Source organism: Ipomoea nil, unplaced genomic scaffold (genome assembly GCF_001879475.1).
Source record: "Ipomoea nil cultivar Tokyo-kokei standard unplaced genomic scaffold, Asagao_1.1 scaffold1619, whole genome shotgun sequence".
Lineage (NCBI taxonomy): Eukaryota > Viridiplantae > Streptophyta > Magnoliopsida > Solanales > Convolvulaceae > Ipomoea > Ipomoea nil.
This window is the reverse complement of record NW_017618047.1, coordinates 958,465-1,011,456: the sequence shown is the minus strand read 5'-3', so window position 1 is coordinate 1,011,456 and position 52,992 is coordinate 958,465. Positions and strand designations below refer to the sequence as shown.

The window sequence follows — 52,992 nt, the reverse complement described above, 5'->3', positions numbered from 1 at the left end:
CAGTATTAACTTCAGGCAAAGCTTCGTTTTGTGCGTTCTAGAACTGGAAGAAGTAGTGGGTTGCAAAATGTGACCCCACCACCACACCGCGCGTGCCGAGCTGGGCGTGCGGCGACGATGTGCGCGAGATTTCCCCCTTATTCCCTCTCCATAACACTTCAAGTCTTTTAAAGCACTTGGTATATAGAAGGTGGGAAGAAGTAAATTAGCCAAGCAATGTGGGACATATGGAAAAGGACAAACTCAATGAATGCTTAATTAAATGTTCCAACAAATATATTATTTTCTTATAACTCATGGATGAAAAGGGTTATTTTCTCTTTGCAAATAAAATAAGTTTCAATAAATTAATGGCTAAATTAACAAATACTAATAAGTGGCAAATGTTAATATACAAGAGCATTGTTATGTTGTAATTACCTGCAAGCTAAGATTCCCATTATTATTAACCTAGTCACCTAGATTATATTGCTGTTTTATAATGGCATGGGTGTATGTTCAAAATGTGTATATATGCATGCTTTGTATTTAAGATAGGTAGGAATATATGTAGGATGAAGAAGCTAAGGTTAGTGAAATACTAGGCCACAGTTAGTTGTGTTATTTGACTTGTGTTATAAACATGCATGAACATTGTTTATTCATTCATTATTATAATGCAAGTGCTATGGTGGTAATCACCCCACAACAAACACGATCCTTACGTATTGCCAACCTAGTCGATCCCATCTTTATAAAGAAAACCTCAATTATATTATCCTAAACTGCATACATTGTGCTACACTGCTACAATCCAATTATTTCAATAAATACTTTGCTCCCGAAGCGGTAACTAAGTGAGAGAAGTATAATGATCGTATCAAAACATTACGAATTTGATTATTGTCAATAACTTTTCAATCAAATTCTTTGCACATAATTTTTTTTATATAATTTAATTATCTCTTCAATGACCGGTTTGCGAATTATCACATAGACAAAATGATTGCAGATTTTTCTTGTCACCCAAATTCTGTCAAGAACTTGAAAACATTCATAAAATTCAATAATATAGTGATGCACTTTATAAGATGATGTTATATCATTTGAGGCAAAAGTTTGTAATCTAAAAACATAATAAGTGTGAATGAAAGTTATACTCCTGATTTATGTCCGTTTTTTCCGTTAAGTTTTTTTTCTTTTTGTACATTATGCTATAAATGTTGTACATTAAAATATTTTGGACAAACATACCCCTACCGTTATAACTTTCGTTATCTTTTCCACTATTATTACCATGCATATGCATCCACCATATATTTTATTATCTTCTCCATTAATAATAATATATAAACATTATATATTTGAATTATATGTTAATTATTACATAAAACTAGTTTTTTACGCGCATTGCGCGATTGAGACAATGCCCAATATTTTTTTAAATAAGTATTTTAAAGTATATCAATGCAAGATTATATTGGAATTGTTCATGCATAGATAATTGAATGTTAAATTTGTGTATTTAAATAGGCAATTCTAAGTTTACAAATGCAAGATAATATAGTCAAGATTGATTATAGTTGTCAATAAAATAATTGTATAGGTATGGTTGAAACCAAATACAGGACATAAAGGGAGAGAAAATAAAAGTTAAGGCATAAATTATTAAATATTCCGTATATACTAATATTGAAGAGCTAACTACTGATTGTCAAACAAGAACATTGCGAGATAATTTCACACTTTAATTTGTTGTGTGATTTAAATACTCTTTTTGTCAATAAATCTCCCAAGTAGTTAATATGATTTACTTAATTATATTTTTTATTTTTTTATTTTTTAAAACAATTATTATTATTATTATTATTATTATTATTATTATTATTATTATTATTATTATTATTATTATTATTATTATTATTATTATTATTATTATTATTATTATTATTATATCATCATCATACCCTTAGGTCATTTTACATGTTAATCTAAACAACTAATTTTTTCAAATATCTTTTTACCAACCATTGATATAATTCGCTGGTCAAATTCGCTAATATAATCCGCTAACGCTAACCGCTAACTGCTGATTGTCAAACAAGGATATTGCGAAGTTGTTCTCACTTCAATTTGTTGTGTGATTTGAATAGTCTCTTTGTCAACAAATCCTTCAAGTAATTAATATGATTAGCTTTATTAATTATATTTTTTTAATTTTTTCATGGTATTAATAAAATACTTGGTAAATAAATAAATATATATATATATATATATATATATATATATATATATATATATATAGCATTATTTTGTATTATACCTTGATATTTAATTTTAAAAAATAGTGCACAAAAAAAGGTAATAGATAATGTGTGAATATAATCAATTGATGAATTTGAATGTAAAGAATTTTACATTGGAGAAATATAAAGACAATATAACTAATAAAATTATTTCTCTTAATTAATTTATTAATAATGAATTATTTTTTTAATAAAGACATTGTAGGGACAATGTAGCAAATATAATCAATTGATGAATTTGAATATAAAGAATTTTTATATTGGAGAAAAATAAATACAATATAACTAATGAAATTATTTCTCTTATTTAATTTATTGATAATGAATAATTTTTTTTGAATAAAGGCATTGTAGACACATAATTCTAAATTAAAAAATGATATGTATTATTTTTTGTTGTAGCTACTAAATTATTATTTTTTAATTTAATTTAATAAGAGTAAAATAGAGTACTAATTATGCCAACTTTGATTGGGATGAGGTTCGAACCTAAGACCTTTAAATTCTTATTAAAATCAATGAGTAAGTTAATGGTGAACTAACAAAAATTAACGGAAAAGATAATATTTAACGGAAAAGTTAACGGAAAATCACATTCATTAAGGATAAATTAGGAAATCTTAAGGAAAAATTAAAATCTGATCAATATATCTAAGCCATTCATTTGATTAAAAAATTTGACCGCCATTTTTTCTACCCATTATAGGCCTACTAACACTCTTGGGCTCTTATTAGTATAGTAAGTATATATATAGTAGATATAACTATCAAATTTATAAAATGATTTACATTATTATTATTATTATTTAGAATAATTTAAATATCTAAAATCTAAATAAATTTAAAATTTTAATATAATGTATTGATATTGGGCACCTATTTTTTGCGCATCGCGCATAAAAAAAATACTAGTATATATATATATATATATATATATATATATATATATATATATATATAATCATGATCAAATGATAACCAATCTTTCCATGCGAATTTGTAAACTACTTTGCATAATTTGTAATGCTTGTTGTGCAACTATTGATATATAAATGTGCTACTTGTAATGCATGATTGTGCAACTACATAAAGATTGATTATTATTTGATTATGCTCATATATATATATATATATATATATATATATATATATATATATATATATATATATATATATATAGAATAATGCTCATATATATGTGGTCATGTTGTTAGGTGTGATCGTGTGGTGAAATTTCAGAATACACCAACAATATTAACAACATGCACCAATAGTGTATGAGAAACACGCCACAATGAAATGCAAAAAAACACCAAAAATACACAACAGATCCAAAAAAAAATACACTATATAACTCACCAACCCCAATGGTATATTTTTGAACACTGTATGATGTTTTTACTCACACCTAATAGTGTGTTGTTGGTAATGCGTACCTAATTTGTGTACATTTTTTGTGGTGTATTTCCTGACGTTGATGGTGTATATCTTACTTAACTATTGATGTATTCTGAAAATCGCCACATGACCACACGGGAAGGGGTCGCCACACCTGAGTGCGACCCTATATATATATATATATATATATATATATATATATATATATATATATATATATATACAAAAATCAAAACAAAATATAGATCCATACTATAAATCTTGTGGGTGAAGTACACTAGCTCACTTCATGTACTTTTATGATTCATAATAAGTCCGCATGTTTCTTTTATCCACATGCCACTGTAAACACACACACACACACACAAAATAAAAATAAAAAAATTTGTATATATGTAATAGTTAAATAAAGTCGTTGTACAATTAAATTAATATCCAAAGTTAAAAAAAAACTATATCATTACTTTATCCAAATAAAAAGGAATACTATAGTTTCACATAAATTTGATAATTAAATTCTTCATTTATTTGTATTTGTTAAATTTTAGTCTAACAAAATATTTGTATAATATATTAAGTAATTGAAATCCTCATAAATCATAACATTCTGAATTTTGCGCATATAAATAAATTATGTGCCTATTACAATTAATTGCAAACACAATCTTAATGTCATTTTAAACTAGAGTTCACAAGACTTAATCCATGCTATATTTTCCAAATAAATATCATTCTAATATAATAATTCACAAATTACATATAATAGACAAACCATTATGGTTACTCTTAATCCACAAACCACAATGTTTGTGACATTAGAAAATTAATCATATAGGAGTTTCCATGTTTTATTAATCACAAAATTAGGGGTGGTCGTCGGTTCAATTCAGATGATACTCAAATTTTATTTCAGATATTCCCAAAAATATTGGGTGATGTTTGTGACACCTAATATCCAAACCAAGTTTAATTCGGATAAAATTATTTAGTGTTTATTTCGAGTTAGTTTGTATATACCCAATTAAATTATATTATATTGTTATCAATTTTAAGTTTTTAAAATGATTTTATTATTTTTGTCTTTATATTTTCATATACTATCAAACTAAAAATAATACAAAATACTACGGAGTAATAATTAATTATAATATTTTTTAAAATTAATATACTATTAATTATGAAATACATCCAATACTAAATATACAATTTATATTATTATATTTATAATAAAATTTCAATTAGTTTGAATTTCAAGTCAAGTATGAATAAAATGTTATATATATTTAAATATGTATCATTTTTTTTTTTTGAATGCTATTGACTCTCACCAAGAGTCAATAATACTTTCACTGAGACTCGATTTCATGACCTTTCACATGAAAAAAGTCACTACATGCCATCTGAACTCAATGTGTTTGACTATGTTTCAAAACTTAAATTATTTAAATTGATAACTATTCGAATTGACCTAAAATTTAAAATTTGATATTTCAAGTGTTATTTTGAATAATTCAAATTAGGCACACCCCTACGCAAAATCATGTGTACCTTACATAATGACTAATAAGCACCAAGTAAATAATGCATAAATTCAAAGGCCGCTCCTTCAAAATAATAATAAAATAAATAAATAAATAAATAATTCAAAGGCCGCTAGTGGACAGTCCAATCAATCAGAAACCACACTCACCAAATCAACGGACCTTTTTCAAATTTTGAATTTTGTGGTGGGACGTTTTTATTTTGAAAAAAAAAAAAAAAAAAAAAACACAGCAACAAAACGAAATGGCACTCACGACAAATATACTTATATAACTTACAAATATAAGTGAATCTCAATATTGCATTATGCATTTTTTTTTAATACAAAAAGGATAACCCGAGGTTGAGGAGCAAAAAAAAAAAAATCTTACGCCGTCTAAAAAACGAGACACGAACTCACAACTTCCAACTGGTCATTATAGATTAAAGTATCGCATCCCATGGGTAGAGAATCAAAAGCCAAACAACCTACCCTCTTGTTGACAATCAGCCTAGCAAAAAAGTCACACAACATTTTGTTCACCAAAAAAAAAAAAGGCTAACTTTGCCATTCATCTCTTTACATTGATCACGTAAAAAATCCCTCTGATTGTTGTTCCGGTTAGTTGCTGTACAGGCAAATGACCAAATCCTTGCAATCACTCTTTTAACAAATCTTACGAAGCATATAACCTAACACTAATTTCATTCTCCAAAAATAGAAATTATTAGAAGCAATCATTTCATTCCAAAAAAAACATAACTTATTAATATAATAAAAAAATATAACACTATAGTTCTAACTATGTTTAATTACACTTTACCGAAAATAGAAAACTTTAGTAAGGAAAGACTTTAATTTGATCTTAGTTACAATCATAGTTGTCACTAATGGTCAAATTCAACATTCATCATGTTTTAACAACACTTGTATATTAGAAAAAGATGTAGATCTATAATTGATGTATAACCGTTCACAATTTCTATCTCTAAATTAGGCCAGAAGTCAAGAATTTGAGAAATCTAAGTTCAAGCTAGCCATTTACAAATCATGACAGCTTAATATGTTGTCAATTTTATCATTAATTATTATTCAACATCAAACATTACTGTTTGCATTATCATTTCACTTACCAGTTATCACATGCCTCAAACCATTAAATTTTTAAAAACACTAATTTTTAAGTGACGAGAAAATTTTACAATTATTTATGAAATGTACATTAGATAAATCAAGCTCTTATATAATAACCTACGACAAAATTATATTTGTTTGGATACTAATTCTAGGTGGAAGAGTCATAATTGAAAGCCATTAGTCATCCTAAAACTTATCCCTCTTTTAAGTTAAGCAGAACTTTTTTTTAAAAAAGTTGAAAATAAATGAATAATAATCCGTATTATTCAAAAACATAAAAAAGCGGGGAAAGGCCACAGACGACCGCAATGACGCCGCGTGAATGCGAAGCGCTGGCTAACGAATTGATATTTCAAAACATAAAAACCCCGAGAGAACGGAGGCATACCGAGGCAGGAGGTTGGGAACGAGGCTCGGAAAGGATCGGGTGTGGCCAAACCGGGCAACACATACTACGGGGAGTGATATTATTCAAAAGAAGCATGCTTTGTTGTATAAAGTAGCAGAGCGCTTTTGTATCCAGGAGAAGAAGAAGAGAGAAGAGAGAGAGAGAAAGAGAGAAAGAGAGAGAGGAATCGAAGCAGGAGTGTATTATCTACTGAAGTGATGTTTAAGGAACTGTGATAAATACTTGCACCAAACTGTCTTCTTCTTTCACTATCGGATCTTCGACTTTTGTTTTGGCTTCTTCATTTCTGTGAAGGATTTTGAGGGTTTTCATGCTGGGAATTTAGCTTCTATCGCCTTCTCAAACGTTGATTTTTTTATTAAAATTTATTTTTTAAATGGCGGCCGATGGAGCATTCTCGTTCTCAGTAGCGTCCATGGTGGAGGATGTTCTTCAGCAGCATGGAAACCGATCACGTACTCTCGATTTGGACGCTCGTCGTGCTGAGGAAGCTGGTAATGTTTCTATCGCTTTGGAAAACAGTATTTCTTTTTCTCATTTCCACCGATAATTATAAGCTTCTCGCTGTAATTTGTGTAAAAAAAGTGAACCTTGATCTTAACGATCTCGGGAAGATGATTATAGAAGTATAGGAAGCATGGATTTAGTGTAATTGTAGTCAATCATGAGCCTAATTGTATGCAGCAATGAGGAGGTATGAAGCAGCAGCATGGCTAAGAAAGATGGTGGGAGTGGTGGGGGCAAAAGATTTGCCAGCAGAGCCCTCTGAGGAAGAATTTAGGCTTGGCTTAAGGAATGGAATAATTCTCTGCAATGCACTCAATAAGATTCAACATGGGGCCGTGGCCAAGGTAGATTTAATTCTTTGTTTATAATCATCACTAGTCTTCCCCCCTCCCAATTGAGGTTGAGTTGAACTTGATCTACCAAATTTTAGGTGGTTGAAAGTCCATGTGATGCTGCACTGATCCCCGATGGAGCGGCTTTGTCTGCCTATCAGTACTTTGAGAATGTGAGGAACTTTCTGGTAGCAGTGAATGAATTGGGAATTCCTAGCTTTGAGGCATCTGATATGGAGCAAGTAGGTGTACCTCCTGCAATCTGCAATATGAATGCAAAGTTGAAAAAGTTCCAGTTCTGTCTTATAGTGTAATTTCACTCTTGGGTTTGAAATTTCTGTTCAGTTTTTTAGCATTTATGAGTATGACTAAATTTGGTAATTTCTCAGGGAGGGGCGTCTTCTAGGATTGTCAATTGTGTTTTGGGTCTCAAATCCTATGGTGAATGGAAACAAACAGGTGGTACTGGTGTCTGGAAATTTGGTGGAAATGTAAAACCAACCACATCTTCGAAACAAATTGTTCGAAAAAATTCTGAACCATTTATGAACTCTCTGTCAAGGGCCATATCGATGAATGAGAAATCTTTAACTGCGTCAAGCAGTGAGGCTGAAAGTAATAGAATGGTAGGTAAGCTTTGGTTATTAGAATAAGATTAGGAATGCATTACCACACTAAACTAGGGATTTTTTGTTAAAGCATTTCTTTTTATGCAGTCTAGCTCTTCTTTGAACGTGCTTGTTCGTGGACTTCTTAAAGATAAGAAGCCTGACGAGGTTCCAAATGTAAGTCCCTAAATGCATACTGCTTTAGTTTATTTTTTGTTTGAAGGAAATATCTTCCTGAGCAGAGCTTCAAGTATATGACACTCTAGAAGTTTCCAACACACACATTGTAAAGAGAACAATTTGTTGTCTGAACTAAGTGCTTAAAAGGGTTATTGCAGGCCTCACAACACCTTCCATTTGGATCTTTAAGTAAATAGCTTAATTTTTTAATGAGTGCAATATTTTTAGTTTTGTTTGGTAGTATTTGCATTACCAGTCAAAAACAAGTAGGATATTAACTTTTTTGTCCTTGTATTAACACTTATCTCAAAAAATAAAAATAGGAGATAATTGGTTGATTAAACCTGCATAGTCTGATCGATTTACTATATGAATATTGTGCTATGTATGCCACGATTCATGCCATTTTAAAGAAGCAACTTCATCTTGATTTTTATTTTTATTTTTTCTAAAAAATGTAAAGAAAGAGAATGCAACCATCCTCTTTTTTAGAAGGTGTAAACAGGATTAGAACAAATACCTTGCCTGTCAGTTTAGTAGAAAGAGTTGTTTAACATGAACTGTTGGGTTGTAAAACATTAACCAATTTAGCAAACAGGTGAAACTTTCCTAATACCTGTATGGTGTAACCATTCACTCTGAGCTCAAACAACATTTTTTATGCTACAGCTTGTAGAGTCAATATTAAAGAAGCTTGTTGATGAGTTTGAGCATTGCATGGCAAGCCAAAGTGAAGATGTAAGTTTTTTTTTTCATCCTCTCTGTATCAGGGATGCTTGTTTATGTCTCTCCTCTTGCACAAATATGTTGTAGTACAACTTTTCCATCCTTGTATTACAACCTGTTTGGAACCTTTTCGAATCTATATGCCATGTACTCCATATTTATTATTATTATTATTACGGAGTATTATTATTATTATTATTATTATTATTATTATTATTATTATTATTATTATTATTATTATTATTATTATGCTATAATGGAGTCTGGGTAGCTGCTCAACTTCTTGAGTTGATAATCTGACATGTACTTGACATATATCCAGCAAAACAGAGTAACTGTCAATGACTCAGCTGTTTCTCTTGGTAATAAGCCAACTTCCAGACATAACTTCAGGAGCACAAAGGTAACTACTGTATTTGCAAGCCTGAGTTTAAGATAATATTTGTTCTTTATTGTGTGAAAGAATGTGTGATTTTATTCTACTTTTGAATTAAGGTGGAAGACACTAACATGTCAATGGTGAAAAAGGAGGATTTCCATAAGAACAATCATATCCTCCGTGAAGAACTTAAAAAGAGGTTCACAAATCAGCAAAACATTGTTGATCAACAGCAAAGAGATATTAAGGTGAGACATAAAAACTGGTTCGAGGTGATTGCCTTCTTTATTGAACCCCACTCCAACACACACACACCAAAAAAAACTGCAAATTTGGTGAAATTACTATTGGTTGAACTTTACCTGCAGGATCTGAAACAAACTCTGTGTACTACAAAAGCGGGCATACAGTTCATGCAGAACAAGTTTCATGAGGAAATCCAGAATATTGGTAGGTACTTAGGTAGTAAGTGTGTCTCATACCATGTAATTTGGATGCTATGTTACATTTTAAATGCCTATTTTGGGTTTCTTCCTCTCTAGGATTCCTAGAGTTGAGTCAGTTTTCCATTTAATAACATCCCTGCTTTATAGGTCAACACATTCATGGGCTAGCGCATGCAGCTTCAGGCTATCATAGAGTTCTTGAAGAAAACCGCAAGCTTTACAATCAAGTCCAGGACCTTAAAGGTACTGTTCTTGTATTCACGAAACTCTTATCACCCATGTATTTTTTTTCCCAGTATTGAAATGAAAAGTATACACTTTATCTTCAACCAGGAAGCATTAGGGTTTATTGTAGAGTAAGACCTTTCTTGCATGGACAATCCAGTCATTTGAGTATCATAGATGGCATTGAAGAAGGTGTGATTACAATTCGCACACCATCAAAGCATGGGAAAGGAAGTCGGTCCTTCAATTTCAACAAAGTATTTGGGCCATCTGCCACTCAAGGTTGGTTAGCATTTTTTAGGAGGCTTTATGATTTTAATACTATATCTATCATTAGCCAGCTGTGCATCTTATATCATATGTTTTCTTTTTTTTTTAGGGGAGGTTTTTGCAGACACACAGCCACTAATCAGATCAGTCCTTGATGGATACAATGTTTGTATTTTTGCTTATGGTCAAACAGGGTCAGGGAAAACTTATACCATGGTTAGATGTGGAAAACTTTTGCAAGTGTATTATTAGTATTATATTTTTTTTTGTCTCTGTGTGAGCCAAGAAAAATTTTCAACTTATCATCTTTTTGTTTTCAGAGTGGACCTAAAAATCTCACTGAGCAAACTCAGGGGGTAAATTACAGGGCCTTAGGTGATTTATTTCTACTGGCAGAGCAAAGAAAGGATACCTTCCACTATGATGTGTCTGTTCAGATGATGGAAATATATAATGAACAAGTTCGAGACCTCCTTGTTTCTGAGGGTCTAAACAAAAGATATCCTCCATGAAAGTTATGAAATTTGCATTTTATTAGATTTTGGTATTTGAAGATGCCTTATTTCATAGTATGAATACTGTACTGAAGATGCTCCTATTGAGAGCCACCCTTGTGCAAAAAACAGTAAATGGTATAATCACAGGCTTAGGCCTTTAAGCCTTAAGGCATGCAGTTTGCTTAAACTATGTCTTTTCTATGTTATTCCTTAATCAATTTATTACACTAGAAATCCGCAGTTGCTCTCAAGGACTTGCTGTGCCAGATGCAAGTGTGGTCCGTGTAACTTCAACTTCAGATGTTATAGACCTGATGAACTTAGGGCAAAGGAATCGTGCAGTAGGGGCAACAGCCCTCAATGACCGCAGTAGCCGGTCTCATAGGTGATGAATGGAAGACTTTCTCTACCTCTTTCAGAGTTTGTTTTAAAAATCTTTTATTGGTAATGCTAATTTTTATCAGTTTTTGCATTGTGCAGTTGCTTAACAGTTCACATACAAGGAAAAGACCTCACTACCGGAGTTATTCTCCGTGGTTGTATGCATTTGGTTGATCTCGCTGGAAGTGAGAGGGTAGATAAATCTGAAGTAACAGGAGATAGACTCAAGGAGGCACAACATATAAACAAATCTCTTTCGGCTCTTGGTGATGTGATCTCTGCCCTTGCCCAAAAGAATGCACATGTTCCTTACAGGAACAGCAAACTTACACAACTTCTCCAAGACTCCCTTGGTAAGGATATATAGACAATAGCAAATGATTAAGCTTTTCTAATAGTTTTTCCTCTGCTTATTCCTTCACTTTGGTTTGTCTTATGCTATATTAGGAGGTCAGGCCAAAACATTGATGTTTGTCCACATAAGCCCCGAACCGGATGCCTTAGGGGAAACGATTAGTACATTAAAATTTGCAGAGCGAGTTGCGACAGTGGAACTTGGTGCTGCAAGAGTAAACAAGGATTCTGCAGATGTGAAAGAGCTTAAAGAACAGGTAATAGATTTTCTTCATTCTTCTTTTATATGTTCAAATTAAAAGGTTCATAGTTTGCTATTTAATTTTGGCTTATGGAAAAATTGCATTGCTTTTCTCAGATAGCTTCTCTGAAGGCTGCCTTGGCAAAAAAAGAATTGGAACCAGACTCCATACACCAAAAGACCCCTGATACTCCATGTAACATGCAACTGCCATCTTTCCAATCTAATATCCAAGGGAAAGATATGCTGATGGGTTCAAAGAATCAGAGGAAACCAATGGAGGAAGTAGGAAACATAGAGGTAAAATACCAGCTATTAGCCTTCCACCACTTGGACAAATGTGGATAGAACTACAATATTTCTTGTTGAATATGATTGTTTCCATTCTCATCATCTTAATGACCTTTAATGGTTGCAGGAGAACAACTCTGCATTAAGGCAAAAGATACAAAGCTTTGACCTTGATGAAGTATATGGAAATTCTCCTCTCTGGCCACCAGTCAGCAGTCCTGGAGAAAACTATATTCTGGATGATAGGGATGTTTCCTCCGGTGAGTGGGTAGACAAGGTCATGGTCAACAAACAAGAACCTGTAGGGGGAGTTGAAAACCCCTTTGGTTGTTGGGAAGTCGAAAATAGCAATATGCCAGACATTCTCTACCAGAAATATCTTTCAGATTCGACCAAGCCGTTCCCCACAACCAATCAGTTTGACATTACTGCAGCTGATGAATTGGATGAGCTTGATGCCGCAACAAGTGATTCATCTGATCCAGATTTGCTTTGGCAACTCAATCACTCAAAACTTAGCAGTTTCACCAATGGTGTCGGGTCAAAGATCCCAAAACCAAACACAAAACCAGCAAAGAGTCCAGAACTTAGGACCCTGGCTCATAAAACAGGCCCTTCACAATCAAGAAAGACAAATGGGACAGGCCAATATCCTCAGCGCAGCGGAAGACAGGCCATTCCAGTTGAAATAAAACGCAAAACTGGGAACAGAAAGTAGCAAAAGCCTTGTGATTGTGAGAAATGATATTTTCTAATTCTTTCTATTTGTTCCCATTCTTTTTTTGGGGGAGCTTTGAGTGACAGGGAAGTATAATGTGTAAAGTTTAGTCATTTTTTCCATTTTGGTTTGCATTTTTTGCCCGGGTTAATGCAGAAATAATCCCAGTTCTTGTAAGTTGTAACAGCTCTCTGGAGCTTCTATTGCCTGAGTGAAGTTGTTGACATGTAATTAATTTTACACAATATAAACATGTTGGGGTTATGTCAAATGAAAATATTTACAGTGCCATATAGAATGTTTATTTACAAAGATTTGCCTCAATAGCTAGACAAAGACTACAACTTTATGTAAAGTGCAGTGCTGGGAGTTGAGAATGATGGCAGAATTTAAGGAAAATGATGATAGCAATCATGGAAAACCTTTTTTTTAAGGATATAAGCTTTAGTGTCTGAGATATATAAGTGTGACAGGCTGTTTGAACATGAATATCAGTTAACTATTGACACAACAAATATCATGATGATAATTGAATGGCTAGAACTTTTTATTGCAAGAACAACTTTCAGCACAATCTAACACCAAACAATCATGAGCGGTTTCCATATCCACATTTACAAATGTAAGATGGGAGTAGAAAGTAAAAATGAAAAATGAACAGCCAAAGGAACAACGTATATGTGAATGTACTGCACTACCAAAACTTTTCTTACACATGATGAAATAGGAACCAATGCTGTACAGAAAATAATAATAATAATGTAATGCCACTTTGAAGAATATACCTGCCTGAGCTCGATCTTGACTTGCAATTCTAGCTCGCATCTTATTGGAAGATTATACACCGGCAAAGAATAGGTCTCTCGTTGTAGAGATTCAATGCATTGAATAAGTTCTATGCAGAGGGATTATAAGATTGCAACTTGATTATAAGATTGTAGCAGGGAGAAACAAGCTGAAGTAGATATACTGGAAACCGGGTTCTGAAGCTCGGGGCATGGTTCGGGTGACACGTTTGAGGAAAGACCCGAAACGTCAGAGCATATCCACGGGGTTGAATGGTCGGGCGAGATGGAAAAGGAGATATCTGAAAGGCATATGGAAGTGAAGGGCGATTCAGGTAATCCCTTGAAATTTCCGGCTATGGAGATATTCGTGCCAATAATGTCCTTGAAGGTGATATTACCGACCGCTGGAAGTGCATTAGGATCAAACTCGTCATCTGGATGCGTGTCATAGTAACTCGTAGCATTGATTCCCACCCGAACATTTTCCATCACTACCCCCGAGAATAGAATGTCCTCGATATAACCGCCCCGTCCTCTAGCTGTCTTCAGCTCAATTCCCACGAGGGAATCATGCAAGTAAAGATTCTCCACAAGTACATTCGAGAGCCCACCGGACATCTCACTACCAAACGCAATGCCCGCTCCATTGGTAGACTGCAAATGCATCCCTCGAACGTGCACATTCGTGGTAGGTCTCCCATAGGCAATCCCGTACTCATCCCAACCACTCTTGAGCGCAATAGCGTCGTGACCCATGCTAATGTTGCTATTCTCGATGCATACATGCTCGGAAGAATCTACAATAGGGAACAAATACTAAGGGTATAAAACAAAACACAAATCTTAAAACATACTAACAACAATTATCCTTAATACGGGTCATGGGAAGAAAAGAAGAATATGATAATAACCCAAAGCACTAAAACAAACCTGGAACAATGCCACTAGTGTACGGTGATGAGGACGGAGAACGAACAGTTATGTTCTGAACAACCACATTACTGCATAACATTAAACAATTCTGAGATATCCACCAGATATCAATCATAGAGAGAGTCGATGAATTTTAACTAGAGGGACGCCCCTAAAAAGTACCTGCAATATGCTGGGTGAATGCTCCAAGCAGGGGCATTCAAAATCGTCAAGTTTGAAATAACGACTTCACTAGAACTAACAAATTCAATTAGATGAGGTCGACTGTAATTCAATGCATGGGCATCGAATTGTTCCCACCAGACAGAACCCTGGCCATCAATAGTTCCATTATTGCCTGCAAAATGTCTTGACATAAGTGTGGAGCAAACTAAATGTATAAACCGTAATGCAGAAGTACTTAAGGTGAACATTTCTTGCCTGTTATTGCAACATCAACTAAATTATTTCCCGTGATCAAGCTGCGATATCTTTGACCTGGCACATCAATACCTCGCCCATAAGATGGTAAGGGATCAACTACATCCCAATGAGTGTAATCCTACATAGGGACAGAACATGGAAAGTAAGATAACTATATTGGTTGTATCTCTAAGGGGTTGTATCACCACTATCACCATCACTATGAATAAAAAATAGTTTCACTCCCGATGGATGTAGGCACATTGCCGAACTACGTAAATCTTGTCTTCTTTACCTTTTTCTGCCATCATTATTGTTTCTTGTTCTTGTTAATCTCAAGAGTAAATAAAACGATTCTTTTGCTATTATTTTGGATTGACTAGGCAGTGGAGTTTCATCTCAGATAATCATGCAATAGAAATGACATAAATTCCTATTTAACCACTGACCTCGGATCCTAGAATAATGGCATTTTTTTCCAGGAAGAGTGTAAGGTGACTGGTAAGGTTGATGCTACCAGTCAGCCACCTGCCAGCTGGAACATAGAGTTGTGCGCCCCCCTTGTCAGCAAATGACTTAAGATAAAATATCGCATTCTGAAATGCAACAGTATTCGATGTTTTCCCGTCCCCCACAGCACCAAAGTCCAAAACCGATGCTCTGTGAGGCCTGGGTTTCACCGGTTTACTGAGAGTGCATTCTCCCTCGATTTGAGCTTCAGTATGCTCTACACTGTCATTCAAAACCAATAGCAAAAGGAGAACTACCTGAAAAGAAGGGCAGGCAAAGAACAACATTTAACTTTTGAAATCTTTGATGAATATAGAAAAAAGTTATCACTAGACCAACAAATTTCAAATTACCGATTCAATAATAAACTCCCAAGCTTAGAACCAACAAGAAAATATAACAATCATATAATCAAAACAACTGCAAATGCTATGTTTATCATTAAATGCAATCTAGAGTCTAGACCCAGCACAAAGAAATTGAATGTAATTATTTACAAATGAACTGGCAATGGCTATGAAATCATACAAGAGTATGAAAGACACTGGAAAAAGAAGCAAGTCGAATAACCAATGAGAATCTAACTGCTGCAGATTTAAAAGAAAAGATTCAAAGAAATCAAGTTGAAAAATAGAGTGAATGCAATGAAGAAACCACATCAAACTGGCAACCAGTCTCACCCAAGGAAGGCAAAACTGATCTAAAATCCCCATTTGGCCAAACTTTAGATTGGATTGGTGGAGAAAACAAAAAGACAGAATCTTTAATCTGTAAAAGCACAAACTACCGAGTCTAGTATTTAATGCAGTCACAGCAAAAATGAATGAGAATAGATCAGCTGAATCTCAAAAGAAAACCTCAACAAAGTACCTCAATTTGGAGCCTTTCCACACAAATAATCATATTTAACAGTAGTAACGTTAAGCACTAAAGTCATAGTATGATTGGATCAGACAAATGAGAGTTCCAGGTATCTAGAGCACAGCAAAAAAACAGCAAGAAACTACTGCAAGTCGGTACTAGAAGAATCACAAAAGACAACATACTTACTAGCCCCTTCATGGGTTTCCTGTCTTTCTCCCGCATTGTGGTTAGAGTGAAAAGGCAGGACCACAAGTCCACCACACCACCCACCCTCTGATAGGCTTGAGCAGAGTGAAGAAGACGCAGAGAGGCGTATGGCAGTGAAGTGTGAATATGGTGGAAGACGAGTAGATGATGAGTGGCAATTAAGGAGAAAAATAAAAGAAATTATATTAGGAAAATAAAACGGATGGTAAGCGAAAGGGACAGCGAAGAATGAGAAAGAGACAGCTCTTCATCTACACATAAAAATGAAATCTTTTCGTATTTAAACCATTTCCTGCTTATATAAGCATGCCACAATATAATAATATAATATATATGCAAAACTGCTACCGTAATTATTAATTTAATATCACAATAATTAGCCATTAATCACTCTGCTAATGTTGTTAATTTGCAACGGGACATTGCCGACACTCCATTAGCACCGGAGCAAACGGCAGTCCCCTCAACGTGAGAGAGCCGGAGACCGTGTAAGCACGACTACTTGACTATTCTAGTATTGTCATCATCTACATAATTAATTAAATAATAATAATTGTGGGAGTGTGGAGCAACCTCTCAAAGTGAGGGGTGTCTTGTGCGCAGTAAGCAAACGTTTAGTCTTTATGATTAGACTGAGTTACTATGATTTACATTCTCCCAGATGCTCTGTTTGGGCCGGGTGTGGAGGCATGAGTTGGGAATTCAACATTTTGGAAAGAATTAAATATTAAATAATAATAATAATAGCATATTTAGAATTTTTTATTACTATATATAATTTTTTAGAGTATTTTATATTTAAAAAAAAATAAATTAAGAGATATGCTCGTGTCATATCGTAACATTTGATTCTTCTTTTTTTTTTTTTGAAAGCCAACGAGAATATATTTAATCAAAGGCATAGCCAAATCCGAAATATAAAGAGGTGGAACAACGTCCCAAACCCCAATGACAGAAGAAGAACCAGTCGTCCGTGCTAATACGTGAGCTACATGACTCGCTGACTTCGTGACATGACGGACGGTAACGTCCCCGATGTCTCTAGCAATAGATAAACATTGCTTAACAATAGATCCAACATAAGAAAAGTCATTACACAAGGAATTGAAACTAATGTAAAAATTTAAACAGTCTGATTCCACGATGATTTGATGCCCACCTGAGGTCCAATGTGGTCAGGACCCCTATCTAGCTGAAGCAATGACGGTCAAAGAGGCGCTTACATTTGATTCTTAATAGTGTTATTATAATTGACATTTTTAAATTGTTAACTTATTCAAACACCAGTTTAATGGTAAAGATGTTGTTAAGGTTGTACACCAGTTTAATGGTAAAGATGTTGTTAAGGTTGTACATGAGATTGAAAATGACCATGTTTGGTAAATATATGTTAGCTGTTAGTTGATTGGGTTAATTAGAGGATATAATTAGTTTATAACATTAGCTGATTGTAGAAATAGGTTTGGTAAATTAACTGTTAGCTAATAGTTGTTTGGTATAATTTATTTTCTAAAAAAGTTAATTGAAAAATTACTTTGAGCAATTTTTTAAATTTTAGCATTTTGAAGTTACAGAAAACTAATTAACCAAATACTTATATTAATTTCTTAACAAAGTCAATCAATTAATAGTGGTCAAATAAGTCAAAATTAACTGATACACTAACTATTTTACCAAACAAGACCAATATATTTTGATTAAGACAAGCAAAGGATTGTAATAATGATCTCTAATAGTATTGGAATAAGATAAACATTTTTTTTTGTGTGTGTTTAAAACTCTAAAATAATTACAAATGGGTGAAAATTGCAATAAGTGACTACCTCTGTTCAAAATTGGTTATCACATTTGTTTTTACATGCTTTTTAAAGAATTAAAGTAAATGATATGTGTTTTTCAATTATATTCTTCACTTTTTTCGCTTTTATAAATAAAAGTAAAAACTAAAAAGAAAACAAAACTAATAAGACTACATTTAGAAAAGTAGAATGATGGTGATGTTTAATTTTGAAAAGAAAATAACTTTCTGGAATAAGTTTTTTTTAAAAAAAAAAAAAAAAAGAGAAAAGGTCAAATGGCCAAATGGGACTGATGGAGTATATAACTATATACAACGCTAATATATACACTTTAAAAATACAAGTAAGGATGTTTTAAGTTGCTTATTAGTCCTTTCAAAAAAAAAAAAAAAAGGTTGCTTAAAAGTAATTGATTGATTTGATAAGCGAAAAAATGGAACTAAAAATTGGGATGGTGAGTGTACGTGAGCGCGTGAGCAGGGAGAGCGTGGCATGTGTTTTGGGCTGGGGCTATGGCCCACAACCAATGATGGGTGGGAGATGCTAGCCTGGCACCACCCAACTGCCAGATCATATGCCTGCACTTATTAAATTAATCTTTTATCTTTGACACTTGAAACAATTTTGTAAAATATTATAAATTTTTTATATACTCACTATTCTTTACAAAGTAGTATATATTATATTCTATAAACAACATTTTTAGTCTAAAGAATTAAGCCCTACCATTGGGGTTCAAATCTATGACCATCCATTTGAAATGGTAACAGAGATGCCATCACACTACATGATAGTTGAAAATTTTTTATATATTCGTTTAGAAATTTCTTTAATGTTAATTGATACCGATATATTTTGCACCAATACAATATTTATGTTCTTAAAATTGTACCAGATATTTTTGTCAATTTTAATATTTGATATAACAATAATATTAATTTTTAACAACATACACAGTTGTATTTAGTAGAGAAACGTAGATTGATATACATGTGCTGTGACAAGTGTTAGTGGTGTGAATGAAAGAGAAATTATTATTATTTTAAAATGATGTTAGATATGAGAAAGGGGCCCAGCAAAAATGAAGATTAGTACACGAAATAGGCAACAAGCATGAGGAAACAGCACTTTATGAGTGTTATCTTTACTGGGTAAAATGTTGCATGGCTGTGGTCCTTTGTTGTCTTCTGGCACTCCACTCTGTCTCTGTATGACGATTCCAACATTATTCTACTTCTCACACTGCCTTTACACTTAATCATTCTCCCTCCCTCACTCTAAATTTTCCCCTTTCTCTCATTCATTGCATGCCACCCCATACTATTCCTCTCATTAAATAACAGATTCTATTGTTTTTTTTTTTTTTTTTAATGAGGAAAATCTCAGTTACTATTAAGAGTGTGTACGGAATAAACTTATTTTGTGACCCAACAAATCAGTCTAAATTGTTCATAGTTAATCAGTTCATATAAAAAATTAATAGGTTGCTGTTACTAAGAGTCGACCTTTGAATAATTATCAAACTAAGAGCATCTCCATCTATGAATTTTGGATGGTTTTTGAGAAAACACGTATAGATGACGTGGATGAGGAAGGGGGGGGGGGGGGAGAGAGAGAGAGAGAGAGAGAGAGAGAGAGAATAAATGGGTTTCTTGCAGTAGGAGTGGTTTTTGGTTTGAAAATGTGGAGTCCGCGTGGAGAAGAAGGGGCACTCGAGTCACGCATTCAGCACAACTTGCGCGCCCAGCACGACAGGCGCTCGTAAAATCTGTTGTCTTTTTGTTGGCAGACTTGCTTTTTTGTTTCCCTTTTTTCTCTTCCCTTTCATATTCTCTTTCTTAGACAGATATGAAAAAACTCTTAAAAAATCACAACTGTTAGAGATGTTCTAATAGTCCATCCAACGAACTTAGATATAGTTGTTCGAAATAACAACTTATATTATTTTTTAAGACATATATGTTATAAATATTATTATTATGGCCATTATCACAAGACCTTTCATTTGCCTTATATTTATTCCATTATTTATGTTATAGAAAATGAAGGGTTATATGGATGTATATATATACATGTTCAAGGCATAATGAAAGAGAGAACTTGTGTTCTTGAGTTCTACATTCTTGTGTTATATTTTTCTCTCTACTCCTCCATTCCATATTGCAATATTCTTCATATATACAATCGATGCGTTACCGTACAACTATCACGCGAGAACTAACAAGTTGATAGGCTGAATTACAACACGTTATCAGCACGAATCGCCAACATATTCCTCGGTGAACGGTATGCTCGGACATGTTATAATACATGTTTTTATACTAGGCAAGCATGTTCATAGGTTTCATATAATACATGTTTTTATATGGCACATGTTGATTCTACACCTCTTGATATGATTATGAAATACATGATTGATATGATACATATTGATTCTAAAATTTGAAATATGAATTGCACATACCGGTTCATATATATATGATTGAGTAAATTCCTGAATATATATTTCCAATTTTATTTTTAATTCTTAAAATTGAAAGAAAAACATGTGATATATATGTTTGTGTAAATAGATGGGGCTTTTCGTATGAAGATGCAATGTATGTATACATATTATTTTCATTTCGCATACTTTGTATGTTATATACCCTATGATGTAGTGCATTATTATGTTTTTATGATATGTCGTTTGCATGTGATTAGCAATTAGTTTTTGTGCCGATTAGGCAATGAATGAATGGTTTTTAATTAAGATTGTTAAAGTTTATTTTGTGGAAGCTTAAGAGTGAGTAAGACTTTAAAGCTTAATTGATGACTTGGGAGCATCAATTCGGTGTATTGGAGAATGAAACACCACTCGTTGCCTGTAGCGCGAGTTGATGCTATAAACACGAGTCGATGCTTGCTGCATCAATTCGGTGTTTTCGCACCGATTCGTGCCTTGTTGCTTGTAGCACGAGTTGATGGTATAAACACGAGCCGATGCTTGTTGCTTCAATTTGGTGTTTGCCTCACCAATTCGTATTGCACCATTTCGGTTTTTGTGTATATTCGAAAGATCAATTTGTTTTCTGATTTTATCTTTTGACTTCATCTCGGAAAGTTCATTTTGCATCTAGACGATGTTAGACTCCTTATTTTGCTATAAACATGTGATATTATGAATGTATATGAGAACATATGATATATGTTTTGTAGATTACGTATTCAATTGTCAAATGTGATTTTATTGAGCTCGCTCATGTCGATAGCAATTATTTCATTTGGGTTTTGGATATTGAAATATATTTGCCTTCTAAGAAATCGAGCCAAAATTTTGTTGCTAAGTCACAGAGCACTGATGCCCAGAAAGCACAAGCTCTCATTTTCATACGTCACTACTTGAACTACGATCTTAAAAATTAGTATTTGATTGAAAAAGTCCCTATTGCGTTATGTAAGTCCCTGAAGAACCATTTTGACTAGTAGTCATCTATTGTCCTTCCTCGGACACAATTTGACTAGATTAATCTTAAGTTTTAAGATTATAAGTCAGTAACTGACTATAATTCAGCTCTGCACAAAATAGTCTCAGAAGTGAAACTCTAAACAAGAAGTTTTAGAGAAATATTTAATTGAAAAGACATTGTCAACTTTTCGTGTGAGTAATTTGTACTCCAGCAGTAGTACAAGACAACAAATTATGAGAAGCATCCTAAGGTAATTTTAGCACTTCTTGTGGCTAAGAAACATAACTAGTTGTTGATGAAGAATCAAAGTGCATGTTTGGTTGATTTTGCACAGGTGCCTGAAGCACATAATGTTACCTAGTTGAGTAACTTCATAAGTGGTTGTGGTCGAGATTATAACCAGTGTGGTATGAGTTTCGAGCTCAGAATAAGAAATAAAGTGATCAAGATATTCAAGGATGACCAAACTTATCGAGGCAAAATCTTAGCCAGAAGCAGATTTGCTAACAATGTGGGTCTGAAGGGCATTGATCCCTACGTGCCGCACACCAAAGCATTTGGTCATCGGAGAATGAACATCATCTTGATGATTCTAGCTAATTTGCCTGAAGCAAATATTGCGATAAATTGTGATAATGAAATGATAAGGTATTGATGAAGAAATGATTAGTGTCATGATAATGTTTAAGTAATTCATGAAAATATATTCATGGACAAAAAGGTTAGCTCATGCCTGAGGCATGACGTATCCGAGAAGTAAATTCATGCTTGAAGCATCCGAGAAGTTAGTTTATGCCTGAAGCATTCAAAAAGATAATTCATGGCCGCAATAACTTATTGCGTAACCGAGGAGTATATACACTCCAAATGTGTTTTTGAGTGCAAAGTTATTTTTGGAGGCAAATTATTATGAATGCAAAGTTATTTTACTTTGCTGTTTTTCACTTTTTCTTGCTAATTTTACTACTCGAATTGACTATTCAAAAAGATTACCTCTCTAAGCTTACCTCTGTAATCTTGCTTCTCGATTTACTTCTTGAAATTTTACTTTCTGGAACTTTATTTTCCAGAGGAAGTTTACTTCTCAGATTTAATTCTCTTAGTTTGCATGCTTATTTATATATGGAAATTTTTCTCATGCATGCAACATAACTCTCGTATGCAATTGACTGGTTGCTAATTCAAAATTGAATTATTATTTGTTCCATAAATCTTATATCAATCTCGGAAGGATTGCTATTATCAACAAATTATGATAATCATCTTTTGACTAAATTTAAGATGTCAAAATGACAAATCCCTCTCCGACTATGGCTTAGTGCAATTCTGTGTTGTTTAAGGAGTGGTATACTCTTTTATAAGAATGATCTTTGACTTATGCCATACATGATATGATTGATTTAGATGTTATTGGTTTGGAAGATAGAATGGATCATATCATATCAATTTGCCTGAAGCAAACGAAGGACTAAATTATTTCATATTAGTTTGCCCGAAGCAAATGAGGGAATGAAATATATCATGTGAATTTGCACGAAGCAATTCCCAAACCAGTGAGTGAACTAATGTAAAGTTGAGGATAAAGATTTTTGGGAGATCTTGAAGATATATTTTATTTGACAAGCTTCACAGCTTCCCTATGATTGTTGTGTACCCTTATAATATCATTTGATATGTATGCCTTCATATCTGATTATATATTTTCTTGTTGGGGACATCAGTTTTAATTTATATGCTATTGTGGTTATCACAATCTCACCTACTGCATATCATAATTATTCCCCTAGAACCTAGTACGTGGTATAAAACCAAACATTTCCCATCTGCATTTTATTCACAGTGTGCAGTCTTTTTACTATATCACCACCATAGCGTACCTTTGTGGGCATGTATATGTTGATTATAATCCTCCGTCTGTTATTTAAATCTTTAGAGCCCATGATAAGGGATCAATATATAATTATGTACGCTGACTGCACACTTTATGAAGATCATTTTACGGCATTAGGGGGAGATAAGAGCTCAAATTTTATAGAATGCCGAGAAATTCTATGAATGATTGATCTTCAATATTTTGAATCCACGTACTAGGTAGACTGAACTAGAAGTTCATAAGAAGTAAACTGAACTGGAAGTTCAGAAGATAATTAATCTGCCAATATATATACTGATAAAAAGAGTGACTAGGTCTCATGTATCTTCCCAAACTTGGACCGTATGTATTTACCAATGCTCCTTGACGCCAGAAGCGTGGAGACATGTTGGTATAAAAGACAAGAATCCGTGGAAAACTAAAGCTAGTAGAAAATTTCGTCACTCTTGAAATCGCTTAAAGAAGTATGTCCTGCAGATATTCGTCCAGAGGACATTCGTCCGGAAGGCGAAAAACCCCAGTAAAATTATAGGTGCACCCAAAATCATAATACTGGGGATGCGGAACGACCAGATAAAAATATCTTTGGGAAATGGCTAGAGTCTGGTTGAATTAGAAATTGTCATTATTTTATATATATGGGAGAGATTTATGAAAAATGTTATAGTTGTCGACAACAGAATTGCCTTTACAAATTATTCTCGTTATATGATAATCTGGATCCAGAGCTAGGCACCAGCTGTGCCTTGGTATTTTTTATGTATAACGGAGCAATTAAGGCATGTACAGCTCAGCTCGCTAAAACTGTATTCTCTTTATAACACGTACACCATTTAATGTTAACCCTGTAGGTTACAAATGGGTGTTTGTACGAAAGAGAAATGCAAACAATATGGTGGTATAATATAAAGCGAGACTGGTAGCTTAAGGGTTTACGCAGAGACCCTGAATTAATTTTGATCAAATATTCTCTCCCACAACATATGGCATTACGTTCCGCAAATTAACATTATTGGCAGTGAATTATGAATTTAGATATGCAGTTGATGAACGTCATGACCGTAATTTACTGGTCATTAGACGCTAATATTTATTTGTAAATCCCCGATGGATTCAACACTTTTGAAATGTGGAAAGTGAAAATCTCAACGTGTATCATTAAACTACTAAAGTCTTTGTATGACTTGAATATTATTGACTGAGTGTTTTCCTCCCGAAGAAGGAATGTATAAATAATATGTACCATTATGTGTTCGCTAAAGAATTGCTAATGGAGTTATTTATTTAATATCTTAGTCGATATTGACGGTTTAAATATCATTGAAACACATAGAGAGCTTGGTGATATTAGCTCATGCCGAAAGATGGAGTTTTAAAATAAAAGACTTGGAAATCCAAGTATTGTCTCGACCTGAAGATCGAGCTTCTCCTTGAAGAAGTTTTATACACCAGTTAGCCTACTTGAAAAATATCTTGAAGATGTTTTATATAGACAAGTATTATTTACTTATCACACAAACGGTTATCCAATAATCTCTTGAAGTAGATAAATGACCATTTAGACTCGAAGGTTATAATGAGGATATTTAGGGACTGGAAGTCCATTACTTCATTGCTATGGATCACTATTATTGAACTAGAAGTTCCATAATCGCATCAGGCCTGATATTGAATTTGCGATGAAATTGCTAGCAAGATTTAGTGCTTCTCCCTACAATGAAAATTGGAATGGTATTTAACATATCCTCCAACACCTTCGAGGTACAAAGATTTTGACGTTTATGTGAGAAACCAATATGTGGTTTTGATGGGCAACTTCGGCATTAGCTCTTTTATTTTATCCCTATGATGCCAAGTTCAAAACTGGTTATGTTATATTTTTACCCCCAATGTCCCATATGAGGACAAATAAGATTGTGTTGCACAAGCAAGTAATAATTTTGTTAAGGGGAACCTTACAAAACATGTTGCACCTAAATCCTTCTACACACATGAACTCTAGAAGAGTTGTAAAATTCTTATTGAGAATGTTTTCCCCACTGAACAATCTTGCAGATATGTTCACTAAGTCTTTGCCTACATCCACTTTTGAGTAATATGTTCATAAAATTGGGATGCGTGGGCTTAGAAGATTGTTATCTTCAGGGGGAGCGACAACGCCTAGCTGTGCTAGAATGGACAATCTAGAGGACTTTTGATATCCTGAATATTATGCTAGAAAGCATATGGTTGTACTCTTTTTCCCTTAGCTAAGTTTTTCCCACAGGGTTTTCTTAAGCTAAGGTTTTTAATGAGGCAACCGATGTTGGTGCACTTGAGTGGATAGTCTTGAAGACTCTTGAAATCTTGAAGATTATGCCCAGAAGGCTTAGGTTTGTACTCTTTTCCTTGGCTAAGTTTTTTTCCCACTGGGTTTTCTTAGGCTAAGGTTTTTAATGAGGCAACCGGTGCAACACATGGATCAACATACTTCGTGTACTCTTTTCCTCGTCTAGATTTTTCCCACTGGGTTTATCTAGCGAGGTTTTTAACGAGGCATGAGTATAGTTTGATAATGGCCAAGGGGGAGTGTTATAAATATTATTATTATGGCCATTATCACAAGACCTTTCATTTGCCTTATATTTATTCCATTATTTATGTTATAGAAAATGAAGGGTTATATGGATGTATATATATACATGTTCAAGGCATAATGAAAGAGAGAACTTGTGTTCTTGAGTTCTACATTCTTGTGTTATATTTTTCTCTCTACTCCTCCATTCCATATTGCAATATTCTTCATATATACAATCGATGCGTTACCGTACAACTATCACGCGAGAACTAACAAGTTGATAGGCCGAATTACAACAATATATACTATAATAATAACAATGTATACTCATTAAAATAAATAGCCTTTCAAATAGAATTCGATCGAGATTAGTTCATAACTAATGGATTCAAATAAAAATATTAATAGACGATTTTCAAAAAAATTAAAAAATTAAAACTTAAACCTTGAAAATACAAAACTAACTCGCATGGTGTGTTGTCAAGTGCCTCGATGGCTGGCTGGGCTGCGCTGCGTTAACTTTTTGGCATTTGGTGGAAATGGAGATTCCTTCAACGATGATTGAGATTGTTGGATCGCAGCTAATCAAATGCGGAGTTCACACTCCATACAGCTTCGTGATTGACATTATATTTATTCCTTTATAAAATTCAATTCAATTCATAAAACTATGACTTTTTCTGTATCTAGCACACAAACCACCACATGCTCCATTCTCCAGAATCTATTTTTTCTTCCCATTTCATTCCTATATATCAACCTTACCGTTATTCTATTCCCTCGCTATTTGCTTGCTAGCTTGGATGATTTGTATGGACTCCGCCATTTGCGCCGATTATAAACCTTGTTTTGTATGTATATTATGTGTTAGTCATTTTCAAATGTTAACTTTGTATGATTAATTGGCATTAACCAAACAAGGTCTATAACACAAATATAGCTGGATAAGATTTCAGGGATCTTAATAAAAATTTTAAAACTGATTATGTTGAAGTGAAAATAGATTTAAATGTTACAAGAGGATGATTGCAAATGGGAAGCTGATTTCCAATCATGGAAATTTGTCAAAACTTAGCCAATTAGGATACTTTGTAGAAAATAGCATTTTTGACTACTTTAAAACTTTGAAAAATCTTTTATTGTTATCACCAATAACCCACCCATTCAAAGTGGCTACAAAACTTAGTCGGTTAAATATTGAATGTGTTTCTCTATTTATAATCACATATAATTGTCAAAAAATTTTTACTATCATTTTTTAGTAGTTGAAAATTCTGATAACTTTTGTATCGGTGATCAAAAGTTATTGACCACCGATTAATTTGACTAGAAATACAAACTGTCTTTGATTTATGATTGTCAAATTTTATTTTTGAGCGGACGGAAAAGACAAGATTTTTCAACCTTAGATAAGGAGATAAAAATCTGAAAGTTAATATTAAGAGAAGAATATAACATATCTTTATTTTTGAAAAAAAAAAAAACTATTTTAAAACAAAATTACCAAATCTATATTTCTGGAATTGGGCTAGACACTGGGCTTTCGATGTCAATTGGGCCAACAAGACTATTGGGTACCTCATTAGGAACGAGGTGTGGGCTTAAAGCCCATTGTGTGTTGCGCGCGCCCCCAACGAATCTGGAATATCGAAAAGTTACCCGTACTTAGCTGAGTGCTTTTTGCTCGCAGCATCGATCTAGTTTCACATTTCAATTTTTCCAGTTTTTCTTTGCATACTAGTCCGTTTGATCGGTCAATCGTGCTTCTAGATTGGCGGCAGCGGCGGCTGTTATCGGCTTTTGGTTGTTGGTCTGTGCTGATCCTCCCTCATTCAGCCATTTTTTTTTTCTTTGACGTTTGTCTTTGTCGATCGATCTTGCTGATACTTTTTTTGACGCGGACGGGAGTACAGGGAAATACAAATGGCTATGCTAATAGCTGCTCGTCGAGTAACAGGTGGATCGACGAGGTCCGTTTCTTCAGAGTCGCTGCGTTATACGACGTGCTGGAGATATTTCTCTACTTCCTTCCGGGAGGAGAGAGATACTTTCGGCCCCATTCAAGTCCCCTCCGACAAGTTTGTGTTCTTCTCCTTGATGCTTTTAAGTTTGTTAGTTGTTACGGAGTATTATTATTATGTTTTCTGCGTTGCTTTTTGGTTGTGATTGTTAATTAGTCGTTTTACTCTTTTGTTGAAAAAATTTAAATGTTTGTTAGGGAGAGCTCTAATTTCTAAGTTTACTATTTGAGTTCCCATGAAGTGGGAATGAAGCATAGCGACTGCTTTATAACTATGTTTTACTGTTTGTATGAACAATACTAGAGAAAAGCTCGCCTTTTATTTGCTTAATTAATTACCATGGCATTTACTCAACTTTTGCTACAAACTCAAATTTTGCCCTTTTTTGGATTTTGGTTTTCTTTAGTTTAATTTTTTTTTTTTAAGTGCATGGTTTTAATTGCATTGTGTTATGAATATTACCATTCAGGTTATGGGGGGCACAAACTCAAAGATCATTGCAGAACTTTGAAATTGGCGGTGACAGGGAAAGAATGCCTGAACCTATTATACGTGCATTTGGTGTTCTTAAGAAGTGTGCAGCCAAGGTTGGTTATTATTGTTCTCTCCTCAAAGCAATTTACTGCACCAACATGATCAGTGCATTTTTTAAAAAAAGATTTATTTCACTTATATAAATATGCACCTTGTTTAAGTAAGATTTAAGATACCTACTTCTCTCCGAAGGAAAGGGATGAAAAACTGAAAAAGAGAATAGAACAAATATAAAAGCAAAGCTATATAAACTTATAAAATGGTAAACCTGGTAGTCAGTGATACAATTACAGCTACCTTGAAGTTAAACTGGTTCCTTTTCATTGCAGGTGAATATGGAGTATGGCCTTGAGCCATCCATAGGGAAAGCAGTAATGCAGGCTGCCCAAGAAGTTGCTGAAGGAAAACTAAATGACCATTTTCCTTTGGTGGTTTGGCAGACTGGTAGTGGCACACAAAGTAACATGAATGCCAATGAGGTACTCACTGGTTTGTGAAATTGCAGGTCCACATAATTGCTTCTTTTAACAGCATTTTCTCTTGTAAAATATCTTTTTTATGCACTAGCTTCTTGTTGGGTTCCATACTTTACTTGAAGTGTATAGAGTGATTTGTCAAATCCTTTGATTCTATATGGATCATCTTGATATTTTCTATTTACTTTTCCAATATTCTCCACGGGAGAAAATTTCTTTAAATTGCAAAAGAGTTGCATCATTTATTTTTTTGTCCGAGTATCTCATATTTCAAATATTATTATATTGTTATATAAATGTAACTTGGAATTGAGTTTACTGTCCTTTCTTGATATTCTATCTAAATTTACTTTTTGAATTAGACATTTGATGACAGAACTTTTCAATGTTTGATACATCTCTGATTAGATGACTTGTTACTGATTTTTCCAGGTTATAGCAAACAGAGCAGCTGAAATTCTTGGTCATAAACGAGGTGAAAAAGCTGTACACCCAAATGACCATGTGAACAGATCACAATCTTCCAATGACACATTTCCTACTGTAAGCATCATGCTGCAAGACTATTATACTCGATTCAACCTGCTGCATGGAATCTTCTGTTAAGATCATCATCAGTTATGACTAGCTTCTATGTGATTCACATGCAGGTGATGCATATCGCAGCTGCAATGGAGATTAATAAGAGATTATTGCCAAACCTGAAACAACTGCATACTTCACTACATTCAAAGGTAGAATACTTGCTTTTATGATGATGACTTCCTCGTGCTATCCAGAAATCTGCACTTTAATGTTCATGTTTGAATGTGCTTATTAAGGCTATTATATGATATTGCTTTGATGGTAACAATTTGACCCCTTTTTTCCGGTTTATTCAACTAGTCTGTTGAATTCAAGGACATCATCAAAATTGGGCGTACTCACACTCAAGATGCAACACCTTTAACACTTGGACAAGAGTTTAGTGGATATGCCACTCAAGTAAGCTGTCTCTGCCTTGAACATTTTCAAATGTTAAAGTTATAATGTTTGGGTTCTGAAGAATTATTATCTGATTATTCTTGAAAAATGATTTGTGATGATAGGTGAAATATGGAATTGATAGAGTATCTGTCACCCTTCCACGCATGTATCAGGTTATTGTATCTTTTGTATTCCCCACTTTTGGCCCATCTTACTTAAATGATTTATAGTTCCTTCTGATTTTAACTGGTTGGAATATCATTTGAGCAGCTTGCACAAGGAGGTACTGCTGTTGGAACTGGATTGAACACAAAGAAAGGGTAAGTACAGCAATACTTAGCTTGAAGTTGGTTAATGGTTTCCATCTGCCTTATCTCATCTTCCATTTATATTTGATAAGTGTGTCTTCACTGTTTTAGTGTTTCACATAGAGGTATTGGAAATTATATGCCATCTTTTCATTCATAGTGTATCGTCAATGTAGTCTTGCTAATTATGGTTAGGAGTGGGTATTCTGTAGTATATGTGTGGTAGTGTCTGAAGTGCCAGAGATAATCTAGCAAGGTAGTTTGGCATGAACTGTTCTAAAGTTGTTGCATTCCGCAATACTTGTTCTTTCTTTTTCTTGTGGTTGAAGTCAAGGCCAAACTTACACTTTGGGTTGTAACACAGATTATTTTATGTTATTTTTTGTAATGTTAATTATATTGTCTTCTATATCATTTTCAGGTTTGATGTGAAAATTGCTGCAGCAGTGGCAGAAGAAACAAATTTGCCATTTGTTACAGCTGAAAACAAGTTTGAAGCATTGGTAATGACCATAAAGCTTTATATATGCTTTTTTAAACTGCTAACTTTCCAACACTTATTTATTTGTGTTTCTGTAGTAAAATGTAATTAATTTATTCTGCCACTGACAGGCTGCACATGATGCGTTTGTTGAAAGCAGCGGAGCCTTAAATACAATTGCTGCTTCTCTCATGAAGATTGCAAATGATATACGTTTCCTTGGAAGGTATATTCTTCATTCAGATTGTGAATTATTTGCATATGATTGCATTTTATGGTGACTTCACTTTCTATGCCATTTGCAGTGGCCCACGTTGTGGTCTTGGTGAACTCATTCTTCCAGAAAATGAACCTGGAAGCAGTATCATGCCTGTAATAGTTCTCCTTGAATATGATAATCGAAAATATCATTGTATATGTAGAGTTTACTAATCCTTTTCTAGGACCTTACCTTATGTGGATGAATATATTTCAGGGGAAGGTGAACCCTACGCAGTGTGAGGCTCTCACAATGGTCTGTGCTCAGGTAACTAATAGTTTCATTTTCTTGTTCAGACAGATTACTGTGGATATTTATTTGAATATGTACTATGTGCTTTTCAAGGGGGCATAGCATTCTTGAATTTTTGATATCTGTCATTTTATTGTTCAACTTTCCTTCTTTCAGGTTTTTGGAAATCATGTGGGACTCACAGTGGGTGGATCTAATGGCCATTTTGAGCTGAATGTATTCAAGCCTATGATTGCCAATTCTCTCCTACATGTATGATCTATCTTACTCTATGCACCTCTTGGTACCTAAATATTTTTTTTTCATGCTTTGTTTCTTGTAGTAATAAATGCATGGCCATGCAATGTCTGTGATACAGGGTAGGATCTGATATATTGTTTGCCTTCTTGGCCTCTGTAGAGAATAGTCTTTGAAATATCACAAAGAAATTTAGAGGATGGATCTAATTAACAATCTAAATTTAGGTACTTTCTTTTGGGATGGGGACAGTTGTTTAGCCATCTCCAATTAGACCACTATAAGGCTTTGATTATCCAACCAAGTTTGGGGAGTTTATTTAACAATTGTGTGCTAGTAAGCATTATTTAACTATTTGGATATATATATACTAAAAGTTATGCTGCTATCCATCTTTGTTACTGTGTTGGGCATTGGGAAAAATGTATTTGGTGTATCTTTTGCTTAATTATGTGTACTGAATTCCACCATGCATCATCCTCCATGATCAGTCCGTAAGATTGCTTGGAGATGCGTCAGCTTCTTTTGAAAAGAATTGCGTAAGGGGAATTCAGGCCAATAGGGAAAGGATTTCTAAACTACTACACGAGGTGAGTTTTGGTTTTGAGTTTCGACTTGTAATAAAATGCTGAAATCCACAATTTGGCCGTGTTTTGTGTTTCACTCATCAAAAGCTTTACTTAATTAATGATTATCTCCTGCTGAATTTTTGCAGTCACTCATGCTTGTCACATGTTTGAACCCGGTAATGATGTTCTTTAATTTCTCTTCTTCACAAGGCCAAGCGCCTTTTCATCTCTAAAATTGTCTCCTTTTCTTTCTTTATCCCTTTATCTCACGTTGAGTTGGTGGTATTGTTAATTCCAGAAAATTGGTTATGATAACGCTGCAGCAGTAGCCAAAAAGGCACACAAGGAAGGAACTAGTCTAAAGGTGAGTTATTTCACTCTTTATTTTCTTCCTATCTTCAATATTTGCACTTACAATGAAACATAATGCTTCCTTTATTTAAACTGCAGGAAGCTGCTTGCAATTTAAGAGTGCTGACTGCGGAAGAGTTTGATCAACTTGTAGTTCCCGAAAAAATGATTGGACCGACTGAGGACTAATCTCTCCTCCTGCCTGGTTAGAGAAAATCAAATCAAATCTGGCATGAGCGGAGTGTGTCCATTTTTAGCTATGCATTCTTTTCTTCCATTGATCAATCTGAATTATATAGGAAAATAAAGGCCAGAGGACAATTTACCTCTTGGTTTCTTCTGTAACTGAGGAAATAAAATTAATTCCCATTTTGGAGGTGTTGAGGCTTTGGAGAAATTTGCAGCTCGGCATTTTACTGTGGAGGAATGAGATTTTTCATTTATTATTTTGCGTTTGATTCCCCATTCTTGAGCCTTTGTTTGATGTTTGATAGATGATCCGTTGTCTTTGTTTTACTCTACGCTCGTGGACGAAATTAGCATCTCATACACAATGCAACTAGAATGTATGTGTACATATAAATATTTGTGTGTATACACATTACACCAACACTTTTAAAAAGAAATAGAGAAATTGAATATAATTTGGTGGGGATTCAAATAATCGAAATAAGTTAAGTAATCAATTATGAAAAAATCAAGTTGTTAAAATTGATTGTCAACGATGTAATTTCAATTCTTCCCTATTTTTATTAATAAATCAAAATCTTAAGTGTTCCATTCAGTTTCAGGACTTAATTCGGACAACTCAAATGAAAATGTCTACCCCTACTCTAAACAGAAAGAGGATAAGTGATTTGAACAATCCCAACTAAGTTAATATAATTAGTGACCTATACACACAATTTTCTTGTATTAAATTTCATTGATGTAAACATGGGATCAAAATTAAGGATATATTTTGTGTGTTTGCAACGTTGAATGTGAAGAGTTTGGGTAAGAATTTGTAGGGGCAAAGTATTTCACTAATCGTACGTACACTCATCAATGCAAAGTGGAATGAAAGCTCAAAGCTGTGGGCGCCGCCGGGTTTTAGGCGGTGTAACTACATCATATCCAAACCACCAGCGCCCATTGCCTCTTTCAACCCGACATCCCACAAACAGACGACGACTCCTAGATTTTATTGTCACTTTCCCTTGTTTTTTTACCTTTACTGCATTATTATATTATTATATTATAAATGCCAGAAAGGTATTAGGCGTGATTGGTTAGCATCCAAAGTTGATAGGGAATTGAAGTAATTCATTGAACAACTAACAGTGCTTCTTACAGTAGACCAAACAGAGTGTTCTTCTAAACCTACGGCTAAAGGAACGTACACGTAAATGAACAGTAAACGTGAAAGGAAAAACGATGAAACCTAGAAGTATTCACTTAATTGGAGTTAACGACACTGCTTGGGCTGACATCATCGAAGCTCCAGAGATCTATAGAACCACCGCCAACCACCGTCTCTGGAACCGGGTTAACTTGCGCCGCCGTTGCCTCGCCGTCCAGATAAGGTATTTGGTAGAACTTCATATAGGACTCGTACACCATTAGCTCCTCGGAGAGCTTATGCACTTGGTTCTCCGCCTCCTTTATCTCTGCACCGTCATTCATCTTCACTTTGATTAAACCCTCGTTACCATTCTCTGAACCGGACCGAGAAGCCGCCGCCGCCTCTTCGCTCTGCGTACCAAATCCTATTAGAGTCCCCGCGTTGATCATTGGCTCCAAATGCAGATCAGCTTTTCCGATGGACTTGTCAAGAGGATTCCGGCGGTATCCCGGCTGCGCCGGAGGATTAAAGTTACTGTCGTCCTCATCATTGGGGAAGTTAACCTTAGCTTTTTTACCTCTGATTTTCCTAGCTTCCCTGTCGTAAGCTCTGGCTGCTTCTTCCGCCGTGTTGAACGTACCAAGCCAAACCCTAACGCCTTTTCTCGGGTCGCGGATCTCGGCAGCCCATTTGCCCCAGGGGCGCTGCCTGATTCCCCGGTACATGTTTTTCCTCTGCCGCTTCTTCGCCTTCTCAGGACTCCCATTACCTGTTTGACAAAATTCCTACTACTAACACAGAAGTTCACGTAAAAAAGGTATACATATGCCATTAAATGGGGCTAGCTAGTAATTACCTGTACATGGCTGAGACCGTTTAGTGGTGGCGGCTGATTCAGGTTGGCCGGAGAAACTCGATTTGGCAGTAGTCTGAGAACTACTGGGGCCAAAGTCAGGCCAGATGTCGGGGGAGGAGACACTGCGGCCACCATCCCTAGACCGGAATTTACGATCGAAGAGAATTGAACCGCCACACATTTTTACGCTAAAACGGGGATGAAAATGAATAATAACGTGACACCTTAGCTTGAAAGATGATGTAAAATGGATTTGGAAGAAAATGGAAGACTACTGAGGTATTTATAGAAACATTTCCTTTTACGAAATGAAAGTTACAATTTTTATTAAAAAATACTATTTAAAATCTTACTCTTAACTACTTTTACTGTTATAAGTGTTCAGATTTTAATAGAAAAAAAAAAGATAAAAATCATGATCTCCATTTTATACTAAGTAATCAAAGTAGGCATGTTATATCATAGAGTTAAAAATGAAAGTAATAAAATAAGCTGAAAGGTCTATTTGACCTTAGTAACATGTTATTAGATGTCATAATTAAATTTGGGACCTTAATGCATAAAAAGTAGCATGTTTGTGAGTTTAACTATATATTTGTGTAAAGTTGAAAGGCCTATTTAACCACCTTCACTGTGATTTTTATAGTTAATTGTTGAACAAATTCAATGGTGGAATATATCAGTGTGTCAATAGTTATGCTGGAATATATCGGTTGCACAGCATAATTTGCGATGAGTGTGTGGGGTTGGCCCAATTGGGCCCAACCCACACAAACATGAAACATCTACAAGAGAAGTATTTCAAATGTTAGGCCCATACTTAAAGACTGGTTAGCATGCTTGTAAAAAGCCTAATTGAGAGTAAACAGGCAATTTATATCGTGCACCACGGCGCACATAGCAATGTGCACCCAGACACAAAACGCGCGTGCTTTATGCTGACGTCACTCCGTTCGTCCGAATAAACCAAACCCCATTATGTGTATTCAGTTAAAAATTTATATGTATTGTGTTATGAGTTTGTGTATTCAGTTAAGAGTTTATGTGTATTATATTAATCAAATCCCATTATGTGTATTCAGTTAAAAGTTTATGTGTATTGTGTTATGAGTTTATGTGTGTTCAGTTAAGAGTTTATGTGTATCATGTTAACCAAACCTCATTATGTGTATTCAGTTAAAAGTTTATGTATATTATGTATTATGTTAGATTATGTGTATTTTGTTATGAGTTTGTGTATTCTGTTATGAGCTTATGTGCATTCAAAATAGATTTTTTTTTAACAACTTAACAAAACGACGTCGTTTTGGGAGACACGGGGCGCACAACGCTATGTGCGCCGTGATGCACGGTATAACGATTGGAGTAAACAAGCATTAAATTCCTCCAAAATTCTGTACTACTTGCCCGACATGGGCAAAATATTTGACAAGTAATGATCTCTTGATTTTCTTCATAGATTGCATATATATGTCAACTCTATGTAAGATGATAACTTAAAAGTTACATAGTTTAACAAGCTAACAATCAAACTTTATTTAAATACATAATACATGCTTTCAATTATTTTTCTTCTTAAATTTAGAATGATGTTCGTTTTTTTTAGTCTCTTTCTTTTAGGTGGCTGACTAATAACAAACGTTGGAGGTTGCGTTGAATCTTCTTGAATGTATTGGCTACTAATTGGTGGAAGCTAGATAATTATATGTGTTTTATGTTTCATATAAAGACCAATAACGATAATTAAGTCTTCCATACAACTTCTACTAAATCTAAAACCTCGTCATGATATGGTGAAAAAATGATTTGCATCTCCGATCCAATGAAATACAATAATTGATGTGGATAATTACCTGGAGTGTATACCGTATGTATAAAGCAAGTATGAGAATCATATGAAGATAAGATCAAAGGACTCTTTTGTTCAATGTTGTTCTTGAATGTTTAGAGAGGGTAGAGAGGATTCTATGTTCTAGAGAGAGAGAGAAAGAGTGGATGGAGAGGAAAAAGCCCCTAACTTGGAGGGCTAAGGCCCTATTTATAGGGTCATGGGTTGGCGGGTTGACCTTGACCCGTTGACTTGACCCAAGTAGGAGCATGGAGCATACGGGGAGCCTGAACCCGGGGTATATTTCCCATCAATAATAAACAAAAATACTATTTAGATTAAAATATTAATCCACTACACTCACCTTTTGTATAAACATCTACACAATCAATTAACATATTAAAATAACTAACTTGCATATATTACCCATTAAGGTATGAACTCAATGAGATATCCAAAAAAGTAAATTACATACAACGAAATAAAAAATATTAACTATAAACTAACACATTATACATACAATTCAATGTATCTCCAATCCTAATTAAGTAATCTTCTATTTGTTATTTTTGCTTCTCAAATTTATACTCATCAAAACAAACAAGTAGTTAAAAGGGTTTTGCGGTAAGATCGAGTAACATATATATATAAAGATTCATAAAAATAATTTGAGAAAATTTTATAAAATAATTAATATGTCATTTAATAATTTAAAATAAATTATTAATATTAACAAAATCTATAAGTAATGAATAATTGTATAGAATAATAATTTATAAATTGAATCTAAAATTTAGATATAACTAAAGGACTAAAACAACCTTTCTCCCTAAAATTATTTTTTGCTTGAATTTTAAGTAGTGGGTAGGTTGGGGACGTCAAGTACAGCAATTGGCACGAGTTAGGCAACGTTTTCTTTGCCTTTTAAGTAATTTAATATTTTGCTATAAAAATTTAGATATTGCGCCCATGCAATTCATGCGGAAAATAGTAATTTTGGCAAGTAAGTGGAAGAGTTGGGGCATGGCAGGCCATAAATAATTTGTCAAACCAACGCCCGCTTCAGACTCCTAAGATCCACACTTTCATGGCAGCCTGCGAGATTTTATAGTGATGGGAAACGTTTTCTCAACTCCATAGTCCCTACACATACAGTAAGTGTCACATCACCATCAATTTAAATTTAATTTAATGGTAGTTAGTTGATGATTCCTAGGAAAGACCCAAACACAACATTATATGTATTAACAGTCGCGGTGGACGAACGGACGGCGTTTCTTGATTAGTTATGGAGGTGATGTCGGAGAAACCGAGGTCCAATGGGGGAGATGATAATAAGAAGGGGAAGAAGAAGACGACGAAGGTGGAGTTAAGCCTAGGCAAAAATGGAGGAATTTTCATTTTGTTGGGCGGGGCGTTGGTCACGGCTCTTATTTCCTCGGCTTTCAGAAAGCACCGGAAGCCCCCCGGCGGTAAAGACGAAAGCCGCCGTGAGAGCCCGGCGGAGGAGAGCCCGGAGGCCGGGGATGAGCAGAAGAACAATATCTGTGAGGATGAAGATCCGGTGAGAAAAGGGCTTCAGTTCATTCTCTCTGATCCTTCTTCACTCACGCAGGAGCATCTGAGGTTAGTTAGTGCCCTTTCATCTGATTAATTTCAATGTTGGATTTAACTTTTTTGTGTGTTTTCAGTCAATTTGATCAAATTTTCTCCGTCCAAAGAATCAAAGACGACAGAGGAGAAGGTGGTGATTATAATGTCAGGAAGGAGATGACGGAGGAGGAGAAAGAAGAAAAAAGATCACTGAAAATCCAGGCCCCAAGTACTGAAGAACAGGATAGCCCTGCAGCAAGCGGTTGTAATCAAGAAATCATCAGCAATGGCAGTTCAATTCCAGGCAGCGCAACATCCAGCGAACAAGAATATTCATCTCACCCATTTTACACCCATCCCCTTTTCGATCAAGCAAATTCTGAGGATTTTCGCCTCACAAAGATGAATGAAACAGTTGAAGAAGAGGTGAAAGAGGTTGTGCCGGAAGAAATGGAGTGTAGTGAAAAGAATGTCAGCCCGGAAATGGAAATGGATTTGTGTGATGGGCAAGATGCTGCTATTATATACAGCAGCCCCGAGATTGAGGGAAATGATGATCAGAAGAACACAAATTCTGAACAGGTAATTATAACATCAGAAATCACCCACCCTGAATCTTGTGAAACCAATGTGCAAAACCTGGATTTAGCTGCTTTTCATGTTCCTTTGCACATTAACATCTCTAATGAACTCTCTACTACAACCAAAGAAAATGGCACTACTAATGAGCCAGAAGAAGAAGAAGAGGGAGAAGAGGTTGCTGGCAATGATGAGGAAGAAACCAACCAAAATGGCACTATTAATGAGCCAGAAGAAGAAGAAGAAGACAAGCCAATCCCAACTATCCAATTTGTTGCAGAACAACCTTGTAATGATTATTGCGAAGGTGGTGTTTCCATGGCTGATGAGAAAGCATTAGGTCAGTACTCATCCATGGATAAAGTGGGAGAAGAGGTTGCTGGCAATGATGAGGAGGAAACCAACCAAAATGGCACTACTAATAAGCCAGAAGGACAAGAAGAAGAAGAAGAAGAAGAAGAAGAAGAAGACAAGCCAATCCCAACTACCCAATTTGTTGCAAAACAACCTTGTAATGATTATTGCAAAGGTGATGTTTCCATGGCAGACGAGAAAGCATTAGGTCAGTACTCATCCATGGATAAAGAGGGAGAAGAGGTTGCTGACACTGATGAGGAAGAAACCAACCAAAATGGCACTAATGAGCCAGAAGAAGAAGAAGACAACCAAATCCCAACTATCCAATTTGTTGCAGAACAACATTGTAATGATTATTGCAAAGGTGGTGTTTCCATGGAAGATGAGAAAGCATTAGGCCACTACTCATCCATGGATAAGGAGGGAGAAGAGGTTGCTGGCAACGATGAGGGAGAAACCAACCAAAATATCGAGAAAACCCTTGGCGAAGATGACACTGCCACAGCCAAACAGCATCCCATTCTGCCATCAAATGACAAAGAGGGAGATGAAGAAACTACTGATGATGGCAATAATGAATGTGATTATGATGAAGAATATGGCTATGGTGATGGGGACGGAGATGATGACATTTCTGAGGAAATGGAAGAAAGCTCAGAAGGAGTGATATCCTCTGATGAATCTGATGATGATGGGGCAATCTGGCCAGCAGAGCCAGCACAGATCCCTTTAATGGGACTGAAAGGGCCTAAAGAAGAGATAGAAGATGACAATAGAACACTAAAATCAGAAGCCTACATAAACCTTAAAACCATCAACAACACCAAACTGCAGACAGCTGATTTAAGGATGAACACCATTCAAGCCAGTGCCAGGAAACTTGCGATTCTGGATAACCTATTCGCCTACTCGCTACAATCAAAACGAACCATTCTTGCAGGAACCCTTACATTGCTTATTGCATACTCATGCTTCTGCTACTTTGAGCTACCATTCTTGAAACCTTCTCTTGTTGTCATTGCAGCCGTGTTTTTATCTAAGGTCGTCCTAGCTGGTTGAAGAACACCCATTTCTTGAATAATTATTCACTGTTTAGTTCTTTTATTAATGCAACTGATAGAGATTTGCAGTTGCTTGAATAAAAAATTAGAAAAGTTGCTGTTTACTTCATTTATATTTTATATATATACTTATATAATGCACAACAGGGAGGCAGACAGACAGAACAATAACTGTTATTCATATAATGTTGTCCGTAGAGTACATTGAAGATAATCATTGTACAAACTGTTGATCCATAATCTTATGTAGAATTTTCTTAGATATACGCCCGCCAAGAAATCAGGAGATCTCATAATAATCATCACCACCATCATTATCATAGTCGTCGTCATCATCATCATCATCTTTATTATCATCATTATCATCATCTTTATTATCATCATCATCATCAGTTAAACCGAGATAGTATGGGATTTTAGGGTCGGTGTCGGGCAGCCAATCACCGCCGTCGATGAGATTGGCGGCAGTGAAATGTCTGGCCACTTTGGCGCGCGTGATGATTCTATATCCCGCCCATGTCACTCTGTTTAACGTATCGGCGCCGGGCCCTCTGTTCTTGTACTCCCCGTAGTAGAGAGTTGTGAGAGCAAAGTTGCCTTGCCATTCCAACCACCCGGCAGGGTCAATCAAACTGCCGATCTTTGACAGCATGAAAACAGTCCGAGAATATTGTTTCCAGGGACGTCCGAGGTAACTCTTGAAGTCGGATTCCACCGGTTCCAAATCCTCCGCCGCCGCCACTTTGCAATCCAAGATTGAAATGCCAGTGTTTTGATAAGGATCCGATCTTGATTGGGCCGTGATCACATTCTTCTGTTCGCTCATGGGTTTGCGCAGGTACAAATTGCACTTTTGGAACACCACGGCTGAGTTACCAAAAATGAAGTCCACCGTGCCGTAGACGTCACATTCCCGGAAAAATTGCCGGCGGGAATGAACGTACAGGGTGTCTTGGTACCCTACGAAGCTGCAATCGTAGAAGACAGAGTAGTCGGAGTCAGCCCTGAGTGCCACAGCTTGGTGGTTCTCCGGTCCGGCATAGTTTTCGAATGATATACCTTTTGCTATGAATCCACTTCCACCCACCGCTGCAAATCAAATGTATTACATAAAATTATATCACTTACGTTACGTTTATAAAATTGATAATGTTAAGGAGTAAAAACAAGCATTCACTATTATAAAATGGACCAGGTTAAGCACCAATCCTCCATAGGACAAATTAAAAGACCAAAATAAAGTAAATTAGTCTAAATTGTCCATGACGGATGACCTTAATTTATATAGTTAGAATATAATTAAACTTGTAATATTATTGATGGGAATTTTTTCTCGGGACAATGTGCCCGTACGATGTTCGGTAACGGGCCCCTTGAACGGGCTGAGCCCGGCCTGGCCACGATTGACCTAAAGATCGCGCTTTTTCGACCTTGTAGTGCATATCGAGCTTGACGGGAGGTTACATCAGTGGGCAGCACCGCGATACCAACGCCCTAAACTATTTAGGTTTGACGGTCTGGTATCCCGTGGCATAGTGTAGTGCGCTCAGAAGTATCAGAGCAAGTGGCCAAGGCCTCTTGGTCCCGGCCTGAACCCGTGCATGAACTCTACATGCGACACATACCGTTAGCTCGGACCTATCTCCTGGCGATTCCTATAGATACCGCATTTATTAATGTCAAGGTGGAATTTTGATTATTTCCACATGCTAGATATCAGCCAAATACACTCGTCCACTTAAATCAACAAGCACACTAGCTAGGTGCATGATCCGTACTCGAAACCGATGTATGACCATATATTGTAGTAAGTTTAACCAACTTTTAGGAGTAAAAATTTTAACTTGATTACCAACGGTAGCGGTACGAAAAGTAGGCCATCCATCTTTCATGTTCCGGTTTCCTTTAATGCGAGTTTTTCCCATGCCATCTCCGACGAACATTATCATGGTCTTCTTCTTTTCAACATCTACGTACTCATAGTAAGAACCAGCCTTAATGTATATCACAAATCTGGTATCGCTTGAATCCGGAGCTTTGAACAGGGCGGCATTGATGCTTCTAAAGTCGCCGCTACCGTCCTTGGCCACAACCATATCAGCCTTGATATCATGTTTCTTACCCTTACCCATCGGAGCTTCTAGCAGCGCCCTGTCTCTCCTCGACAGCCACTTCGGGAACCCATCTTTCAGTCCCCGGTTTTCCCGCCGGAAAGATGAAGAAAAACGGTTATCCTTTTCCTTCTTGATCTTCGTGAGCATGGACAGAGCATTGCTGACATGGCGAGAGATTTGTTCGACGCGTTTGATTATGAAGGGGCGCACGTTCTTATTGCTGTTCGGAAAGCCGTCGAGACAGGTGTACTGGTTGGTCATGGCGGTGCTGAGAAGTGTCTGCAAGTCGGCGTGGCGCTTCGCCGGAGAATTCTCGAGACCGTCGAGGACTGTCCGGAGATCCGCCAACGCGTCGGAGAACAGTTCCAGGCAGACGTGGAGAGCGCGCCTCTCCATCGTTCCCAGGTCGGGAACCACCCTCCGGATGCGGCTGCAGTTAGCGGCGGCTGTTTTAATCTCCGACACGGTGACATTCACGGTGGCGGAGATTATTTCGGGGATAGATTTGGCGCGAAGATCGGGGGTTTTCACTAAGGTTGACACGCAGAGATCTCGGTAGAGGCTGTGATCACAAGCTGAATGGGCAACCTGATGAATGTCGTGTGAGGTTGTCGCGTTCATGGCGGAGGATTGGAAGACTGTTAAAGACAAGAACGGCGCTAGTAGCACGACAGGAACCAACATTATGGGATTCCGTCCGAGGTTATCCATTTCGATGAGTACTATGATATGATAGCCAAACTGAAGATACCGGGCGGGAAATATATATAAGTAGCTAGGCTGTGTGATAACTGATAATTAACTAGCTTGTAGAGTATGATAACTAACCAAGTGGCAGTTACGTAGCAATAGGATGAAACCCTTGTTCAACTTGCATGGAGCGGTTAGGAATGAGGACCATGAAGCATATACGTTAAATTGCATTTAAAGATTGATTAGTATAAAGTGGACGTCTATTTGGTTGGAGTTATCATATCAGCTACGCAGACTAACGGCGTCCGACACAACTCTTAGGGGCCGTTTGGTTCACGGAAGGCTAGATTACCTTAGGAATGTTAGATTGCTGGGAATGTTAGATTACTGGGAATGTTAGATTCCTGTGTTTGGTTAAAATTGAGGCATGTAATATAATTATGTTTGGTTTAGGGTTATCTTATCTTTTATATATATATATATATATATATATATATATATATATATAAGCTAACATAAAATATATATCTTTAAATAATTAGAATTAAAATGACAAAATTCATAAATATGCAAGGTTATCCTACATTACCTAACAAAATGAAGGGAATCACATTCCCTTCAAAATCCTATGTGGAGGGAATGTTGCATTCCCTGGGAATGTTATATTCCCTCAGAGAAAATGAACCAAACATAGGAATGTAAGCTCGGGAATGTCACATTCCCTTGGTTATATAATATAACCTGAACCAAACGCCCCCTTAAGGTTGTTAATTAACGTGACACTACTAAAAAATCCTCACGTCTTGAATAACATTGTAAAATTACAATCGTTATATCCTACACCACGGCGCACATAGCACTGTGCGCCGCGCGCCTCCCAAAACGACGTCGTTTTGGGGTAGTGTTGGGAGGCGCGGTAGGAAGTTGCTGAGATTATGTGTATTTGTTCACAACGTTATGTGTATTAGTTCATACAGTTATGTGTATTTTTTATACAATTATGTACATTCTTTTTATACAATTATGTACATCCGAATCAGAAAATTTGTGTGTATTATGTTAAGAGTTGATGTGTATTATGTTAAAAGTTTATGTTTATTATGTATTATGTTAGATTATGTGTATTATCTTTTAAAAAGAGTATGTATATTTTGTTATATAATTATGTACATTCATGTATAACATTATGTGTATTCTAGTATAACATTATGTACATTCTTGAACATTGGATTTTTTTTTTAAGAAAAAACTACTGCCATTCACTGGGGCGGGAAATTTAAAAAAAAAAAATAATTAAAACGACGTCGTTTTGCATCTGGGCGCATAGTGCAACGCGCACCGTGGTGTAGGATATAAATTGCCGTAAAATTAAAGTAATACGTAATTGAAATTAAAATTCTAACTACTATATTGGTCTCAGGGAGTTGGACCCATTAGGTGTAAACCTTATGGCCCATATTGTGAATTAAGTTCATGAGCTGAATCTCAATTGGGCCTTCAACAATCTTTTGCTAAATTTGCTTGTATAACTCATATATTTTAGTTATTGAACCGTATTATGAGGTAATTAAGAATACAAAGTTGTAATTACTTCAAAAATAATATGAAGCATGATGGGATATGGACCCGAGCTCAGCACAATGAAATGATAGACAAGGAAACTGGCAGTCAAAGGGATAGGAGAGGGTACGATTGGAGGAGTCAGACTATCCATTTCAAAACCAATGGGTATTAGAGGAACTCTGGTTTGTATGCCGGATGGGAGTGTTAGTCAGTCCACCTTAAGAGGTTGAGCGGCTCAATTAGTCAGGCAGTGAGAACAAGCAGAATGGTTGGTGAGGTCAATCAGATGGAAGGATAGAGCGGATGCACAAACCAGTCTTGCAAGAGTTGAGGAGGATTGACCGCGTAACGGGAGGAGTCATGATGTTATCACATCTTTGCTTGTTTTTATAGTTATTTTGAATCATCTCGGTAATTAAGTTCTTTAATTTTACTTATTTAATACATATTTTCCTTGCTATTATCATTTAATTATGGTTCACACTTGTTTTGAATGTTTTACGGTGTTTGTTAGTGTTTTTGATCCATTGTAGGTCAATTCTATGAGCAAGGGAAGTTCAAGGATGAGTTTGGAGCAATTTTGGACGAGTTCGGGGACCAGAAGGCTCGACGCGTCGAAAATTTCCAGAATATTTTGGTGATCGGGACCTGCTGGTCTCGACGCGTCGAGACTCAGCTCGACGCGTTGAGCGAAGGCGCGGAAATCAGAAGCAAAAGGGGCAATTCTTTATTTAAATATAGGAATTATAATTTGAGTCCAATTTGGTACAAGATTCCTATTTCATCTCAACTTTGTACCCACTATAAAATCCCTCCTTCCTCAACCCTAATAGGGGAGACGGAGAGAATTCAGAGATTCTTGGAGACAAGAAGGAGAGAAATCAAGAGCCACAAGTTGTCTTGGAAAGCAAGAAGAAGACTAGGGAGATTTGGGAAAATTGTCTGGTTAATTCTTGTACTCTTTTGATGATTTGTAATTCTTTATTTATATTTGCTATGTATAATTTAGTCATGCTTGGCTAAATTCTTTAGAGATTCTTGGGTAAAAGTGTTTATGAACCTATGTGCCTGAGCTCTCAGTTTCTTTAATATATTATTATTTGGGTTTAATACTTGTGTTGCAATCGTGATAATATTGTTTGATGTTTGTAATTAATGGCCATAGTTACTAGCTTCATAGCCATGTTTGTGTCACCAATGGGAGTTGGGGCATAAATTAGGGCACACACGATTGCACCTAATGGTTGGTCCTTGGGAAAGGGGATCTTATTAGGGGAAGTTTATTCTAGATTATTGCTCATCGGGAGATGGTAGTAATTAGGAATAATTGAATGCTGATCTTTGATCTTATTGGGTGTTTAAGCCATGGGAGTGGAAATTCACTAGGAATAGAGATTACGGGAGTAATTCGATTCCACTTTGCATTCCCACACAAATCTTAATTCCAAACTAAATATTGCAAACGATAATTGGCACTAGGTGATTAAATACTTGAATCCCATGAATCTCAACTTCTCTCTAATTGTTTTCAAAATCCTGAACCTCTGTTTTATTTTATTTATTTTATGCCAATCAATCATCTAAGTAATTGTTATGATTAGCTCTAATGAATAAGTTAGTAACTAGTGCTTGATACAACCACTTCCCTGTGGATCGATAACTCGTACTCCGAGAATTATTTGTTTGCAAATATACTACGCATCAAGTCACCTGGAAATGACAATAGGAAGGGTAATCTGAGTACTCGGCAGGTGAGCAGTAATGAGACAATCAGTGTAGAGTTAATAGCAATGATGAGATCGGCCGTTGTGGAAGGCGATTCGTCGCAAAGAAGACGGGAAGCCGACATAAATTCTCATGATTGAAGGCATTTATAGCTTCATTTATGACGACATTAATGATAGGCGTAGCATTTCATTCTTCCTAGCATGTATAAAAGGCATGAGAAAGCTCTATAGCAGTGGTTAAACAATTTGAGTATACACGAATGATTGAAAGTAAAACACGATTTTCTGGCAAAGAACATTGAATTTTCCGATAGTGTTGGCCTGCTAGCTGATTGCTTCCGTTATCACGAAACCAACAAATCACATCTACTATTTGAGAATGAGTACGGAATTGAATAAATTATGTGTGATGTAATCAATCAAGAAAGTGTTATTAAGAATCAAACTTACAATTATTTGATATGATTCATATATCCACTTCATTTTTGGTGTAAACTAAGAGGTGGTGTGGGTCTTTTAACGGTCCAGGTTCACCCGATTAGTCCCCATTCGCTTCGAGAAGCACAGGAGCCGACCCAAACGCAATCGTCAGTTGTAGGAATCGAATACAGGTTATCCCGGAACCTAGTTAATATTTGATTCAAAATATTCGGTGTGATTGTGAGCTGATGTCCCTGTCAACTACGTGAAATACATTTCACTATCATTTGCTGTAAAATCATTCCACGTACAAAGAATAGCCACCGATACATTATGGAAAAATACACATTCCAATCCCAAACCCATTTTTACGTGGTTCCACTTCATGCAAATTATTATTATAATATAAAAACATAATAAGTTTTAATCTAAGGTATATATTTGCTTTTTGTCTGTTTTTTCTGTTAAATTTTTATAATGTTATAATGGTTATACTACACAATTTTGTAGACAAAAATATCTCTACCTTTATAACTTTTGTTATCTTTTTTTATTATATTATTATTATTACAGTGCGCACATACACAATATTTTTTCTTATATTCTTCAAAAGTAATAATGTATATAGACATGCTATTATAAGAAATAAGTTTGATTTTATTATCCTCTACAAGTTGCACATGAACGTAACTAAGTACGATGTCAGGAAAACTAAACCAATATATTTCCAAAATATATATATATATATATATATATATATATATATATATATACTAGTAATTGTCCAGTGCGATGCACAGACTATTATTAATTTAATAAATTTATCAATTAAATTTTTGACATACTCTAAATTAGCAAAGAAATTAATGGCCGTGGAAACATAAAAACTTACCTGAGTTCTTCCGCTCCCAGAAATATTCATCTTCCCTAGATCGCACGGTGTAAAGCTCTATAAGAGATCTAAGCTCCCAAAAATATTCTTCTCACTATTCTAGTCACGATCATCCTCCTAATTCCAACCACGACAAAAACATAATTGTAGTATTATATTGGTTGTGGATGATGACTTATTTATAATGTTGAAGTAGGTGTAGATGTTCATGTAAATATTGAAACATGTGGTTATTGAAATGTAATACTTTTGAAGGAAAATATAATACTTAATGTAAAAGTATTACAATATTCATAAAAAATTATTACATTTTTATTTATAAGTAACAAACACTTGCCAACATTACTTATAATATGCCCAATCAACAACCAGGGCTCTGATACCACTTTGTTGGGAAAAATCCCACTTCCTGTGACAATGAAAATCACAGAACCCGACACGGTCCACAAATACGAGATAACACAAAAGCCCAAAATAAATAACAACGGAAGGGACACCAAATTTACGTGGAAAACCCCAAAACCACGGGGAAAAACCACGGACCACCACCAACACAATATTTCAATATAACAAATCTTTGGTACAAAGTTGCTGGCTACCACCCGAGCCAAACACCCTAAAAATCATCAAATACAACAACTAGGCCAAATACAATATATCACGTTCACGGGCCTAAAAGGGATACCAACTCGTACTCAAAAATATTCAACCACCACGAACAAGGTGAAAAGAATACAAATATTACGAGCTTACCCAAAACGATGATGCCTGGAACAAACACTGACCTCTACAAATATTTGATGAAGAAAAGTACCCCAAAGATCTTCGGCAAACCTCACGACAAATCCATCAGACGTGTGACAAAACCTGCCGACACACGCCACCGTCGTGCCACCAAAGAAGCTAGGCAAACCCACGACAAAGTAGCACAAAAGGAAGAAGAAATAGATGTTGCTCCTTCAACTGCTGCATACGGCCGTGCAAAGAGAAAGAAAGAAAACTGAATTTTTCTTTCTTTTTGGCCTACTGCTTCTGCCGAAAAAATACAAAATGGAATATGTGTAGTATGTAGAAGTGTCTGGTGTAGTGGTGTAGTGGTGTAGTAGTGAGGAAACAATGAATTCTCCCTCCTTTTATAGATGCTGGCAACCACCTTGGGAAATGAAGAAAGCTAATTAATTCCTCAACTTCCTACCATAAACCTTAGAAAATCTCCTCCCATAAACCTTAGGAAACCTCTTCCCATAATCCTTAGGAAATCTCCTCCCATAAACCTAGGAAACCTCTTCCCAAGTTCCCTTAGGAAATCTCTTCCCAAGTTCATCCCAAGCAAACTTCTGCCCAACAACTTCATCCCAACATCCACTCTTTAACTTCTACCCAATAACCCATTCTCCAATCCAAATAATTGTCGGCAAACTTTTCCATCAAGCTAACAAATATTGCAGTGGAATAGGCTTGGTCCCAAATGAGCTATTTACCACATATGAGGGAAGCCCAACTCAACACTTATAAGGGAAAATATTTTTTTTTTTATCAAAATATAAAAGCATTACATGCCTCCTCAAAAGTACTACGTTTTTTATAAGTAACAACAACTTTATTTGTAATTAGTAATATATTTTTTAATATAAGTATTACATTTATATATTGACTTGATCCGACTTGAATTGTCACACGAATAAAGATTTGTGTGACGGTCTCACAAAAGTATTAACATATAATTTATTGGGGTGCTATGCAAATGGTAGAAAACCAACAAACTTCAATTGAAGTTGCACGGAGAAGACTTGGACGACTTTGCTTCTCATTTTCCAAATCAACCGACAGGGACGACCTTAAATTTGAGTCGGAAAAAAGTTACTTGGAAAACTGGATATCGCGTTAAAGACCCGGTGTCCTCGTTCCGCTTCTTCCCAGTCATCGCTGAGAATTTTTCTTCTTTGTTTTTTTTAAACCGGGATAGTATGGGATTTTAGGGTCGGTTACGGGCAGCCAATCTCCGCCGTCGATGAGATTGGCGGCAGTGAAATATTTGGCCACTTTGGCGCGCTTGATGATTCTATACCCCGCCCATGTCACTCTGTTAGACGTATCGGCGCCGGGCCCTTTGTTCTTGTACTCCCCGTAGTAGAGAGTTTTGAGAGCAAAGTCGCCTTGCCATTCCAACCATCCGGCAGGGTCAATCAAACTGCCGATCTTTGACAGCATGAAAACAGTCCGAGAATATTTTTGCCAGGGACGTCCGAGGTAACTCTTGAAGTCGGATTCCACCGGAATCAAATCCGCCGCCGCCTTCACTTGGCAATGCAAGATTGAAATGCCAGTGTTTTGATGAGGATCCGATCTTCCTTGGGCCGTGATCACATTCTTCTGTTCGGGCAGGGGTTTGCGCAGGTACAAATTGCACTTTTGGAACACCACGGCTGAGTTACCAAAAATGAAGTCCACCGTGCCGTAGACGTCACATTCCCGGAAAAATTGCCGGCGGGAATGAACGTACAGGGTGTCTTGGTAGCCCACGAACCTGCAATCGTAGAAGACAGAGTAGTCGGAGTCAGCCCTGAGTGCCACAGCTTGGTGTTTCTCCGGTCCGGCAGAGTTTTCGAATGATATGCCTATTGCTATGAATCCAGTTCCGACCACAGCTGCAAATAAAATGTTTTACATACAATTATCTCAGTTACGTTACGTTCATAATATTGATGATGTTAAGGAGTAAAAACAAGCATTCACTATTCGAAAATGGATCAGGTTAAGCACCAATCCTGCATATCCGGGCAAATTAAAAGACCAAAATAAAGTAAATCAGCCTAAATTGTCCACATGACCTGAATTCATATAGTTAGAATTAAACTTATAATATTATTGATGGAAATTATTCTCCAATGTGCCCGTACGATGGTCAGTAATGTGCATACCAAGCTTGACGGGAGGTTACGTTCGTGGGTAGCATCGCGATACCGACACCCCGACCTATTTAGGGCGGACCGACCTACTGCCTACTGGTACCTCGTAGTGTAGTGTAGTGCGCTCAGAAGTATCAGGACACGTGCCCAAGGCCCCTTGGGCTCCGGCCTGGACTCCTGCATGAACTCCTCATGCTGCACATGCAGTTGAGCTGGGACCTATCACCTCCCGACCCGTATAAATACCACATTTAGTTATTTCGACAGGTTAGCTATCAGTTTGGGAACCTCTAATCCATTGCCAAGTACACTCTTCCACTTAAATCAACAAGCACACTAGCTAGGTGCAGGATCTAAACTCGAAACCGACCTATGACCTTATATTGTAGAGAATACCTCTGTATATACTAGATCAATTATGGTTATCAAGTTTAGTTTAACCAACTTTTAGGAGTAAAATCTTTTAACTTTATTACCAACGGTAGCAGAACGAAAAGTAGGCCATCCATCTTTGACGTTCCGGTTTCCTTTAATGCGAGTTTTTCCAATGCCATCTCCGACGAACATTATCATGGTCTTCTTCTTATCAACATCTACGTACTCATAGTAAGAACCAGCCTTAATGTGTATCACATATCTGGTATCGCTTGAATCCGGAGCTGCTGACAGGGCGGCATTGATGCTTTTAAAGTCGCCGCTACCGTCCTTGGCCACCGTAACATCAGCCTTGATTTTACGTTTCTTCTTACCCGTCGGAGCTTCTAGCAGCGCCCTGTCCCTCCTCGACAGCCACTTGGGGAACCCATCTTTCATTTCTCCGTGTTCCTGCCGGAACGATGAAGAAGAATAGGAAGGCCCTGTTTAATAAATAGTTGTTTAATAAATAGTTGTTAGCTGTTTGATAAATTAACTATTATAATTATTTGGTATAAATTTTTTTTTAAAAGTTATTAAAAAAATTGTTTTAAATTACTAACAATTAATTATGATCAAATATGTCAAAATTAAATGATAGCCTAATTATTTTACCAAATAGGGCGGAAGGCTTATTCTTTTCTTTCTTGATCTTGGTGAGCATGGAAAGAGCGTTGCTGACATGGCGAGAGATTTGTTCGACGCGTTTGATTATGAACGGGCGCACGTTCTTATTGCTGTACGGAAAGCCTTCGAGACAGGTGTACTGGTTGGTCATGGCGGTGCTGAGGAGTGTCTGCAAGTCGGCGTAGCGCTTTGCCGGAGAATTCTCGAGACCGTCGAGGACTGTCCGGAGATCCGCCAACGTGTCGGAGAAAAGTTCCAGGCAGACGTAGAGAGCGCGGCTCTCCATCGTTCCCAGGTCGGGAACCACCCTCCGGATGCGGCTGCAGTTAGCGGCGGCTGTTGTAATCTCCGACACGGTGACATTCACGGTGGCGGAGATTATTTCGGGGATAGATTTGGCGCGAAGATCGGGGGTTTTCACTAAGGTTGACACGCAGAGATCACGGTAGAGGCTGCGATCACAAGCTGAATGGGCAACCTGATGAATGTCGTCCGAGGTTGTCGCGTTCATGGCGGAGGATTGGAAGACTGTTAGAGACAAGAACGCCGCTAGTAGCACGACAGGAACCAACATTATCGGATTCCGTCCGAGGTTCTGCATTTCGGAATCTATAGTACTGTGATATGATAGCCAAACAGAAGATACCGGCGGGAAATATATATAAGTAGCTAGGCTGTGTGATAACTGATAACTAACTAGCTTGTAGAGTATGATAACCAAGTGGCAGTTACGTTGCAATAGGGTGAAGCCCTTGTTCAAGTTCTCCCAAAAGGTTAAATCCCCATTCCTAAGGGCACCCCACCCTCCGACCCGACAAAACATGTGGCAGGATGCAAATCACGGTAAATTAATGGTTTAACTGACAGGGCCAAATGTTGATGTGCATAAGAAATTTGTCTACTGTCTACTTTAGACATAATTCCCACACTACAACGGCCTTTGTTCAACTTTTTTTTTTTTTTTTGAAAGTGGTCCTATTACATTGTAGTATCTGTTCATATACTTTCTCAACCTGCTGAAACACAAAGAACCAATAACGCCTTCTCAACCTGCTGAAACACAAAGAACCAATAACGCCTCCACTGAGGCTCGAACTCATAATCTTCCAAATGGAAATCCAACCCGGGTACCATTAGACCACATAGTCCTGGTGGCCTTTGTTCAACTTAATTGCATGTAAAGATTGATTAGTATAAAGTGGACGTCTATTTGGTTGTAGTTATCATATTAGCTACGCAGACTAACGGCGTCCGACACAACTCTTAAGGCTGTTAATTAACGTGACACTACTA

The 52,992-nt window shown here is 36.0% G+C and overlaps 7 protein-coding genes across 12 annotated transcripts; 3 read left to right on the top strand and 4 right to left on the bottom strand.

Moving 5' to 3' along the window:
- The first annotated feature begins 6,731 nt into the window (after positions 1–6,731).
- On the top strand, positions 6,732–13,197 carry LOC109191366 (kinesin-like protein KIN-14I). Its single transcript, XM_019342005.1, has 18 exons — positions 6,732–7,245; positions 7,436–7,602; positions 7,689–7,832; positions 7,980–8,216; positions 8,307–8,375; positions 9,048–9,116; positions 9,427–9,507; positions 9,600–9,731; positions 9,852–9,933; positions 10,077–10,172; positions 10,263–10,436; positions 10,534–10,640; positions 10,745–10,923; positions 11,148–11,306; positions 11,402–11,655; positions 11,750–11,913; positions 12,015–12,197; positions 12,316–13,197. The coding sequence occupies exons 1-18, from the start codon at positions 7,128–7,130 to the stop codon at positions 12,904–12,906; spliced, it is 3,006 nt and encodes a 1,001-aa protein (XP_019197550.1). The 5' UTR covers positions 6,732–7,127; the 3' UTR covers positions 12,907–13,197.
- A 232-nt stretch (positions 13,198–13,429) lies between these two features.
- On the bottom strand, positions 13,430–16,873 carry LOC109191208 (probable polygalacturonase). Of its 2 annotated transcripts, none has more exons than XM_019341785.1 (6): positions 16,590–16,873; positions 15,479–15,796; positions 15,048–15,168; positions 14,790–14,964; positions 14,625–14,695; positions 13,430–14,491 (listed from the first exon to the last, which is right to left on the bottom strand). In XM_019341785.1, exons 1-6 carry the CDS (start codon positions 16,623–16,625, stop codon positions 13,815–13,817), a joined length of 1,398 nt encoding a protein of 465 aa, XP_019197330.1. In that variant the 5' UTR covers positions 16,626–16,873; the 3' UTR covers positions 13,430–13,814. The 2 variants fall into 2 exon arrangements, with proteins under 2 accessions (XP_019197330.1, XP_019197331.1); XM_019341786.1 differs by lacking the exon at positions 16,590–16,873 and adding an exon at positions 16,410–16,540.
- Positions 16,874–27,967: 11,094 nt separating this feature from the next.
- LOC109191368 (fumarate hydratase 1, mitochondrial) lies at positions 27,968–33,207 on the top strand. Of its 2 annotated transcripts, none has more exons than XM_019342007.1 (18): positions 27,968–28,091; positions 28,202–28,366; positions 28,779–28,896; positions 29,173–29,322; positions 29,752–29,862; positions 29,970–30,053; positions 30,205–30,303; positions 30,408–30,458; positions 30,556–30,605; positions 31,015–31,096; positions 31,206–31,300; positions 31,380–31,446; positions 31,550–31,600; positions 31,742–31,837; positions 32,314–32,412; positions 32,538–32,567; positions 32,690–32,755; positions 32,842–33,207. In XM_019342007.1, the coding sequence occupies exons 2-18, from the start codon at positions 28,212–28,214 to the stop codon at positions 32,929–32,931; spliced, it is 1,494 nt and encodes a 497-aa protein (XP_019197552.1). In that variant the 5' UTR covers positions 27,968–28,091; positions 28,202–28,211; the 3' UTR covers positions 32,932–33,207. The 2 variants fall into 2 exon arrangements, with proteins under 2 accessions (XP_019197552.1, XP_019197553.1); XM_019342008.1 differs by having other exon boundaries at positions 27,968–28,098; positions 28,203–28,366.
- Positions 33,208–34,144: 937 nt separating this feature from the next.
- LOC109191217 (ethylene-responsive transcription factor ERF071-like) lies at positions 34,145–35,193 on the bottom strand. The gene is made up of 2 exons (XM_019341801.1): positions 34,923–35,193; positions 34,145–34,835 (listed from the first exon to the last, which is right to left on the bottom strand). Exons 1-2 carry the CDS (start codon positions 35,101–35,103, stop codon positions 34,180–34,182), a joined length of 837 nt encoding a protein of 278 aa, XP_019197346.1. The 5' UTR covers positions 35,104–35,193; the 3' UTR covers positions 34,145–34,179.
- A 2,553-nt stretch (positions 35,194–37,746) lies between these two features.
- Positions 37,747–40,444, top strand: LOC109191214 (spore wall protein 2-like). 4 transcript variants are annotated; one of them, XM_019341794.1, is made up of 3 exons: positions 37,747–37,904; positions 38,002–38,376; positions 38,442–40,444. In XM_019341794.1, exons 2-3 carry the CDS (start codon positions 38,039–38,041, stop codon positions 40,336–40,338), a joined length of 2,235 nt encoding a protein of 744 aa, XP_019197339.1. In that variant the 5' UTR covers positions 37,747–37,904; positions 38,002–38,038; the 3' UTR covers positions 40,339–40,444. The 4 variants fall into 4 exon arrangements, with proteins under 4 accessions (XP_019197339.1, XP_019197341.1, XP_019197343.1 ...); XM_019341796.1 differs by having other exon boundaries at positions 37,747–38,376; positions 38,442–39,334; positions 39,377–40,444; XM_019341798.1 differs by having other exon boundaries at positions 37,747–38,376; positions 38,442–39,355; positions 39,572–40,444.
- Positions 40,445–40,490: 46 nt separating this feature from the next.
- On the bottom strand, positions 40,491–43,174 carry LOC109191215 (pectinesterase-like). The gene is made up of 2 exons (XM_019341799.1): positions 42,193–43,174; positions 40,491–41,429 (listed from the first exon to the last, which is right to left on the bottom strand). The coding sequence occupies exons 1-2, from the start codon at positions 43,163–43,165 to the stop codon at positions 40,621–40,623; spliced, it is 1,782 nt and encodes a 593-aa protein (XP_019197344.1). The 5' UTR covers positions 43,166–43,174; the 3' UTR covers positions 40,491–40,620.
- A 6,184-nt stretch (positions 43,175–49,358) lies between these two features.
- On the bottom strand, positions 49,359–52,555 carry LOC109191226 (probable pectinesterase/pectinesterase inhibitor 40). Its single transcript, XM_019341812.1, has 3 exons — positions 51,688–52,555; positions 51,135–51,515; positions 49,359–50,397 (listed from the first exon to the last, which is right to left on the bottom strand). Exons 1-3 carry the CDS (start codon positions 52,520–52,522, stop codon positions 49,670–49,672), a joined length of 1,944 nt encoding a protein of 647 aa, XP_019197357.1. The 5' UTR covers positions 52,523–52,555; the 3' UTR covers positions 49,359–49,669.
- Positions 52,556–52,992: the final 437 nt, after the last annotated feature.

Coding starts and splice junctions, on each gene's coding strand:
- LOC109191366 (XM_019342005.1), top strand. CDS start 7,128: ATGGCGGCCGATGGAGCATTCTCGTTCTCAGTAGCGTCCATGGTGGAG. Junction 9,732..9,851: donor AACAGCAAAGAGATATTAAG/GTGAGACATAAA, acceptor CTTTACCTGCAG/GATCTGAAACAAACTCTGTG. Junction 10,641..10,744: donor CAGGGAAAACTTATACCATG/GTTAGATGTGGA, acceptor TTTTGTTTTCAG/AGTGGACCTAAAAATCTCAC.
- LOC109191208 (XM_019341785.1), bottom strand. CDS start 16,625: ATGCGGGAGAAAGACAGGAAACCCATGAAGGGGCTA. Junction 14,696..14,789: donor ATTCACCCAGCATATTGCAG/GTACTTTTTAGG, acceptor AATGTTATGCAG/TAATGTGGTTGTTCAGAACA. Junction 14,492..14,624: donor CACTAGTGGCATTGTTCCAG/GTTTGTTTTAGT, acceptor TCCCTATTGTAG/ATTCTTCCGAGCATGTATGC.
- LOC109191368 (XM_019342007.1), top strand. CDS start 28,212: ATGGCTATGCTAATAGCTGCTCGTCGAGTAACAGGTGGATCGACGAGG. Junction 28,897..29,172: donor TTAAGAAGTGTGCAGCCAAG/GTTGGTTATTAT, acceptor TTTTCATTGCAG/GTGAATATGGAGTATGGCCT. Junction 30,304..30,407: donor TTAGTGGATATGCCACTCAA/GTAAGCTGTCTC, acceptor TTGTGATGATAG/GTGAAATATGGAATTGATAG.
- LOC109191217 (XM_019341801.1), bottom strand. CDS start 35,103: ATGTGTGGCGGTTCAATTCTCTTCGATCGTAAATTCCGGTCTAGGGAT. Junction 34,836..34,922: donor ACGGTCTCAGCCATGTACAG/GTAATTACTAGC, acceptor TTTGTCAAACAG/GTAATGGGAGTCCTGAGAAG.
- LOC109191214 (XM_019341794.1), top strand. CDS start 38,039: ATGGAGGTGATGTCGGAGAAACCGAGGTCCAATGGGGGAGATGATAAT. Junction 38,377..38,441: donor CTCACGCAGGAGCATCTGAG/GTTAGTTAGTGC, acceptor GTGTGTTTTCAG/TCAATTTGATCAAATTTTCT.
- LOC109191215 (XM_019341799.1), bottom strand. CDS start 43,165: ATGGATAACCTCGGACGGAATCCCATAATGTTGGTTCCTGTCGTGCTA. Junction 41,430..42,192: donor TTTTCGTACCGCTACCGTTG/GTAATCAAGTTA, acceptor TTTGATTTGCAG/CGGTGGGTGGAAGTGGATTC.
- LOC109191226 (XM_019341812.1), bottom strand. CDS start 52,522: ATGTTTTGTCGGGTCGGAGGGTGGGGTGCCCTTAGGAATGGGGATTTA. Junction 51,516..51,687: donor TAAGCCTTCCGCCCTATTTG/GTAAAATAATTA, acceptor TTTATTAAACAG/GGCCTTCCTATTCTTCTTCA. Junction 50,398..51,134: donor TTTTCGTTCTGCTACCGTTG/GTAATAAAGTTA, acceptor TTTTATTTGCAG/CTGTGGTCGGAACTGGATTC.